General features: G+C 39.0%; 1 protein-coding gene and 2 long non-coding RNA genes across 3 annotated transcripts; 1 reads left to right on the top strand and 2 right to left on the bottom strand.

Annotated features, from left to right (window-relative positions):
* Positions 1–19,031: 19,031 nt before the first annotated feature.
* Positions 19,032–44,191, bottom strand: HTRA3 (HtrA serine peptidase 3). The gene is made up of 9 exons (XM_015625342.3): positions 43,634–44,191; positions 35,440–35,539; positions 33,602–33,824; positions 32,791–32,985; positions 30,166–30,198; positions 29,397–29,511; positions 23,023–23,071; positions 21,250–21,345; positions 19,032–20,018 (listed from the first exon to the last, which is right to left on the bottom strand). The coding sequence occupies exons 1-9, from the start codon at positions 44,055–44,057 to the stop codon at positions 19,853–19,855; spliced, it is 1,401 nt and encodes a 466-aa protein (XP_015480828.1). The 5' UTR covers positions 44,058–44,191; the 3' UTR covers positions 19,032–19,852.
* LOC117244248 lies at positions 44,040–47,702 on the top strand. The gene is made up of 2 exons (XR_004496970.1): positions 44,040–44,121; positions 45,650–47,702. It is a non-coding gene; the product is annotated as an uncharacterized LOC117244248 (long non-coding RNA).
* LOC107203352 lies at positions 47,675–67,120 on the bottom strand. The gene is made up of 3 exons (XR_004496969.1): positions 61,349–67,120; positions 52,998–53,079; positions 47,675–49,963 (listed from the first exon to the last, which is right to left on the bottom strand). It is a non-coding gene; the product is annotated as an uncharacterized LOC107203352 (long non-coding RNA).
* Between the last annotated feature and the right edge of the window lie 4,969 nt (positions 67,121–72,089).

Below are 72,089 nucleotides of genomic sequence, written 5' to 3'. Positions count from 1 at the left end.
GTCCCTTCCAACTCAAGTCATTCTACAATGCATTCTGTGATCTGCCTTTTTGTTCTAAAAACCAACAGATTACCCACTACCACCAAATCCATTAGTATCACAATCTTTAATCTCATACTATTGAGAAAGTTACATGCCAAAAGTTCCATCCAAAGTATGAAATCTCAGTCGTATGGATCAAGAAAGAAAAGGAGGATTAGTCATTTAGGAAGGCTACATATTTTTGGGCTGCCTTCAGATTCAACCTACTACATTGTTAGTTGTTCTGGGTTGTCTTCAAATCTCACTGTGCATCAAAAATCTACTTCAGAACTTCAGTAATAACACTACTCAGACTTATATCAAGAGTATCTATCTAATATATATGCCAATAGACGTCATTAATAAATATCCAGGTAAAAAATTAGAATTGCATCATCACACACTTGAGTTATAAAAGTTAAAAATAATTGCCCTTTTGCACAATAGAGAACTATAGGAAGGAAAAAAAAAAGGTGCCTAACACCTTTAAAGTGGTGAAACATCAATTATTTCACTTTCAATACTTTGAAAGGCAAATAACACTGTTTCAGTATTGAATATACTGTTTATGAAAAACTAAGAACACAATATAATCTGTCAGATTCTCTTGCATCATTTTCATCTTCTCTTGCATCATTTTCATCTTTCTGTGCTTGTATTGTTTATACACCCATTGGTTTCTGTCTCCCTGACTCAGACATGCATCATCACTATTTCTGGGAAAATATTATTGACATTTTGTGCTTGGGTGTCTGTCACTTTTGGGGGGGCAGGGTGAGACCATCTAATGCATGGAATGTAGGTCATAAAAACCTGAGGGCACTCAAGATGTTTTTGAACCAGAAAACAGACCGTACTGGAATGGGAAAATAAGAAATTAGATGGCTTCATGTGATTTAATTTTAGATGTTTCACTGAAACACCACAGCTGCTCTGCTGGTAACAACTTTTCTGGAGAAAGTGAGCTGAGTGTTCTAATGATGGCTTAGTGCTGGTAGGCAAAATGGGGAAAAGTCAGCAATTAAATAGAATTTCTTTTTTCCCTCTGCAGAAGTATTGGGCAACTCAACTTTCCTCCAACTCAGCTTGCTCATGCATGGAAGCAGCAAGGTGCATGCTGAAGCTTAGACACTACCTCACCACCTCCAGCCCCATCCAAGGCAATTCATAAGGAGCACTTCACGTTACTGACAAAGGAATTTGGGACAGTTGGAAAGTGCTTCACAAGTTTTTTCCATTCCAATTCCTCATTCTGGGCGGTCCTTACCAGACCCTGCTCTGGGTTTTGGCTCTTCTCTACCCAAAGCTGTCCAGAATAATTTCAGTTATGTAACATTTGCCAGACACTCTATTCTTCATCTTCTCACCACATTACCCCAGATTTCCAATTTCTGATAGCATTTTCCCCCCTTCCTACTTTATCAAATTCTCTCCTTGATTGTCATTATCTCTGCGGCAATCTCTACAAATATTTCAAACTGTTTCATATCCCTAACTCCTACTTCAGAACTCAGAAGTTAATACATAATGCTGCTCTCTCCCTGGTCACACTAGAATGGGTACGCAACAACAAAGGGAGATATTCATATCTCAGCCATTGGAATATTTCTTAGGAAGCTCTCATTTCCCATGGAGTCAGAGGAGAATACTGTTTTTTTAACTTTGGTACAGGTACTAGGCATAGGGAATATCCTTAAACAATTCTAAATATATGATAGAGGCATTAGAAGCATTAATGAAGGAAACACAATTTTCTTCTAGGAAAGCAGAAGCCTCTCTCTTACTGTTCAGTGTTCCACCTAAGTTTTTGAGGAACTAGAGGAGTGATGACTTGCAGGGCTTATAAAAAACTGCTGTTGATCCATGTTATTGGTCCTTTTGATATTCTGCTCCCCTCCCTCTGCCCTTACCCAGCGCTGTGTGATGAGCAGGTGTTGGTCACAGCCTGGGCACGATCCTGAACCCACATCTCACTCATGCCCTGATGCTGGCCTTGCATGTTTAATCCCTAATGTGGCCAGGTGGTTACTGAGCATTTTGAAGACTACTGACCCTTGTGATTTCCAAACCAATGTTTATGTAAATGGGAGGAACAGGATGTTTAATGTCTGTCTGCTACACTTCTAGTGCAGTCACCAGAAACCATGCACTCCTCTATCACTATTTAATAGCTCATTTGAGAATAGCAGTGTGATTCACCTTTCAACAGTTGTGGCCCAGAAAATGCAAGATTACACCACTTCAGTCACCTCTTGACAGCTTACAAGAAAGTAAGTTTAAAAGGTCTTTGTGGGGTTGGAAATTTCTGATTGCTGAAGTCCAATCTTAAATGAAACACCATAAAACACTGCTAGGGAATAAAAGACATTCTTCCAGAGCTACAGAAAAATGCACATTGCAGGTAATTTCTCAGTAAAAGTTCCTACTAGAAATCCTCAAGTTCATCTGGAAATGTAATAAAGTGCAGGAGAGGAAGCAGTGCTGGAGATAAATGATGCAGAAGAATCTCTGCAGTGGCAGTGAGAAAAAAGACACCATTTGAAAATATATGATTTTACTCCATCTGATTTTTAACAGTAACGGGAAAGATTTAAGAATAAATTTCAAAGTGCCAATTCAAATGCACATATGTTTTAGTAGATCTAATTAGCCCACATAAAGACTTGAAGAGAACAATTGCAAATGGTAGATCAGAACAGAACTTTATCAAAAAGGAGAAAACAAATTTGCATATAAAAATTCCACCTGAAAATAACATATTCACAGCCCAGACATTCTGGATTTTCCTGTAATATCCAAAGCATATGACAAGAAAATGTACTAAAATATCATTCCATCTGAGAGAAAAAAATTGGATGGATGCACTGGTTGAGCATAATAGAACTCTAGATATGAGTGAGGCTGTCAGGTTAAGTTTTCCTGAGTAGTTCATTCACAGAGAAGAAAAATTCAGAGGTAAAGCAATTAGGAATACTGGCACCAAACTGGAGAGACAACTTAAATCAGAGGTTTCAATTACTGACATGGCTGTATTTCATGTGTGCTTTATCACTCTGTTTACTATCAACAAGTAAATGAAACAATTAAGAATTAACAAACAATTTGCACAGAATGCAAAATAAACCATGACTAAAGAAACCAAACAACTTTAAGTCCAATTCAGCTAAGGCTGCATACTGAAAAACATCAGACTCTTAACTTCTACGCCAGTGGTTCGGCTAAAGCCTGAACTGCAATGTTTGAAAATTAACAGACTCCCATAGGAACGCAGAATTTCAAAATACAGTGCTGTTGTATGTCTTTTTCCACTTGATCTACCTGATATAAAACTAATAGAATAAGGGCAGATTGCAAATGAGTCTGAATTTTAAAAATCTGGATATGTTATTAAATGCAGACAATAAGCAGTAGTAAGCACATGGGGAAAATTCTACACTTCCAGCCATGATTTTTCTTTTCAATAACATTTTTGCAGCTCTGCTCTTTATATAAACTGAGACTCCTCAAGTTCCATCTGCCCCTTCTGCAAAACTCTGATGATACAATCTGCAAACAGCTAAGTACCAAAGCCCTCAAATATACATACCAGTCCTTCAAACCCTTTGAAAGCAAAGCCTCTTTAAGCTTTTCCTTGACAAGATCTAGTGGGACAGACACACCAGCTGCTCAGACCTGAAAAAAGGCTTTTTGAAGCAAAAAATATGAGAATAGCAAATATTCAAAATGAGACTGCAGCACATAAAGACTGCCTGAAAATTAGGCATAAATCAGAGATGTGACACCTATAGTGGTTTTTGTATTATATAGGTGGTATTAGCAACTGGCAGCATCTTGGTTTAAACAATCAGCCATCTCTGACTTGGCTCACCATCAGGTGACCTAGTTAAAGCAAATCAGTTCCTGAAAGACTGACAAATTCTCAAATTAATAAGGTATTATTATTTCAATTAAAACCAATTCATGGCAGGTTTTGGCACACAGTAGATAACTTGCACATCTGCAAATGGCACATATCATTCCTTGACAGTTTCAGTCTGTTATATACTCTCTTCTGATAAAAATAAGAACGGATTTTTAAAGTGTTATCTCTAGAAACTTTCCAATGGTTTATTTTGTGAAGGAAACAGAAATCTGCTTTCCACAGGAGAAGAAGGCAGGTGGGGTGGCAGTATATGTCTGGGACTCTAGAACAAGACAGGAAAAGAAAGGTCCTGCCTGGTCAGTATTGCAGTTGCCCTCAATTTTTACATTTTCCCTCCATAATAAGGCTGAAAGCCCCTGAGAAGATTTCTCCCTGGCTGCATGCTCTATCTGTGCTATGGAATGAATACAGTCACTAGAGCAGAAAGATTGGACACGGCTCTCATGCTGATACTAATGAGGTTCCTGGTATAATTTCCATACCCCCTCTAAGCTGATGCTATAAATAACAATCAGTGCAACCTTACATGGATAAGTCTTGATAAAGTTTCTGATGGTGCCAAAATATCCTATTTCTCTGCTTGCCAGCTGCTTTCAATAAAGTGCCTTCCATCTTATGGAGCTATGTTTGCATTAGTCTCCTCCCCCCGAGCTGCTTACAGTGCTGCTTACAGTTGGGTCAAACTTTTTCCCCCGTCTTGCCCTTTTGCCTCTGTATAAAAAGTAGGCTCATTATTCTCTGGAGCCACCCACAAAGAAGAAAGGATATGTATATACCACCTCTTTCTGAAAGCATTTCACATTGATTTAAGACTTTCTTCCACTCAGGGATCATTTGCACTGCTGTTAGTGAAAGCTCTCTGAAAATGGCCAGTAGCTAAGGACAAATACAAAGAAAGTCAAGAGGAAGGTAAAGAGCTCTAAAGCTGACAATTACACAGGAACCTTTTGTCCTAGTCTATCACAGCTGCATTGACATTGGATAGATGCAGAGGGGCTGCTGTAGGTTGAAGTTTGGATGTTTCTCAGGATTGATGGCACTTGAGAAGCATTTCAATACTGCAATATTGGACCCCTGCATCTAATCCCAGTTAAGACTTATTTCAGATAGCTTCTCAGACCCCAGTTCTCATAATCCAATCTTGGTTTTGGGTTTTTCCCTTGGGGCAGGAATCATACAGAACTCAAAGGACACTGAGCAAGAAAATCCAGTTTTCCCAATTCTTATTCCCAGTACACTTAGATAATGTATTTGTTATAATTCATGAGAGGGATCGGTTCAGAGCTGAAAGGTCAACTGGTCTGAATGGAAATAAATTCTTTCCCTGTGTGGAAAGGAAGAAGTAGAAGACATGGAAAAAAACAAGCAGCAAACCAACCAAAAAAACCTGAACATTTCCATAGTGTCCAAGTTCCAGTAAGTACAAAAATGCTGTCCCTTCTTCCTATTAATGAGCAAGCACATGGCTGAGAGCAGCACATCTGCAGGATGGGCTGCTCTGACAGACACTGCTCAGAGCCCACACTGGGATAAGGCCTTTAACAGATCGAGGAAGCTGAGGTGGAGATGAGGGTTTCCATGCAAGCCATAGCACTGACCCCAGAATTGCTCAGTCCATGACTACCCACGTTCACTGCCTTCTTCTGTGGCTCCACTGTTGCACTCCAGCCTGTTAGTAAATTGCACAGATGAAGCCTTTTACTATTGATGAGGGAGCAGCAGTAAAAAAAAAAAGGGTATTCCAACATTCTTGCTTGTGCATTAAGCTATATGCCAGGCAGGCAAAATTTTCTGACTAAATTCTCAAAGCTTTTGGGAAATCTATCAAACCACAAAGCCAGGCTAAGTCAGAGTGAGTGTGTGAGTCAATGCACTTATTTAGAGCTCAGTAGTGGCTGGGCTACAGGCTGTGCACACAGAGAGAGGAGTCAGTCGTTGCTCTGAAGCAGTTCCAGTCCGCAGTAGGAAAGGAGACCCAATCCACTGTGGTGCATGAAGCAGTAAATGTTTAGATTTCTAAAGGGAATTTGAATTCATTTATGCCCCAGAAAGGAAAATCCCAACAATAGTCTTATCAGAACTATGTCTACTTTATTTGGAACTGGAAAGTATGGCTGTATAGGTTATTTTGTGAGATCTGATAAATCTTCACTGACAGATAGAATTTTATTACTTGCTATTGAGGAGTGGATTAAAGCTATTCTATTGGAGTCTCCTAAACTTCCATTATTGGTCACACTACCTTCTGTATCACCATAAATGGATTTAGAAAAGTAACTGGGAAAAGATCTAAACTAATTGCAAAAGTAAGTACAGGCTCAAGATTCAAGGCTGTGATGTTATGGGTTACTTTTTCAGTTTTCAGCCAAAGATTTTAAAAAGCATTCTTACAAAAAGACACCACTAATTGGGAGATCATCCCAGAGGAACAAAATATCTGCTGTAACAAAACAGTTGCTAAAATTTGTAGAGTTATAAAGAGATATATGTTTCATATTCAATTCCTGTTTGAACAATGAGATAGTGTTGCAAGAGATGTCATAAGAATTATTTCATTGTGTATCAAAAATTGTGTCTGCAGGCTATAAGAGGCAAGAGGCAACAGTGAAGTCAAATGTTTCTATCAGTACATCCAGCTCCAAAATAAATGTAATGAAGCTGGCTTTGGTCTGATTGAATTTTATCCTACTGCTGCATCAGTACTGAAAATATGATTTTGTCAGTTCTGTATTTCCACATCAGAGGTAGAGTGACAAGCTTTCACAATATTAGAAACTGCAACAAAATTTTTCTATTGCCTTACCCTACCTTATTCTAATTGAAGGTTACTATTTTGATTCTTGAGATACCCCTCCATGAGCCCAAGAAAAAAGTAATATGACATCTAGGCTGTTTCTGTGGGACTGTGTTCTGTTTTCTCTTTCAAGCAATTACAGTTATTTGTGTGTACCTTATATTTCTCACTTCAAGAGCAGCATTGGCCCTCTATTAGACTAAAACCCTTCACCATTTAGTAAATGTTGCTCCCCCTGTGCTCAGCACTGGTGATGTCACATCTCAAGTTCTGTGTCCTGTTCTGGGCCCCTCTCAACAAGAAAGACTCTGAGCTGCTGGAGAGTGGCCAGAGAACGACGATGGAGCTGGGGAAGGGTCTGGAGCACAGGTCTGATGAGGAGCAGCTGAGGAGCTGGGGGAGTTTATATGAAGAAAAGGAGGCTCAGGAGAGACCCTATCACTCACTAAAACCACTGAAAGGAGGCTGTAGCCAGTGGGGTTCAGCCCCTTCTCCCAAATAACCAGGTACCAGGACAAGAGGAAACAGCCTTAAGTGATGCCACAGGATATTTAGAATGTATATTAGGAAAATTTTGTCATGGGAAGAGTTATCAAGCACAGGAAGTGGCTACTCAAGGAGTCACCATCCTTGGAGGTACTTTAAAAAAGTGTAGATGTGACACTCATGGCCTTGGCAGTGCTGGGTTAATGGCTGGACTCAATGATCTTGGAGGACTTTTCCAACATTAGTGATTCTTTGAAGCTATGATTTTAATTCAGGATATGCCTAAGCTGCCCAGTGAAAAACCCTGATTTGAGGACATTTTCTTAGACATTAAACTTACTCTGTTTTATTTAGCTGAAAAGTACAGACCATTACATAATCCTATTATCTTTACCAACTGTGTGCATTCCTTGAGAAGATCATTAGAGAATAACACCCAGAGACTGCATAGTCACATTTTTATTTATTACCACAGTAAGGGCAAGTCAGGTGAGGACAGAATTGAAAAACATAAAATAGAATAGGATAGCATTGAATAGGATAAGCCAGACCAGGCAAGGCCAGAACTAGCTTGTCTTTGTCTTCCATTTGGTTTGATATACCTGTAATTTGATTCTTACAATGTTCCAAAGGGATCTGAACACTTCCAGCTTTGTTTCTTCAGAAGAATTCAACTTATTAATTTATACAGATCCTAAAACTGGCAGTATATTTTCCACCTGGCCACTTGGCTCCAATCCAGGTCACTCCTTAACATAAAATTATAGCTATTTCATGACAGATGCAAAAGGATTTTGTTGCTCTTAGGCCAGATCTCAACAGCTTGTAACTTACCACAAAGATTAGTACCTTGTTTGTACTTACAATAAATATGGAAGGGATTGACTGGTGTCTGGATTTACTCCTTGCCTTTTTCACCCTGCTTCTCAGTGCAGGTCCACCAATATTTATCAGTTAATGGGCTTTTGTCCCAAAAAAATGAAAGTTCTTTCTTTAGGCAAATACTGGTTTCCAACATGTAAAGAAGCTTTATTATTTACCTACATTTCATGATAAGCTAATGAATAAATCTTGCCTCACTACATCTCCTTCCTGGGATTTACATTATTATCATTATTTACGTATCATCACATACTTAATAAATTGTAGCTATTCTCGTTAAGAAGTTAGAATTTCTTAGATTTCTCTGTTCATAAATCCTCCTTTTCTTTACTTGATGTTTCCCCAAGCTTGTCTACTGCCTTTATTTGGAAAAATCAGTTTGGCAAAAAGCAAAAGCTGGGAGTAGAAAGACAGGGACAAAAAAGATAGAGTTTATTTAATTTAACAGTCTGACCTTAGGGGAGAAGCACAGAACATACAGCTCTAGTATGATCCCTAAAGGGTCTTCTGAAGGCTTTAGCAGCAGAAAGGCTGGATGCTTTCTTGCTTCTTGAGGTATCAAGGAAAATGGAATAAATCTTGTCTTCCATTTTCCCCCTCAAAACTGACTTTCTCAGAAGCCTTGCCAGTATCCAAATAGCTGCCTGGTGAGTTTATACTATATAAAGTGCACAGATTACTTGACTTACATTAAAATCACCTACTGCTGCATTATTCCATGCCTAAAAATAGGGGATATCAGCCAGCCTGAGCATATTTTGCTTTCTAAGAGATTTACAAGGAGGCTGACAGGTAACACGTAGTTAGCTGCTTCTAGCACACCTTAAAACCCTCAGCTGGTTTTCATATTCAAACACCCCAACAGCTCCCAAATATTTCAGATCTTCCAGAACCAAACACATTTTTAATTCACAAAGATGTTTATGGGACATTTTCTTGTTCCTAGTTGTTGTAGAGTTGAGTTTATTTGTCAGTGGCTGATAATGGAGGCTATCTTCAAAAAAACCTCACCCTTTCACACAAATGTTTGCTGTGGTTGTGCAGGTAAGATCTGTCAACACAGGCACAGTTTTTGCATTTGGGGTTTTTTCCTCCAGCCCCTATAAAAATTGGAGAGCATCCTTGTGCTTTAAATTCTCTGAGTTTTGACACTAGCACCAGTCACTTCCTCTCAGAAGGTAAAAGCAATTGGAAGATCCACTGGCAAGGCAGGATTTATCTTGTTTTGACATACTAACATTGAGTTTTTCCTATGGTATGAAGTATGGTCCTATCTTATGAAGCATAAAGAAGAAATAATCTAAGGGATACTTTAATTTTGTATTTACTATTTTGTCTTTTATTTATAAGAACCTTAATATCCTAAGAGAGCCTTCTAGTTGAGACATGAAGAAAACATAAAAAATTTTAAAATAAAAAGCAAACAAAATAAACCAAAACAAAACCCACCAGCACTTTATCTTTCTGATAAAGGGGAAACAGAATATGGCTTTAACCCAGAAAAACAAAATATGTTGGAGAATAGAAGGTGACTTATCAGTATTAAGAAATTATTAAAAAATAAACTGTCTCAGCTGAAAAATCAGTCCAAATGAAACCTTCATATGCTTAGAGACAAAGCCCTGACTAACTGGGCATCTTTAGCCTGCTGACACTGAATTGAGACATCTATAAAAGTTCACAGCCATGAGCTAAGGTTTCAGTGAAGACACTGAATACCAGAGAGGAGCCAGTGTCCATTTAGACATCTGTCTTCTTGCAGACCACACAGGCTCATTGTTGTTTTAAATCACATAGAGACAGAATTTGGAATTTGATAACAAAATCTTATTTTCCTGAATTTTCAGAATGGTTTGTGTTAGCATTGCTACCTGTTACATCTCATAGATGCAGGAACTGAAGCAGAGGAGGAGTTAAACAACCAGTCCACCATCAGTCACAGTCTGGAACAGATTTAAACTGCAGCCCTCCTACTTTTCAAGTAAGTTTCAAAAAACTTGTTATCTTATAAAGTCAGGCCTCCTCCCTTGCCCTCTTCCTGCCACATGATTCTCATCTCTGTGAGATTCTCATTCCTGGTCAGATTTTTAATGTCTGCTAGCCACAAAATTCACCTGTGATTTCCCCAGTGAATCTTTCTACAATTCTTATATTCTCTTTTATATTTATTTCTACTTTTCGTATCTTATGTTTGTTTAGACTGCATATGCACACACAACATGAATGCAACATGTGTATTTTGTGGTATATATAACCTGGAACTCATTAGAAGTGTGTGCTGTGTCTTCATCTCTCGTAAGATCAGGGCTGCTATGAACTTCCTACCTGTGGCAGACGAAACATATCAGACTGGCAAATTGTGATCACTCATTTGCAGAGATTTGGAGGGATTTTTTTAATACTGGAAACATGAGAATTCCAACATGGACCAGACTTTGGTGTTCACCAATATATTAAGCATGTGCTCACAAGCACATGTGCTCTTTCCCAGGTTTTAGGATCAGGCCCTGGGTTTCTGTGGTGTGTTTGTGCTGGACCCACAGACGGATTATTTGCTGAACAGACACAGCTCCCGTGCCTGGAACTGAGAAGCAGATGAGTATTAATTTCAGGGATAATTAATCTACCTGTCTTCTCCTTCAGGATTTTAGTTACCTTACATTGTCAATCACTCTCCTGTTTCAAATAAGCCAACATGGTGCTTACCAAGGCTATTGAGACTTAGCATGGAAAATGAGCAGAGTTATTTTGATTCATTGTTGTAACAGACTTTAAACTTCTCCTCCGGCTTTAGGAACATTTACTATAGCAGCTGAAAAATGATTTTCCAAAATACTACTGCTACAGCCATGGGATTAGGTCTTGGGTTTAACCCAGAACATCCTCTATGCCACTAACACCCCCTTCTCTAATTCTCCTAATCTCTGCACAGACACAGAAGAAAGTTAAATGACCTACAGTGGATCGGTTTTTCTTTTCTGCTTTTAGGGGAAAATTTCAATCTAAACCAAACCTATCCTGTGTAGTACATGATAATCAATATCATAATTGATTATAATCAATTTTCTATTTGTTTCTATTTTGATTTTCTATTTGTTAAAGTCGGCACGATTAGAGGTGGGGAATTATCAGTGAGAATGAGCTGCTGCTACACATCACTAAGCAGTTAGCCTTAATGTCATGTAAATCTTTCCTATTTTGTATAAATTTAAATGCTGGACATGAAGTAGTTTCTCAAAATGAAATGATGTGATTTTTAGCTAAAGATGCTTAATATAGAGCAAAATCCACATTTTTAAAATTAGTTATATATAGCTGCCATTAAAAATTTAAAAATTTTCCTTCTTCTTGCCTTCTTCTAGATATTCTATGTGCCCTGTGATGTAAATGATTTCATTTTCTTTCTGTCTGAGCTGTTGATGTGTTTATAGGGAGATAAATGAATCTCAAAATGTGCCTCTGTAAGTAGAAGCATCGAGATGAACCTGAGGGAAGTCTTTCCTCCAATAAAGATGTTTACATTCTGATGCTTTCTCCCCAAAATCAGGACACAAACCAGTGCTGTGGTGTTAGATGCTGTCACACACATATAAATCTTGTTTTACAGCCTCTCTCTAGGAAATAAAGTACCACACACAGCGAATCGTGTAATCCATAAGGCATTCATAAAATACCACCTACATCTTCTGGAGAATCTGGACCTGAAATGCCATGGGAATGGGTCTCTGTAGACACACACAGTTATATAAAATTCTGCATCACCCAACCACTCTGAACTGCAGGAAGAGCAAGCTGAGATCAGGCTACCATTGCTTTTCTCTCCTCCATCATTTTCCTGCATGCTAATAATGAAAGCAGGATGGTGGGGGGCTCATTTTTCACTCTTTGACATCCCCTTTCTTGTTTTTCTCTAAAAATAAAAAAGAGGCTTTATTTTACGGAGTACATCTGTGACTGTAAGCCCACGCTGCACATGCCAAATGAAAATGTGCCAAGAGTTGTTCAAAATCCAAGATTTTTAGCGGCATAACTTTCTACTCACTGACCACCTGAAGCTTAAGCATGTCTTTGCCTCCCCAAACCTTATGGACCTAAACAAGATAACTGTAGCAAATTTTTTGCATATTAGAATTAAATGTAAACAGGAGTAAGTTTCCAGGGGAAAAGAAAACTATGCTTCATGCTGATTTATCACCTGCAGAATTATGTTCTCAAGCAGATGGAGATGGGTATCAGCAAACTGGGGAATATAACTTCTGCCCAGCTGTTGTAATTAATAGCAATTGCTGCAAACTCTCACAGTTACATAAAGAGGCAAATGTATGCCTAGCCTGCAGCAGTCAGCAGAATTACAGAAACCTACCCAAATTCCACGGCAGGCCTTTGTTAGCTGACAAAATAACTTTCAGGTATCTTTTACAGAGTCTTTATGTCTTAGTTTTCCATTCCAGAATCTGACTCCATGCCATTAGGGTTGTCAGCATTAGCAATTCACTCTGTTGGGTGAAATTTCCTCAGTAATGAGTAAAATAAATGCTGTGCTATGAAAACACTGCCTATTTAAAAAGCCATCTTAGACAAGGTTCACCTCCCTCTTAAGAAAATACTGATTTTATTTAATTACCTACACTGTCTCAAAGTAAAATAGTTTCAAAAGCTTTTCAAATATTGTTCCAATTACAGGAAATTTTGTAATGTCGACCAGTGCAAAATGTGTAAAGATTATTATTTTTAATTTCTACACAAATATTAAATTGTTAATATGGCATAAATAAGCTGTAGTAAAGCTTGCTTCATTCTAAAAGGCAGTGGAGATACAGAGATGTTTGCCAGGCTGCCTTCAGAGGCTGGTCTTTTTCAATTTGACAGAGTTTACTCATTTGCCGTTTTCTGCAGCTGATACTACAGATGTGAAGCAAAAAACAAACAAACAGAACACACACAAAAAAAACCCCAAAACAAAACAACTGAACCCCCCCCAAAAAAATTGTAGCTCCTTCATACCGTATTCAGCCTTTGGTTTTGGTTGCTTAACCTTATACTGATAATACTAAAGACATTGATCAGCAAGACCTCATATTTTCTTTTAAAAAACTCAGGAACATTCAGAAAATTTACTTCAAAAATAAACCAAACAAAAACAGCGATGATGTGTACAGACATTTTGTGGGAAAAAACATGCAAAACAATGGTATAAATTCATCATTGCACCTCTCATCACTTTCTCAGATTTTGCCCACTCATTTTCCTCTTGATATAACATCTGACATCCCAAACCACTGAGAAACTGCAGAGCTTTTCAAAACATCAGAAATCCCTTAACCTGCTGCAAAAATTTCTCTGCTTTTCCCTAATAGGGGAAATTCACTGTCAGATTTATGGGTCAGAATATTCAACCCCAGAGGAGTAACATATTTCAGATGCTGAAGTCTTTCTGCAGAGGCACCACTGGCATCTTTATGCCCTGAAGGTGAGCATTAGCTCGTTCTCCAGAGGAACACACACCTGGCAGTGGGTGGCATGCAGAGGCAGACAGAGCACTGGTGTCCAAACACAAGGACTACCAACATGACAGACCTCCAAGCTCATTTTCATGTACATAGAAAAGGGGTTTTGAAGTATTTCTGCTGGTTGAGGTGTATTTTCCTATGTTCCTTTCATCTGGATTTATGGACAGGAAAGAAAGAGCTTTGGTGGTAAAACAACTGGAAAGGCAAGTGTGGTTAATGCATTTCAAACACTGATCAGGTAACTTTAGGTAGGTGGCTGTGTCATGAGGCAGTGAATTTAACGTCCAAGCAGGTCAGGAACCAGCATTTTGCTACCTTCAGTAGAAAAGCCCACTCCATTGTTCTTGTAGATAAACCTACACAATACAATGAACTATCACATATTTCTACACTCAGAAAGTACATCTCTCCCTTTGTCACAGAACTTTATGGCTTACTTCTGCTGGACAAGGAAAAGAATTGAGATTTTTTTTTTTTTCTCTCAAAATTAGGATTGAATTTAAGCTAGTAATAAAAGGTGAAACCTTCATTATTCTGAATCTGTCTTAGAATTATAAGGTTATTTATATCCATTGAAAGTCATCTCATCTAACTTGGGATTTGTACAGTGCAGTCATGTATGTCAGTTTGGGTTATCTGAGGAGGAAGGAGGAAGCTTATCCTTCAGAGGAAGGAGGTTTTACAGTAAATATTTTTAGGATACAACCTTTTGGATTTGTTTTGAACTTCTGTTTTCTGAGAAGAGGAAAGCTACTGTTTCTTTCCCTTGATGCTAAGGTAGCTCAGATGAAATGACCAGCAGTCTACATGACACCAACCCTGAGAGGAACTTCTTCCTACAGACGGAGAACAGAGCAGCTGGCCACGCTCTTGCAGTGCTGCACATCATCTCGACCAACAAAATTCAAATGTCAGAAAATCATCATCAAAAGCAATAGCACTATACTCTCTAACTTTGTGATCTCCCTTTGACATTTAGGGTCTTAGAAGACACTTGAAGGCTTTTTGTTTTGTTGTTGTGCATTGGTTCTGTTGTTAGGATTTGGTTGTGTTTTGTTTTTTCCCAAGCTGCTTCTGGGGCAGCAAGTAGGAAATCATCCTGCCCTGCTATTTATAGAAATGGAGGTAAAAATCATTTTAAGAGTGGAGCACAACTTCAGATGGAGGCAATTGAGAGTCATTGAACTCAGCAGCTGTGCAGCTGCGTCACCAAAACCCTCACGCTGCCCAATTATTTTCCTTGGCGACTGCTGCCTTCAAGAACTTGTTTTTTCCTGACTCTCCTTCGGTTGGCTGTTTGTGAAGGCCTGGCTGGTATTTGTTGAAGAAAGAAAGAGCAAGAAGTTGCTTCTGTTATCCTCCAGAGATCTTTATGGGGAAAATGCTCTTTAATATTAACAATTCTTACAGTCTCTGGGGGAGAGGGAGGGGAAGAGGAAGCAGGGATGGGGGGAGCACTGTCTGACCTTTCTCCCCAGAGGATAAAAATGAAAAGCAGAAAAAAAACAATTTTTTTTTTTGTGACTGTTGCAGACTGAAGTTTCTTTCCTCTATGTTATGTTCTCCCTGAGCATGAGTTCAATGCTAGTAAATATAATCTGCATTTTTGAGTATAAAAATTCAATATAACGTTTTCTCTAATGTTTGACAGAAGATAGAAAACTCAACCAACGAAGTCTCCTAAGCAACTCTGCCTTAAGTGACAGTAGGTTCTTCTTTCTGCCTTGTTTTACAGCCCATGGCATCACCTGCAAAGTTCTTCTACAGCAAAGGTCCAGCAAACTGTTCTGCTGACACTAGCAGTGGGAAATCCTGGATAAAAGACCAAATCTACTGTTTACAAAACAGCAAAGTTACAAAAATAATCTGCTACTGTTGAAATAAGAATCAGAATAAACACAGACCTGGAGGCTTTCCCTGGGCACACCCAATTAAATGAAGATTACAGATCGCCAAGTAAATAAGGGGAATAAAATTTTTAAAAATATGCTAGACACCCTATTCCTTCCCTTTTTAAGTTTTCTTCCTACTTCAAAGCAATCCTCAGACTTTAGTCCTGTATGTGGGCACTCCAGACTCCAGAGTTTGGGAAGAAAGAAATAAAAATTCCTCCTTCTTCCTTATTTCTGCTAAAACAACAAAGCCTCAAGCAAGAAACAAGCAGTCAAAACAAACTTTGAAGAGTGTGAAGCCGCTGTCTGGGATATATGGAGGTACAGGATAGCTGGTGCAAAGCCATCGGAGAAGGGCAAACGGAGCAGCTGCTGCAGAGGGCAAAATGCAGAGGTGTGAAAGCCCTGTGGCAGAGGCTGTGGGGAAAAGCTTTGCACAGAGTAACGATGCAGAGGCAGACCCAGGACATGAACAGAAAGGAGGCACTGTTGGCTGGTGTGTGGTTGTGCAGAATGTACACAACAGCACACAGAGAGCAGGTTGTGCAGCAGAGCTGCCTTGCACTGATTTTCTGTGTGAACACTGGGGTTCCCCAGTAACTCATACTTCTGCTGCCTTTTCAGATCTCCACAGACCAAAATTCCTGGAATTGCAGCAGATACAACTGCTGGACCATGAAAGCTCTGGACAACACAGCAGCCACAGGCTACAAATCAGGAGCTTGCTGTTACACATTAGCAAGTGTAAAAGCAGGGCAAACCCCGAGGCTCAAGCACACCTTGAGTCCTGCACAGTTCCTTGACAGCTGCTGGATTCCCTTGTTTACAAACACTAAATGCTCCTCTCTCTCTCTCCTCCCAGGGATGTTTTCTGGCTGATATCAGAGGTACAAATATGTTGGAGCACTCATATAGTGAGGGAGCAGAGAGCTACAAATAATCAGCCATCCGAGCAGCTCTGTGGGGCTCAGAGAAGATGACAAAGTGTGTGGCATACTGACTACAGCCTAAAGGCTCTCTCTCCATTCCTGGTTCCTCCCAGGGAGACTCACTGATGTTCTGGGATGTTACCCATCCTATACTCTCTAAGGGTAGAGGTACAAGGTGCCATCCCAGCAGAAAGGGGCCTTCAAGTACTTGGCAGTTGTAAAGCAGTCTGGCCCAGTGTTATGCCCATCTAGTTATAAAATAGAAACAGACGCCTTCTTTTCCTTTTTTTCCTCAGGATGTGGTTATTTTCTTTCTGTTGTGTGTTGTTTTCTTGTTTCCTGCTCCACTCATACCTTGTCTTCCTAACAGCCACAATCTCTATTCATGAATGATATTTCATTGTGCATGGCGTGCTCTCATTCCTGTTCTGTACCCAACACTGAGCCTGAAAAGTTGTCATTGCCTTGCTCATCTTCACAGTGGGCACACACGAGCAGGAGAGGTGGGAGTGATCTCCCCCACAGGGCTTAGCTTGGGTAAGGCTGAGCAGCAACCACAGATGACCTTGCTGGGCTACAGCAAGTGAAGTGGCCTGAAATACTCATGTCTTTCTTATAGTAACTGGTGGTATCTCTCTGTTCTTATTTTGCTGAGTAGGCTTTGCAGAAATAATGAGGTCAATGACCACTCTGACTTGAAAAGGCTGTAGCTGCCAGTTCTTTTGAGAAATCAAGATTTTTTTTTTTTTATTTATTTTTTCTTTTCCCCTCAGAGACACACAGCCAGTAACTGCTTACCACAGAAAGACTGCCAGAATATTTTGTTTTAAAGAGACACCACCTGCCATTTTACTTCCTTTTATCCAAGAAACAGAGATATCAAGTTTGGGTCATAAACTTAACGCTAACTGCTGGCATCAGAAGATGTTGACCCTATCTTTGAGTAATTACCCTTTGCAGTTCTGGCTGATGTCAGGGGGACAAGTGGAAATTAATAAAGTCTACTCATATCTCAGCAGACAAGGGTTACACCACAGCTGAAATGACACAGAAGCTCCTTCAGCCAAAGGGAATGACAGTGCTTTCTTCCTAAAGCACCTCAGCTGACCTTTGTTAGCTCAGAGGGAGATCTGCTACAGTGCAGCAGCACTCACAGACCATTGAACGTGACGTGCGAGTTCATCGAGGTTTCCAGAGACAGTTTACAAAACCTAGGAACTGCTGGTAGAATGCAACATTTACTGATGAATAAGGAAATAGCCTTCCTCTCCTCACACAGTGACTTGATTAAAAGGCCAATGCATTTGGCAAGCACCAAGAGTGTTTTCAATTTTTAATATTGCTGTCACTTCCAGTCTCTATCAAATATTGCTGTATTAGGAGTTTTTATGCAGTTTATTTCAAAATCAGATTTTTTCAACTGGAAGACAAAAAGCTTCCTTTACAGTAAAAGAAGCTAATCACCCCCTAGGTCTTCTTAGCAAACAATTTCTTGCCCTATACCTGAAAAATTAACAACAAACTCAGAAATACTTTAATTTCTTTCGTATTAATCAATGGTAACAAACAGATACCCCTCACAAACTGTGAAATGTTGGTACTTACATGGTACACATGGACAGATAGGCTTAACTTATGCCATGAGATCATCCTTCTGCATGCCACAGCGACCCTAAGTTCAGGACACAAGTAGGCTTTCTGCAAGTCTGGATGCTAAGGCTGCTTTTTAACACAAAGGAACTGGAATATTCAACAGGTACCACTAAGCATCTTTTGTCCCTGGTGTGAATACAGCTCTTTTTTTTAGTGACAGCAGAGGGGGGTGAATCCATCATTACAGGCACATCACGTTTCTGTGATGGAAAGTAACACTGTTCATTTTTAAGAGGAAGGTACCCCATCCACCTCTGAACTTTATAGATGTAGTCCCAGTCAGCCAGCAAGGAGGGAACAGACTGTGCTTTTCCACATGTCTGGCACTGTACAAACATGAAGATGCAAGGCTTGTCACATATAAGTGAGTTGCTATAACCAGAAAGTCTAGGCATGATGGCAACCTCAAGGGAACTGCTCCAAAGAGAAATTCCTTTTTGCACCAGTGTAACAAAGAGACAAGAAACAGGTCTAGAAAGTACAGCTTGATGTGGAAAATGCTCCAGATAGCAACGTTCCTCTGACTCTTTCAGAAATGAAGCAATATTCACTAAGGGACAAGATACCTGTTTGGTTTGGGGTACCTAAGAGATCTGGATTTAGGTCTTATCAATTTCACCCCTGGGTTTATTACACAGAAGTCCCACACACTCTAACTGTAAAATAGGGTTAATGGTGCTTCCTTTCTGCTTCTCGTCACATACAGGGAGAGCTGAGGACAACAGGATCCCAACTTGATACTCTCTAAGTGACATCAAAGCACAATTAATAAATATGGAAAAACACAGTGTAAATAAATTACTTGTGTGCAAAGCATTTCTAAACATAGTCTAAATAAGGGCCCAATTTTCTGTAAGAAAATTTTCTCTTGGGAAAGCCTAGTCCAGTCAGACAGAAGAAGCAGGAAAGACATACTTGTTTAAAAAGAGGTTTGCATCAACAGATTATTTGTGTAAACTTTAATCTCCTTACAGTAGAAACATACAGTCAAAGCCAAAAGTAGTGTAACAATTTTACAGCAAAGCTTACCAGTAAAAATGCTAACAAGTTTGTATCAAATTCTTAAAAAACTGTGCACTTTATCAAACTTAATTTTGTTCAGCACATCGTTTTGATTTATATATAAAGGCATTAATTCTATAAGAATCATTTACTATATTCCAAAAATCGCATGACCTAGGTGTAACACTCCATAGCCTGATACCATTTTTGCTCCTTTGAATATTTACAGATTTCATCTACCTGCATCAACATGGAGCACAGAAGCACTAAGAACAAATACAAGCTTTGCCAATAATAGGTTCACATTGAAAAAGTTACATAAAAAGGAAAAGAAAAAAAAAAGCTCAATTTTGCATTGCAATAGCTTGGGTCTGCTGCAGCCATGACTGTAGTTTAAGAATAATTCCCCCTTTTATATACTTCCTCACTTCCAATAGTATTTGGATCTTTCAATGTGTAGAAATGAATCTGCTCTGCATCTGCAGGTAACAGGAAGTGGGACCCATTTCTACCAGCTACCCAAAATTTGTTTGTCTCCTCCTCCCCAGAACACAGTTCTTAAGTTTCTTTGAAATTTAAATCTTCTACAAATGGCATCTTTGAAGTCATTCTAGCTACTATGTACAGAAATGGCTCAGGCAATTAAGTTAGTCCACCTTGTCATTAGTCAACAGGAAGTATAATTACTGTAGCTGTAAAGGAGGTATCTAGTGTTCCAGAATAAGTGAGTTTAATTATGGTGAGAGCTTCCTCAATTCTATTTACATGACAACTTCAGGCTCAATGTTAAATAGCAAATCATCATTTCCTCTTCGAACTTCAAGTAGTAGAGGTGATTCATTCATCACAGCCTCTTGCAGGTCACTGGAAGTCATCAAAGGACGCCCATTGACTTTCACAATAATATCTCCATCTTGGATCCCTCCTCTGCAAAGACAAGAAAACGGCACTAAGGATTCATTCTATGCAGAGGTAAAGTACAAAGGCTATTCACCACTTCTTTTGCAAATGTAACGAATTTTCATTTGTCTTAGTCTCCACTGAAGGGAAATTCCAGCCTTCTGACTGTGAAATAATAACAGGTAGGACTTGCTAAATGCAAAATAAGGCTCGGGTTATTTCATCAAGGATTTTCTTCTTAAACAAGAAAAACCATTTTTTCATGACTTCTACAAAACTATACCAAGTGAGAAACAGAAAATGCTTTTGTTTATTATTAATTCACTTTACTCAGTCCTTTTACAAGACCATGCTTTTATTCCACCAATATGTAGTTCAAGAACTGAAAATTAAAACCTCAAAATTTCAAGACAAGTGAAATGTACCAGCTAAAGTACTGGGAAATTATTTCTCTCTTGCTGTTCAAATGTAATCCTGAATAGCTACTTTTATTACTTTTGCTTTTGATTTTCCTAAAATCATTTTTAGAAATATTTTATTTTGCAACTGTTCCATTGAACAGCCTCTTCCTTTAAGATTCAGTACTGTCTCAGGTAACAGCTCTGACAGTGCCTTATGTGAATGTTATTCTGTTTCCTGCTTAACCTTACCTGTTTTTTAATATTCAAAATACTTCAAAAAACTTCTCAAATTTGGTCATTGTATATGGGGTGCTCTTTTTGTTTGTACACTGCTAGTGTTTCACAATGTCGTTAGAGGTTGTAGTGAGGTGGGTGGCAGTCTCCTTTACCAAGTAATAAGTGACAGGAGAAGAAATGGCCTTAAGTTGTCCGAGGGGAAATTTAGATTGGATGATATGAAAAATTCCTTCACAGAAAGGGTTTTCAAACACTGAAAGAGGTTGCCCAGCAAAGTGGTGGTCTCACCATCCCTGGAAGTATTTAATAAAATGCATAGAAGTGGCACTTAGGGACAGGGTTTACTGGTGGCCTTGGTTCTGAGTTCATGGTTGGACTTGATGACTTAAAGTAATTTCCAAACTAAATGATTCCATGATTTAAATAGTTCTGAAATGCTTAATTTTTGTAGAGGTGAGTAGAATCTTAGCAAGATATTTTAAACCTAAAGGCATGATTTTTATTGTTTAAATACAGATCAAGCCTGGTATGAGAAAATATTTGAATATAAAATAAATATTACCTTCCAGTATCTCTTTGAAGGTTTATTTGTGGTGAAGAAAATAACATGATCTACCTACCTATGAGAAGGTGAGTTTGGAACAACTTCGTGTACATAAATTCCACTTCTGACATCAGGAAAATCAGCATTACTGTGCTTCAGTTCCTCCACCAAGCTAAAAGAAGAACAAAGTTATACAGAATTTATTGCACTACAAAAGCATATAAATATTCTTATTTATTTAAACTTTTTGGGACAAAAAGTAAAACAATTAATTAACAATTAATCATTTGCCAGTTATATGGAAAACCCTAAATTTGGATTAAAAAAAATTACATAGATTTTGAGAGGCAAAACTCCTTACCTGTGCAAAGCATGCTAAACTTAATGGTCTTGTACATCTGCAAGAATTTGACTTTGGCTCTTTATGGCAGTAGCACAGAGGGCCTTGTTCAAGAGCACAACAACGGGAGCACTCTCAGGGACAAAAGGTCTTTCTGCTCAAAGAATTAATGCTGGGTAATGAATGACAGGGCAAAAATTTGCTAACTTTTTGTTTCTTTTATTTTGCAAGTCATTCCTAATTTGTCTTGATCTAGAACAATAGAGTTTTTGATAACTCCAGAGAGAAGACAGATCAGAGCTGGAAACTTCAGTTTCCTCAAGTTGTCATCAGCAATTTTTTGCGCATTACTTTCTAAAGAAAGAAGACAGGAGCCCACTGCAAAACAGAGCCTCTGCAAACATCCCCTCATTTCAGAGATGATGACATCATTTCAGGTCTGCATACAGTGTGGGTTAAAACCCATTTCTTGAAAGATTTTAAACCAAGGACAGATTACTGGGCTGTCTGCCATGAAAAACTGGGGTCCCTCAGAAGGAAAACAAGCCAAAATGGCTACACAGCTTCTCTTCATCTGATTTAGTCCTGAGGAAGCTAACAATTGAATAATTAAAGCAAACACAACAAGGGAAGTGGTCTTTTTCTGAAAACAGGCCTGCAGACATCTTGCATGGCTTCCTTAGACATTCCAAAAGCAGTAAAATCTCACATTGTTTTCACAACTATGAGGAGAAGCATTCTGAGTTTCTCTCCATCAGTGATGTTAATGCCATTACACTGATTCATTCCAGCTGAGGATCTGACCCTTCAGGGAGGACTGCAGGAGTCCAACTCAGGAAAAAGATGGCTTTACTACAACCCCAGCTGCAAATTGTCTTGTTTAATTTTGCCACATTGGAAACATGCCTACTGCTGGGAAAGAACATCAGCTTAAGAGCCCTCACTTATTATCCAATAATATATCTGGGTAATGGCAAGACAAAGCAATATAAGAGGAAAAACACACTAAAGAGTCAAAGGAAAGTGTCCATTTCTGGTTTTGTTAACACGGAGGCACACAAAGCTTTAGTTTGGCACTTTAGCAGCTCTTCCTAGTTAATGGTTAGGCACCAAACCTCACACCATATGGCCTCCACTGGCACTGGGAAAACACCACCAAACCCTCCATCAGCTGATTTTGACACTCAGACTCACCCGAAGGCACTATTTTGTTTAAATGTCAGCTAAAAGCTGGTGTAACTCCAGGTGTCCTTGTCAAGAACCAAAATCTGTGCTCAGGCTCTTCCTATTTTCCCTCAGCTATCAGCAGGATATCCACCACTATCAGTATTTAGAGAATTTCCAGCTCCCAGAATGTAGTTTTCACCTGTATGATGTAAATGCCTGCATATTTCCTAGAAGCCAATGCCCATTTCTGGAGATTTGTAACAAAAGCTGAATGAAGTTCTGAACCACTACTGACCACATCTTGTGTGCATGAATATACGATCTCCTTTCTAAGATACTTACGCAGGTGTTATTGTCAGCATTCTGATGCCAATGAAACGTTTCTTCCCATCTGAAAGGAACACAGAGGATATTTAAGAAGTTTAGGCAAACCCTGACAAAAACAACTGCTCTGATGACCCAAAATACCTGAAAATTAAAACAGAATGTATCAGATTTTAACAAAACTAAACAAAATCACGTACATCTGTACTGAAGTTATTTTTATTTTTTTTATTACCCTTGGTATACAGAATGACTATCCCTCTCCCTGCAACTAAGGGTAAGGGAGAAAGCTCATAGGAGTTCCTCCTTCAGGAAATTCAGGAAACTTCTGTGATCTAGTATCACATGAATTCAGTAAATGGAAAATTTCATAGCCAACTACCATTTAATCTGAAACTGCTCAAGACAATCATACGATATTCTCATTTAAATGTAGAAATGGACTCTAAAAAAATTTAAATGTCCACTTTTCAGAGAAAAGGCAATCAGAAGACTCACACTGATTATAATGGCTTGTTATTTCTAACCCAAAGAATAAAAAACAATTAAAAAAAAAAAAAAAACAAAACAAAACACGTAGACCTTTGCCAAAATGATCACAAAAATACTCAGAGGGTTGGAGTGCCTCTGCTAAGAAGATGGGCTGAGGGAATCGGATTTGTTCAGCCTACAGAAGGCTCCAGGGACACCTTAATAAGGTATTTCAGTATTTAAAGAGGTCTTATAAAGTCAGGAAGGGTAATGATTTCAAACTAAAAGAGGGTAGGTTAGCCGTAGGTATGAGGAAGAATTTTTTATGATGAGAATGGTAACACACTGGAACACACTGCCCAGAGAAGTGGTAGATGCCCCAGCTGTCAACACTCAGGGTCAGCTTGGATGGGGCTGTGAGCAACCTGAAGGTGTCCCTGATCAGTGCAGAGGGGTCAGACTAGATGACCTTTAAAGGTCCCTTCCAATAGAAACTATTCTATAATTCTACGATTTTCCAGGACTCTTTGGAATTTTAAATGGTGAGAAGTCACTCCTCTAGAAAGAACAGCACATTTATGAAGTTGGCTTTTAGTAAGTCATGATATTGTACAGCTGTCTTATGAAAAAAATGCAGTTTGATGACTTCCTGAAGTGAGTGCTGCAGTACTCAGTTACATCCAGCATGAAACAATATTTCCCCTTACTTGTTCCAGCACAACGACTTCACAAGATCTTTGAGTTTCTCCAGGTTTTCACATAAGGAAAAAGGAGATGTACACAGTCTTCTCTAGCTCTTATTCTTTCCAAGAAAAATACTGCCAAGTAAAGGACTCTGAATATTACACATGCCAAATATTCTGATTGGGGTCACTGAAAATGTTGACTACTAAACCCTGGATTTACTACACTCTGAAAAATCTTGCATCCATAACTGTTATCCCTACTTTGCCCTGAAATGTTTGGCTCTCCCCTGTTTTAAAGTAAAACTAGCAGGATCAAAATCAGCTATAGTAAAAGTGTCAAGAAGTTCAATTGCTCAAATTTGAAGTCTGAAGAGCTTTGGACATGACCAAGAACTAGCTCATGGTGCTCCTCCAGCCCTCATGGCAGAAATGTAATTTTTCACTTTTTAAAAATATTCAGACATGATAATTCTCCCACCTGAAAATAATCCCCTTGTCCATGCAAGGTGGACAGTTAAATAGTGAAATTCCCTTTGTAAGATCAGTGACAGCATCTCTGGTGATAGTTTTCTCTTTGCATTAAACAATTTGATGCTGGTCATCACCTGTGAGACAGAAATTTGTAGAAACACAAAGATACTCCAGAGCCGGGAATATTTGTATGAATGAAAAATTAAAATTAAAGAGAAAAGAGAAATTGACTTGGAAGAAACAGAACAGTAAGAATGAAAAATCACAGGAGAAATTGCACTAATCAGATAAAGGGAATTACTTCCCCAGTGGCTAATGATGTATTTAAACAAAGATTTAGGGGGGGAAAAAAAAATCTTGCAACTAAAGACTTATTCCCAACCAAAATTCTAATTCTACCTTCAACTTTTGGTAGGTCTAAGTATTATTTCACTCCTGCTGATGCACTGAAATTCAAAAACACCTTCTGCCCTCTCTCTGCAGTAAGTTTGTCATACTGCAAATAGCAATTCCTACTGTAAGAGTAGCAGGGTATTGTATAAACTAAAAACTGTGAGCCATAGGTTACTTTAAGAGAAGAGTATACACTCCTCTTTCCCCTCTCCAGACATTTTGTGTGTCAGAATACAGGTAAAAATATTTCAGTCCTTCAGTTTCATAAAAATCCATTCCACTGATTTTAACCCAAGTCAAACACCTTCAACAAAAACCAAAGTTTTCAGCAACAATGATTCATGGGAATATAATTGTCCATCTTTTTTGAAGTATCAGCAGAGACTGAACAGGCACAGACAACCAGTAGTATAGTGTTTTAACATTCCCAAAGCATAAGCATGGTGATGTTGGGGCTGAGTCACACTGGCAGAACATAATGTGGCACCTGGAACTACCACTGTCATATTACATCTGCTCTGTGAATAGAAAGTCTCAAAACCTGTCATTATGGCAATTTGTGCAATCACGAGGCAAAAGAGAAAGTAATTCAGAGAACTGGAGTAAAGTGATGTCATAAATCTAAGGAGCACATCACAAGGGTGCAGTCCCAGAAATAGCTAAAAGAAGATTCATATGTTAGAAGAATCAGCTTTAGCAAATGTGAAACCATTCTGGTTAAAGCTGGAGCACAGCACAGAAGAGAAAGACTCAAATCTTATCTCATTTTAGTAAACACCAGGCCAGCTTAAACACTGGTACCAAAGTCAAGCAAACCAGCCTCAACCATGAGCTTAAACTTAAATCTGCTTAGTGTTAATAAAAAGTCACAAGCAGCCGACACCAAGTACCTAGAAGCAGTTCACTAGTCACAGAAATTTCTATTCCACAGTAAAAATAGCACTTGCCTTACTATTAAACTTTATTTATTGATGCTTGCAATAGTAGAGATACAAACCAGACAGATAAACACCAATTGCAGGTAGAAATATTTATGACTTATAAAACAGTAGCAAAAAGAATTTATAAATCCTAATTAAGGGGTCATGTACTGAAATTTCTATGGGCTTGACTAACTCTGGTATGAAATTATACCCGATGCAGTTGATTTCAGTGGGGCCAGGATCTCCAAGTGAAGAAATGGATCCCACACTACTTACTCAAGTGCCCGGCAAGACTTCTATTTTTCTGCTAATTCCTTTTGCCCCCAGCTCCTTTTGAAGATTACATGAGCAGCCCTGAAAGCTTTTAAGAAAGATATTCTACTGCCAAACAGAAACCATGAAAACAGCTCAAGCCTATAATGCTGGACTGTGTGCAGTGTCCCTTTCTTATAAACTGCAGAGCTGAATTCAATCAGGTCTGAATCTACACTCAGCAAGGATCCTAAGCAACCCTCATGATTTGTGGTAATTATTATGAGTAATAATCATTCAAATACAAAGGTAAGAATAGTGTTTTAACACAACTAATACAAGGTCCTGGGGATATAAAATGGGATTTAAGTAAATGAGTTGTTGGGTGTGGCCAATGCAGAACTTCCCTATTTCCCCACACCCAGCTGAAACAAGGTTTATTCACTTTTCTGCTTACAGTACATTAGATGCCAAGCTGACCTTTTAGATGGATTTTCTCTTTAATATTTTTTTCAAATTGCTGACTTACTGATTTCCACTTCAAAGAGTCTATTTCCAAAAGATTTTCTAGTTTTACTATTCTGTTCAAGTCTAAACTGGGAATAGACAGAACCAAGACCAAAATGGAGAAATATCTAAAAAATTTTTTAAAAAAATAATATAAATCAATCAATTATGCAGTAATTTCCAGATGTAAACATAGAATACCACAACTGGTTAAAACTGAGATGGAGACATTTAACTTCATGCAGCAATTTAAGATTTCCTAACTATAAAAGGATGTTAACCTTATCATTGGTAACCCCAAAATTAGCAAAGGCCTTCAGACCATTCAACAGACCAACATCTCTATGAAGGCTGTGGCAAGTATTTGGTCAAAAATAACTTAGGTGCTATTATATATTACCAATGCATTAGGTAATACAGAATGTATATATAACAATCAGTAAAAATTCTTCATTCAAATGTCATCCTCTCCTTTTCTTCACTCTCTACTCCTGTTCTTTAATAGATCAGGTATTTGCAGTTTTATGTGATGGATGAAATTTAAAAAAAAATATGCCTCCTCTATGAAACAGTTATCTGACCAACTGAGATTCAAAAGACTAAGCTCCAGTTTATTAAACAATTGAGTATCTTCTATGCCAGAATAAATCTGGAAAGAGTGGCATCCTAAGGGAGTGTTATTATATTCAGGCAATATTATACTAAGAACAAAATGGTAATACCCATAAACTTCTTTATATGACCTAATTGTACCATAAGGGAGGATCCCATTGAAATTACTGAAACTTAACTGGAAGAAAACATGATAAAAACATCTCTAAAATTCTGCTTACATAAATTCACTATGCCAAAAAATAGCAACCATACAATAAACCTGAGAACAATTACTAAAGGCCTAAAAAATGCAAACTGAGTCTCAAATATGTGGTGAAAATATCTCCTAGAAATTTTCTCTATGCACCAAGGGCTTTAACTGACTCTTCTGCCACAGCAAAATTATAAAACATACTTCAGAGAAGCAAAAGGAAAAAAAAATTGGAAAATAAAATAAATAATAAAATTGCCCCCAGTTATTTGAAGCAGTGACAGTCACATTGACACCAAGAGGGAAGTGTGAATCCTCTTGATTAGGGTATTAAGTTAAGAAAAAAAAAAATCTGTATGTTATAATCACAGTATAAACTTGAATCTTTCATAATTTTTCTTAGGGCTCTTCCATGGGCAAAGCTGTCTCTGGGCCCTCAGCTGGGCCCATCATCCTGTGGAGATAAAGGTGCCTGAAGGAGCAAGGTGACTGATTTCAGTGGTGTCATCTCTAAGCTTCACTGAGTTTCCAGCCCCAGTTACCAGGAGATGGTGGGTTCTGCACAAGGCTTGAGTTCATGTCTCTAGGCCAAGACTGCAGGCTGAGCTATTGCTCCTCCCTGGATTGGGATGAGCAGTTTGGTTCTAAAGAGTAACATCACTAATGAGACACCTGCTTGTTTCAGAAACCAACAAGTTAGTAACCAGGGTGAATAAATAGGTTTTTTTGACATGTTGACTGAAACAAAATTATGTCAGCTACGTTAAAATGCACTTCTCAGTATATAATTAACAATTTATTTTTTTTTTTATCTACTCCTCCCCCTCCTCCCAAATCAACAGTGAAAACAATATAATCTGTGGCACTCAGCAAAACAGATGAGGGGACCCATCAGGTTTGTGATGCTCTCATGTATACAAGCAGATGCATCCCTTTAAAACCGCTGACTAAGGGAAGTTTCTGAAGTAACAGTATCTGAGAGGACAACAGTGTAGGAAAACAGCCCTGGCATCAGGAACTGGATGAACTCAGCAGAAGACAAGATTAATAACAAAAAGATTCATGAGAAGAAGCAGCAGCAGCCAATACTCATGGTTAAAGATGAGTAGTAGGGTGTGGAAAGATAAATTGGCAAGTGAAAGGGTAAGGAAGATTTGGCCTGGATGCAGCATTACTAGATCAGCTTTGGCTGTGTAGCCTGCAGTATGACATCTAGAACAGGGTGACAGATATGGTGCAGGCATGTAAAAAAAGTCTAAAGTACTGCAGTTGTCATTGCCAAAATACTTAGATTTATATGCTCTCTGGTCCAGAGAGCCTTTCTTTCTTTTTGCCTCTTTCCCATCTTCCCATGTATTTATTCATGAATCAGTAACAGCCTTTCTTCCACCAGGGCCTGACAGTCTGTCACAATATATCTGATTGATATAGCACTGACATACATGACCATGATAAAATATAGGCCAGGTTCTATGGACTACACCCCATCTGTGGACAGGTGCTTAAAAAGGTTTTTACCTTAATTGCTACAGTATTCCTCAATCTTTTTGCTTGGACAATAAATGAAAAAAAGGGAATAGAACTCCTTTAAACAAGTGATCATCTGTTCTCAAGATCACTTGAGACAGTGATGATTCATCTGTGTCCTCGCTATTCTCAGAGGCCCTATTTCCCATATTTATACAGATACTGTCTGCTCTTTGGGGGTATGAGTAATAAAAAGTCTCTCCCTCTTCTATGAGATTGTTTTCTATTTCTCAGTCTGTGATGCTCTGTAATGGAAAAAGATGCTGCTCCTTTCAGTAACAGGATCCCAGACCCATGTCTTTTGGAGCACCTGGATCAGGATAATTGGAAGATGTCACTGTCTCCTGCATACCATACCTTTACTTTGTTTGTCATGTGACTCTGTGAGAAACTGAGTGATACGGTCTGAAGGAATGGCAAAAGAAATTCCAGCTGTGACCTTCAAGGTGTTAATCCCAATCACTTCACCATCCTGTTGAGAGACAACACCCAATTAAATTTGTTCCTAAGTACAGGATTCAGCTCCCTGCCTAGCATTTCATGTTAAAAGCTGGTTTAAGAAATTTTAGAGTGTTGTAATCACTCAAGAAATAAACAGTACTTATAAGGGAGGATCTGGGCTTTGATTCACGATCCATTTCACATTTAACTGAGATAGCCAGAGTGATCACAGTACAGTGTGTTCATCCAAGGTCCATCCCACCACTCTGCAAGATTCCATCTGCCAAGTGGGCAGTGGATTCACTATTACCACCACAGCCACAAGTCACTGACCTGCAAAACCAGTGCTGATCTAAAGCAAGAGTTGTGTGGGCTAACCAGGTCCCGTGTCTGCTGTGCATCCCAGGCTTCACAGTGTGAATGAGCGTAACTGCTCCTTCTAGACCCCATATTCCTCACTGCTATGCAAAATTTTCTGTGCTCAATGGGGAAATGTTTTCCTATGGTGTGTGAATTGAGACCTAATTTGCATATTCTGCATTAGCTTCAGGCTGTCTACCATTTTCTAAATGAATGGAAGCTGGAATGACAAATGACTCTTTCCAAGAGAACATTCTCCACCAACATGAAACTAGTTCTTGAAACAAAACCAACTATCCAACAAAACCAAGCCACATGAACTTACCAGATTAACTAGAGGTCCTCCAGAGTTGCCATACTGTAAAAATGACATAAGGGAACAATAAATTAATACTTCACTGTTCGAAATGCAATTCTCATTACAAACAGTCCTTATTTTCTAAGTAAATGAAGCAGGCAGCACTGACAGACACAATATTGATCACAGAAGATTACAGGTAGGTCTTATCCTACTCCTTCACCACTCTCATGATTATAGGTTTTTTTTCTTTTCAGAAACAGGCCTTAAGTTAGGAGCCACTCCAAATAGGCAGACCTTAAGTTTAAGACACTGAACAGCTAAAACTAGTATTTTGTTTTTTCTAAAGCCTGTCAGAACAAGGTTTTGAAATAATTGTTATTTGAAGTTATACTTCAGTGAGGTGTACAGTTTTTATTTTACTCATTACTTTGTTTTGTAATACTGTCAGTCTCTCGTTCTCCACTGGAGCAGAACACAGTGTTTTACGTATTTAATCACAGCATATTGCTATGAGGTAGCAACTACATAAGGATTGATTTAGTAACCACAGACACATACGCCTCTCTAGGGAAGGCATAGAGCAACTCTGAGCAGCCCAAAATTACCTAATACCTAATGGCCTTTAAAGGAAACATGCAACAGGACCACAGGAAATGAGAGTTGGAGAAGTTGCTTGTCCATCCTCATGCTGGCTCAAAAATTTGTTTTTGAGTGAGGCCAGAGTTTTCGAGTAGGTTTGCAAAACAGCCAAGAGCAGCAACTTACAACTCAAAAGAAACAAAAGCTAAGTGATGTATGACAGAAAAGTGAGACACAAACTGTTTACACTTAGATAGCACTGGGCAAACCTTCCAGATTCTTGGGAGAATAAAAAAGACATTAAAGTTTATAAAACAGCTTCAAAGTTCAAATTTAAACAAACAGATCAGTTCCTTATATTGTATCTCTCTAGTGACCTGAGACTGCACACTTGATTTTCATGTCTGACTGGCACAAAAAAAACAAGATAATGATTTTTCAGCCTTGCTTAGCACACCATCTTTTATTCTCTTGTCTTCTGCTTGAAGAATGTGAAAGACCTTCAGCACATGCAATACAGCTCCATTTAGAACCTTATGGCCCTGTTTTCTCTTGCCCCATGTTACTGCTGTCCCAGCATTTCTCAAAAGGCAGCTGCATGCACATTCCTGCAGGGAAGCCCTGGAAGAGCCACAGGAATGCTCTGAACAGACCAACTCTCAAACTCCTCCCATTCTCAGGAGAAAATGAGTGCATTAGCTAAGCACAAAGCATTCTTATGCCAGGGACCATCTTCATATTTTGTGGTCTCAGATGGCAAAGCAATTCAATCTTAGTGTCATTTTCCTCACCTCATCTGCTATCACTCTTCCTTTGGTCCAGCTTTATCTGACACACTCTGCTATCCTTGTCTAAATTTGCTCACTAGCTTTGGAGGGCAGCAAATGTCTAAATACATACACAAGGAAGGAGTCTGAGCTTGAAAAATGTGTACAGGAAAGAAGTCAAGAATCCCATGTTCTAATTCTGTCTCCACTACCAATTCAGTGTATGCTCCCAACTAACCAATCTTGCCTAAGTTTTCCTTACTCTCCTTGCACAGCTGAAGAGAGTAATTCCAACTAAATGTCTAGAGAGGTGCAGCTTTGGGTCATACATAAGCTTTTTGATAAAGGTCACTTTTATGTCATAACTTAGCACAAAAAATAATTACCTTATTTTTTCCTCCCCATGCAATTTCTCTCAAAAAGTCTGTGACAATAACCATTTGTGAAGCACTTTTTGTGCGTAAAACACTCAGTGTTTATTTCTTGCCATGTCAAATTTGACATTAAAGTCCAACAAATAAATCCTGAAAATATTTTCCTTTCAATGTGTAACAGATTTAAGGTATAAAATTTTGGGCCATTTTCCACCTCAGATATGTATGCAGTATTCTTTTTAGATGCAGTACAAGCTAAACACACACCCAAGGATTTCACTTAAGCTCTTTGGATCACCCCAAACTGCTCTGAAGCAATATTATTTTAAAGTACCTCTATATAACATGCAATGCCAGGACACTTAGCTCCAAACCATTCCTCAAACTTTATGTTATTTTACACCTTGATTCTTGTTTTGATTATGTGATGTGTGAAGGGAACACACAAGAAAACCCCAGTCCTCTCCTTACATTCTTACCTGGGTGTCCTGTCATTAAACTGAAGCACATACTCTCAATCTGACTATTGCATCTGGTTCTAAAGAATAGAGATGAAAGAAAATTTGGCCCTATTCTACAGCTTCCTTGACCAGAGCAACTCAGCAAGCAGAGAGAGAAATGTTTTGATTTACTGCTGCTTGATACAACCATATTACTTCATGAGATTTACAGAATTAAAAGAGTCCAACCTATGCAGCATCCTCACAGACAACCTCAAAGGGAGAACTTTTATTTAACATGCCCTTCACAACACTGTCTGAACACAACTTACAGACAATGCAGAGACTTTTAAAAAAGAAGAGTTTCACTGATGTTAAACAAAGATGCTTGTATTTAGTGGATTCATCTCAGGGCAGGCACTTTCATGCAGCACAGGTGCAGGGACAGGGACAGACTGAAGTGGAACTCGTGACAAATCTCATGCTTACATTAATAATAGCATCTGTCTGAATGTAATCCATGTCCGAATCCCGCAGGCCCAGCTCTTTGCCGTCTCGCTGAGCAGTGCTGACAATACCTGTTGTCACAGTGTTCTGTAGGGCAAATGGACTTCCAATTGCCACCACAAATTCTCCTGGCCTCAGATCAGCAGAGTGTCCCAGTAACAATACTGGTAGTTTTTTCTTAAGTAAAAACAGAGAGAAAGAAATAAGCGTTAGTTCACACTTGAAAATAACCTGATTGCAAAGACCAAAAGCTAGAAAAAAGTTAGGAACAAGCAATTTCCATTACATTAATGAAAGAGCCACTCACTGCCCTATACCCAAAACTTATGCTAGGAGGGTTGCTGTTTTAAACTGTCTTCAAAAACAAGAAACAAAAACAGCTATCTGCAGCTCCTTGCAATTTCATTGAGAAAAAAAGGGCATCAAAATTTCTCTGTTTCCCAACAGATTGTTCCCTCCTCCTAGAAACAGCACACAAACCAACTGTTGATCAGTTGTTGACTGCCAGTCTCTGCATTATGCCCCACCTTGCAGTCCATGCATACTGCCACAAAGCTTAGAAAGAATAGCCTCAGTACTTAGGTAAAGATAGCAGAATTTTGCCACATATTAAATTAATATAATTTCTTTTTCTTCGCTTTTTACAGTTGCTATCACAGAAGACAAAGTAATTTAATTCCAAGATATGAAAAATTTCCATATCTGTATTTCAGTACATTTTTTCCTTAAACATATATTCTAGTCAGTCATTAGAGATCCCAAATGAAATCACTCTTCTGCTTATGTCACTCACCTTAGGGTGAATCTTTATTGTTGCAATGTCAGATTTCTTGTCAATGTCTTTGATGGTTGCTTCATAGGTATCTCCATTCTGAAGCTGTACCTTCAGTTGTTGTCTCCCTGATATTGCATTTGTGCTTGACACCACGTGGGCATTGGTCACAATTAAACCAGAATCAGACATAATAAACCCAGATCCACTGGAAAGGGGGACATTTCGACCAAAGAGGGGGTGCCTGTACAAAAAGCAAGCAATTCTGTGTCATAAGGGACACCAACTTAAGAGAAGATTATATTAGACATCATTTAACACCTTTCACCCTAAGAATTAAATTTTTTTAAAAAATTACAAAGAAAGGATCCCTTCCTGAAAATTGTCACTGGTTTTAGTCAGTCAGGGAGACAGGAACTGAGCTTTACAGACAATCAGCAGGGTCCTTTTTCTTTGGTTTCCAATTCTGTCTTCACAGACTTCCTTGCATAGAGGGTAGTGACAAAAAAGGAAGGAAAAGGGGCCCATCTGATCCCACTGATTCTATACTGGAAGAGAACAATGACAAAAACTAATAAAGCTGAAAAATTAACCAATCACCCAATGGGAAAAAAGGAAGAAGGAACCATGCAGTTGGACAGAGGCATAAAGGAAGAGACAAGATCTAAGGGAATCACGAAGGCCAAGTGCAGACCAGGTGGAAAAAGTATGTCTGGAAACCAGAATGACTAGGAATGTGAAAGAAAAAATGAAAAACACTAACAATGGGTAAAACTTGGTGGGAAACAACACGTGCTGCAATACAGACAGGTAAAAGATTTTACAAACTGTTCAAGGCATTACAAAATTTTCTGTGAACAACTGCTATAATGGCCTTAGACTGTTAGGGGAACATATAGTGCCTGCAGAAGATGAGAAAAGGCTCACAAAGTCTTTCCTCCAAGACAAGGTCCTGGTTAGGATATTATTTGAAAGTTCTGGGCTATTTAGCAGTAAACAATTGGAGCCAATCCCAGGAAAATATAGTATCAAAATTAGCACCCAGCAAGCTGTTGGGCAAACATTTACTTATAGGGAAAGAAAAAATTCTCAACTACATTTGTAAAGATCTTAAGCATCCTCTCAAAGGACCAACCAATTAGCTTGATTTTGCATATTAAAAAGCCTACAAAAATTCTCCTAGAAATTCTTAAATCTATGGAAATTGAGAGAACTCCAGGAAGAAAGGTATTGACATAATGGAGCACATGCAGTATTTGCAGTAATTTATTCTGACAGCAGGTTGTTCTGAGGACTCATATTTAAACCTCTCAGGTTGTTTTGAGCACTCAGTGAGGATCTTGCCATCTCAGCTTCAGCATCCTGAATATCGGTAATGTTCTGGTCAAGAAATTTAGTACATTTTTTTCCTATCAGAAGTAATTTCTGTGTTTAGATAGGTTACATCTCCTCAACATTCTACCTATTAATGCTCTTCTTGCCAAAATAAAATCATCTCTCATTCAAAGTTGAAAAAGTAACAACAAGCCATTTTTTTCCAGCTTACTGTCTGAACATATATATAGATATGTATGTATGTATAACAAATACAGTCCAACAAGCACAACAAGCTGAAGAGTTCTCCAAAGATGAGACAGACTTATTTTAGGGTAGACAGTATATATTGTATAGTACTGTAAGCCCATTAGAACAGATCTACTGAACAAAACACACAAATGTGTGATTCTCTGGAGAAATAGGTCTGCTGTAATGTTTCAGAATATTTTGTAAAGGTCACAAATTCAAAAGGAAAGTTTTGTAGGCTGTAGACCTTTGATAAAAAATATCTAATTACTAAAACAAAGAATTGAAAGTGTTACCTGAGGAAAAGTTCAATGTGCACAACTGCAGGTGCAATCTTTTCCACCACATCAGCTATGAAGTTGAATTTGTATCTTGGGCTGCTGGACTGTAGGTGACCTATACTAGCAGAAAGAATTGGATATGTTAATAAGACAATACATTTTTTTTATCAAGTAGGCAAGATGAACCTGCCTTGAATTGGTCTGTTTCTCCTACTAAAACAATTTCCAAACAGTACTAGAAAAGGAATCAAAGTCATTAAAATAGTTCAAAACTTACCTATCTTTCTGTGTGATCCTGAAAAAAATTAACCATCAGCATCACTTAGCTCTAAGTTCCTTTCTTTGGAAGTCTACAAGCTCTGTCTTGAGCATTTCTCTGAGGACAACTACTTGTTATTATTCAAGACACATAGGATCATAAGATAGGTCAGTCTGGAAAGGCCCTTAGGAGGTTTCTAGTTCTACCTCCTGTTCAAAACTTCACCAGTCACAAAAGGGAAACAGAGCTGGGACTTGCAAAACTCCAAGTATGGACATTCCAGAAACTACCCAGGAAACATCTCCCACTGCTTCACTGTCCCCCACGATGTATTAAGTTTTTCTTACATCAAGTCTGAACTTGTTGAGCTCATGTTCCAGCTCATGCCCCTTGTCTCTCATCCTCCCATTATGCACCTCTGTATGGACCTGGCACACAGGGAGGCTGCTCTCAGGTCCTCCTGCAGCTTTCTCTTCCCGAGGCTGAACAACCCCAGCAACCTCAGCTTCTCCTCACATGAGATATGACTAGTTCCCCTCAACCATCCTCATGACCTCCTGAACTCACTCCAGTTTTTCAATGCCTTTCTTGTACTGAGGGATCCAAAACTAGATGCAGTATTCCCAATGTGGTCTAACAAGTGCTGAGTAACACAGCTGCAGAATTTTGGAGCCACAATTAGAACTTAAGTTCTAATTTTTTAAGTAGCCACATTAGAAACCTGCTTTAAATTACAATCTTTGCACCTAAAACTTTTTGCAAAATCACATTTAAGCTGTCACCTGCAGTTGGACCTAGCAATAGATTACTAAAGCCAGTATGGTTAAGCAGCACTATACATACACAGCATTCATTAAGAGTGAATATAATAGTGTGAAATTAAGATCTTAAAGAAGGCAGAGACAAACCTACACCCTCCTGACTTCTAATGCCACAGCATCCTTATTGCATCCTGATGCTAGTATTCTAGCATCACAACATCCCAAAGGAATAGCACTGCTTGTGACAAGTATCACATTCTTTGCAGTCCCTGATACATGGAGCCATATCACCATACAGGTAAAGCAGATGATAGGGGATGTATCACCACACTCAAACAGCAATCTTTCGTGTTCACAGCCTGAAGCTTTAAAATTAACTATGGGAACTACCAAAGGGAGCAAATGAATTGAAGAAACCAGAAAAAGAAGATGAGGAATTTCTTCACAAAACTCTGCAAATTCTTTATCCTGTTACTGAACATGGGATTTACTTCTGAATGAAAAGAAACCTTGCTTAAATTTAGCAAGCTAGATTTATGTGATACTGAATAAACAAAAGGAATAGCTTGGCAGGACTAGATTCAGTCTATTATTTCTATCTACATTCTCACACACTCTGAAAAATCCCTCCAGCCAATTGCATGTGCTTGTTTTAGTGCTTAGTTTAAAAGAGACACCGCAAACAGGAATCACAGAGGACAGTCAAATGTAAGCACAATATGCTGTTATTTATTTTTCTTATTAGGCCACTGAAGATTTATCTTACCTTCAGTTCCCAAGCAGCTTGCCTGATTCTGCAGTATATCCTTTGAAGTCTACTGACATGACTTTGAACACTTGCCTACACATCAAGTACTCACTGACAGGATATAACATTGCCATCACGTTTATCTTAATAGACATGACCATGCATCAGTGAAAGGCAGCTGATAAACTGGCACAGAACTGATGAAGGCAGCCTTTCAGTTGGTGTAAATCAGCACAGCTCTGTGTGAGTCAGGACAACTAAATCTATTTGCATCTTCTAAGTGCTCAGCTGCTCTGCCCAGGTCAAATGGATACAGAACTGTACGTGGCCAAAAGCAGGGGAAGATGCCTGCCAGAAACCTCAGGTCTGGACCACTCCTGACCAGCCACCAGGCAAACATCATGGGTGGCAGTGGCTTTCCAGGTAGGATTTGGGGGAGGCGGAGAGAAAGTATCTGAAAGAAGTAGCAGATGAAACATGAAAAAATGTGAATAAAATAAAATGCAGCAATACAGAGAGGAGACTAAAACTGAAACAAAGCTTGTCTTATTTCATACCACAGTGAAAACATTTCTCTGCCTAAGCAGAAGCCCAGACCCTCCCCACTGGCGTTAGAAGACAAGAATGCTCAAACCTGAAAAAAATCCAAATCTGCACCAATATTAGAGGGAAATCTGAAACAAAGGAGGATCAAGAATAACAGACACTCAAGCTGTGTATGAAAGGCATGCCTAAAGATCAGAGATGAGCTGCTTTTTCTCTTGTCTGGTGGAGACAAAACACTGGTGAAAACTGACTTACAAAGCTGAGATGCCTTCATAGAACTTGATCATTCTTTAATCACTTTCTGCAAGTTGGCAGTGATAAGAACCTTTAAACACATTATATGATGTGCCAGGAACTCAAACTATGGATGTGGAAGATGCAATTGCACACTCCCATTTACTCCACACAGAGCACTAATTAAGGGAACTGAAATGTTGGTTAACAGTATTTTAGTGCATAATTATTGAACTAATGGTTTTAATCAGAAGTTCTCAATATACTTCAAAACTGAGGAACTGAAGCTTGGGAAAGCGAAGAAGGAAGCAACATCCAGCACCGAGTATATTGTATAATGTCATCCTGAATACAAGTGTTATAACTGGAGAGGTAAAATTTATCCTTTAATCTGCATTAGTTGGTAGACACTAGCTGCTGCTACTGTCCTTACTAAAAGTGATAGTTAAATATGTATTTTCCCCTTCCACAGTGCTGCTGCCTTGAGGAGCCCCACACAGCCCTCAGATCTCTGGTACCCTGAGCATGTAACAGCTCTGAGCTCACAGCACCCTCGTGGATTTTGACCCACTGACCCGCTGACATTTACCACAGAGTTTTTCAAAGGTCTCTCAATAACATGCATTATTTCCCATGAACTGAGTGTTCAAAATCATCTCACTAACAAAATCTAATTTATCTTGGCAAAAAGACATAATTTAATCCGATTAGCCATCTGTTGCATAACCAAGATTTCAAAGGTGCTGCAACCAGGTTGTATTTGAAACAAAACCAAACTTATGCTGCATGAGTCCTTAGCTTTCTATGCATTTCTTAGTCAAAAAAACTAGATTTCCCCAATTTGCTCCATAGCCACAAATCAATCAGATTTTCAGCAGCCTTTAACTTTGAGCCTACTATTTCAAGTAAGTGATTAGATCTGCACATTTCCAGCTCCTCAAAACACACAAAAACCAGATTTCAATCTAAGTGCATAAACTGGAGCTAAAGATTTTCAGCCTGTGTCCTAAAATGCAATCTTATGTTTCCAATTTTATGGGCTCCAGCTACACTGAATTTAAAAGCCTAAAGCTAAGTGCCTTTCAGGTAGGAGTAGCCTTATCATCAGTTTAAGATTTTTCCTGGATAGTGATGTTATCTACAGGCTAGGGGATCATTTAATAGTGGTTTATTTACTTTTTTGCAGAGACAATAGAGCCATTCCAATCTCATTAACACTGCTGTAAACCAGGAACAATGGCAACAAATCTGTAGAATTAAACTACTATGAAGAGAACTGGAAAAAAATTCAGTAGAAATAATCATTATAATCCCACTGAAGACAATAAAACCAGACCAATTTACATTTGCAAAAGACTGAACATTTCTGAGTATCTGCCAACATAGTCCCTGTAGAATTAAATCAAATCACATTCATTGCTTTCTTAAAGACAAAACATTGTATTAAAATCCACAATTTTATATTCATTATGAATTTGTGAGCCTGGGAAACTCATTCTTTTAAGGCTGTTTCCCCATCCCCTTTTAAAACAAGCTTCAGAAAAGATCTGTGCATTCAGCAAAATTATTATGTCTAAGGGAGGACTGCAACCTGGCAGATCTGATCACCCGGGATAAACACTGTCCCTACTGTGCTTTCATGGAAAGAAATGAAAGACAAATAAAAGATTATAATGTCTCTGCTTAAAAAACAGAAACATCTGCTGGAAACATAGGTTCATGGGCAGCTTTTCTGATGAATTCAGCATTAAGATCAAGTTGCATAGCTGTGCACTGACCATAAAGCCTTGGTGAGTTTAATGCCACATTATGGTTCAGGCAACTTGTTTATACAATGGATGTCTACTGTGCACAGATGAAAACAATTTGGTGAACCAACACCAAAGTGGCTTTCTTGTGCAATGCAGCAATCACAAGGGCCAGACAGAGACAGACTGGCACAAGCCTTCTAGCACAGACACCACACTGATTTACAGGCTTGGTATTCCCCCCTTCCAAGTGATCCTCATGAGGACATGCAACAATTTACCTATCCTTTACAACAGTGAAGTGCTCTACTCTGGACTGAATACCAAATACTGTACACCATCCATCCTCACCTGCAGTAACTCAAACCAACTCAGGCATAATGAAAACAAGCAGTACAGGAATGCAACCAAAGTTTGTGTTTCCAGCTAATACCTGGTAGTACGTTTCCCTAAATACAGCTGCAAGCAGCTCTAAGCCTTTGATGACAATAACACCAGCAGGAGACTTCTATGCCTTACTGGGCCAACTTCTCAGAAATGCAAGTAATCATACACTCAGTTGTTCCTCTGTATCTTCAAAGTTATGTCCTGGCACACTCCAAACACCCCACTAGAACTGTGCACAATGACCCTGTTTATGCATTAACTGCATTTCAAACATTCTCTTCGGAAAATGAACTTTTAGGTTCGTATCTTGCAAAGATCTGACTGACTTGGGTGAGTCTTGACATCATGACCCCTTTCTGAGAGAGACTTCAGGTTAACAGTGCAGAGGACAGTAAATGGTGAGAGTCAAGTCCAGCCTCAAAGGTTTTCTTATTAAGCTTTTAATTTTCCTTGTTCCATTGACAAAAGAGCACCTGTATTTAAAGAAAAAAAAAAAAATTGCTTTCATATCTTAGGTAAGAAAACACAAATCTTTTGACATTTAAACTCTCTTCACAGAAGCTATTTGCAAAATAACCTTGCAGGGAGTTTAAATGTTGTACTGAGAGATCAAAACCAGTCCTTTGCTCAAGAAACAAGTAGATTGACTATAGATGGCAGGTGACCAAGTGATTCTTTGAGTGATAGATTGACTATAGATGGCAGGTGACCAAGTGATGCTTTGAGTGATTTGTTTGACATCTCAGTAGATTGATATATGGCATTGTTAAAACTTACATTTGCTGTCCTGAGAAACAGGGCTCTGTAAGAAAAGATCTTTGATTACAGAGGTTGTCCTCCAAAAGTATTTCTTCCATCACTTATATACTAGCTTGTAATAGCTTGTCATTATCACAGCAGATGACAAAAAAACCTAGCTGTTTCATGATATATTCCCATATGTCAAGGTATCTAGTGTTGAAAAAAAAATTTAAAAAACTCAGTATTTGTAGCAGAGAGCTTAACATTGCAAGACTGCTCCTAGTATCTCTGAGAAGTCCCTGGGTACCAGCAAATTGTAGAGCATCAGTTATGGAGCTCCTGCACCTCCATGCAGCACACCCCCTGTCTAGTACACTGTGAGTAGAGCCTACAGTTTGGCATGGTGCTCTTCGAACTAATCCAGGAATTTAATGAGGAAAAAACATTTTAAATTCTGTTAATTTTTCAATTATCACTCAGTAACCCTGGCCAGCTCATTCCTCCCTTCCTTCCTGCATCTTTTACTACCCGTGTTTCATGCATTCCTATTCACCAGACTGCTGTCACTAGGCTAAGCTCCATGGCTCTAAGTTCTCAGCCTGTCTGGGTTTATCACAGCCATCCAACTCAGCATCAACATAAGCAACTGGAAAAACAGAGGAGGAGACACGTCAGGAGCCACTCTGGGTCTGTGCATGTATTAAAGAGGGCCCAAGTCATACTGTGTGAGTCTTCTGTTGAGATTGTTTTAATATATGAATGGTTAAGTAAAACTGCATTTAATTCTTAACTAGCTTATGCCCTCAAACTCTGAGTCATCTGAGGCCAGGCAAGAACAGAAGAAAGAGAAATTTGACAGCAATTTTAAACTGTCAACTTTCTTCCAAACTTCTCATTACAGCCGCTGCATGTTACTGTATAAAAAAAAAAAAAAAAAAAAAAAAACCCCGAAAAAAACACCATAATTGAGTTCTATTCCTGGCTCAACCACTAACTCAGTCTGACCTTGGGCAAGACACTCGGTTTCTTTGAGCTTCAGTTTGTGCAGCTGTAGAACTGAATTAAAAAAAATTAAATCTTAACAGAGAACCAGATGCTTCATCTAAGCTGAGGTTTTCTGAGATAAAAAAAAAAAAATAAAGCCAAAATAAAGTTGATACTTTAACACTAGAATAGTTTCTTGGAAAAAAAGTTTCCTCTGCCTCACAGCTCCAAATTCCTAAGCCTATTAACATTAGATTCAGGAGGATTCCTTAAAGAAAATGTCATATATACCAAATGCCAAACACTCAGCAAGCGCTCAGATGCAGGCTAGCTCACTCATTTTGGTTAAATATCGTGATTATTTCATGTGGATCAGTTTCAATCAAGTTTTAGGTTACTAAAGTACTAAAGTTAACAGATGCTGAGTTGATGTGAAAAGGAATAGGCAAAAAAACAATTTATAACTACAAAATACTGGAGAGATTGATCATTGCAACTTCAGGATGGCATCTGGAGCAATTCTTGGCTCCGAAAAGAAACTCTGAAAGGAACTCCAGGAATATCATTTGAATATCCTCCCTCTCTGAACTGGTTCACCCTTTCACAAGTACAGGATATACGTGAAGGATTCCCTATTCATAGAAAGGCTACAACAGCACCCACTTTCCCTCTGAACCCTCCCAATCATTTTGGCCAGTTTGTTATGAATAAACAGGATGGTTAATGGTTCACCTGATATAATTGGAAACACTAATGCATGATTTACAACTCCATTAAGCATAGCATTTCTCTTTCCAGGAACACAATGGGAAAGGTAGCAGAAGCAAACTCTTAAAATAATATATTAGTAAGTATGTGTAAAGATACTGCCAGCATTAACACTTCCATAAAGAGACACATTTTAATACTAAAAGGACATTACCAGCTTAAAAGATTAGTAAACTTTCCAAAGTTGAATCAACCATCCTGAGGTTGTGATAGCATATCACAGGATCTGATCAAAGGCCTCAACAGTTTACTACAACCAGAAGACCATTTGATAGCCCGTGTCAATATTTTGCACTATAAAGGAGGTTCTCCAGCTTTTTGTCCCTACTGAGGGCTCTACTACAAGACCACAAAACCCTTTGGTGAAGAAAGCAAACCAGAGTGTTTTAGACGGGTTATCTAATACTCAGTGCTTTTTCTGCCCCGCTAGGCTTTTAGAAGCGTTTCCTGATTGGCCTGTCGGGTCAATCCGATTAACCCCCCAAGACCGGTCCCGGAGCTCAGGTGCTCCCGGGCCCGCTGCGCTGCTGCTCGGGTGATGCTCCCGTGATGACACCGCGGTCTCACTGCCGATGTTTGAGCGAAGGTGGCACTGGCAGCACGGGAGCGAGCTTGTCCTGCCTCCAGGAAAGGCCACGGCTGAGGACGTGGCCGCTGTCCTGCCCTGGCAGCCGAGCGACCTCCACCCACCCCGCTGCCATCTGCCAAGGGCGTCCGCCCCTTGTCCCCGGGCGCTGCGGCAGCAGTCTGCACCTCACCGAGGCATCGAGCCACTCTGCCGGGGGAAACCTTCCCAAACCCCGGCCCACAATGAGCAGCGAGGAGAAGTTTTGCTGTTCAGAAAGCACCTGAGCATCCGTTCCGCACACCGCCGGTGTCATTAGCAGCTGGGTGAGGTGCCATGTCCTTGGAGATCTTTTAGAGACCACAGAGCCACCCAGTCTTCCCAGGCCACTGAAAATCATGACTTTCTTTAACCTGGAAGCCAGGTCTCCCTCCCCCCGCCCCGCGGCAGGTCCCACCATGCTCCTACCCGATTCACAGGCTCCCTTCTGAACCTGGGCGACGGCGGGCAGCCCGTGCTGCAGCGCCTTGCGGCTCACGGCCTTCAGCTGGCAGATGTTGTCGTAGGTCCGGCCGTCGCTGCCGCACACCTGGGCGCTGAGCTTGCACTGGCAGACGCCCTTGGCGAAGCGCTTGCCCATGGGGTAGCGGCAGTCGAGGCTGTCCCCGCAGGGCGGGTCCTCCTTGCGGCCGCAGGAGTCCCCCTCGCCCGCGGCGCAGATGAGGCAGCAGCCGCAGCGGTCGGGGACGTACCCGCTGGGGCAGCTGGGGCTGGGGCATTTGGAGACATCGCAGCGGGCCGGGCACTTGGCGCGGCCGAGCGGGAGCTCCGCGGCGTGCGGGCCGGCGCTGAGGGACAGCAGGAGCAGCGGGCTCAGCAGCGACAGCCGCATCCTCGGCGGGGACGGCGGAGCGCGGGGTGCGAGCCCGCCCGGCCCCGGGGCAGGAGGCGGGAAGGTGCGATCGCGGCGAGGGAAGGGGAAGGCGAGCTTTATGCACACTCGGGCAGGACAGCGTCTTCAGCCCCGGGCAGCGCTTCTGCGGGCGGAGCGGGGCGGCGCGGCGGGCGGAGGGCAGCAGGCCGGGGCACAGGGCCCGAAGTTGCGGCCGGCTCGGGCCCTGCAGGACTCGGCGGCTCCCAGGACTCAGCTGGCCGGGCTGAGGCGCCGAGCCATGGCACGGAGCGCCGGGGGCAGGCGGAGCGGGACGCGGTGGGAAGGCGGCGGTAGCGCGGCAGGGTTATATGTGGGACGGGCCCGCCGCCTCCAGCAGCACCGGCAGCCCCGGGCGGGCAGGCTCCACCCAGGGCGGGACGGACGGACGGACAGACAGAGCGGGGAGGGTCCGCTCCCCTCATCTGGGCGCTGCGGGGCAGAGCCGCCCGTGTGCTGGGAAATCACAGCCCCGAGAGGGGCGAGCCCCAGCGTGAGGCGGACTGCGGCCATCGACACCGGGGGCTGTGGGTGCCCGACGTGGCATAAACAAATGCCAGTCTGTTTCGTGTGAGCGCTTGTGACCTCTGTGAGTGCCGGGGAAGAAAGCCGGCAGTCGCTTTGCCTTCCCTCGTGTTTGTCTTTAATGTCAGCGTTAATAAGGGCATTTGTTGCCACTGCCACCGAAGGGTAATCGAAGATTTGTTTTAGTTTGCTCTGTGTTGTAATGTTAAACACACTCTTGGACACGAACCCCTCTTTGCAGGTGTCAGAGCGGGGACACAAGTAGCTGGACATTGTCCTTGTAGCCACTTGTCTGCATGGCATCATGGCTCGTTGTACGAGACATTTTCCAGCTGCCAATGGGGATCTACTGATCCCCACCGTCATTTGCTTCAACAAAAGATTTGGCATCTTCTCTATAATAGTAGTTGGAAGTATTGCCAAAGCCCTAATATTTGAGGTTTGGAGTTTTTAAAATCTATTATTAGTCACAATGTGTTCAGTAAGACTCAGGTGGAAGAGAGCATCTGTCAAGCTCTGTCAACTAGTCACCTCCACAGTCTTCATAACATGCAGAGTAAATCTTGCCCACGCATGCCATCTTTATCAAGAAAATACTTTTTTTCTAAGGTAATCACAACTTTTGCTGGACATAACTTTCAAATTAATTAATCCAAGTAGTGGTTGAGCTGGCTTTCAAAAAAAGGTAAGCTGACTTCAGCAAAAGGACCTCTGGCATAGCTTACCAAGAGACTATACCAAAGTCTTGGAAGTCTTGCTTGCTGTATATGACACATCCAACCAACTTCTGCCTGCAGTTCCCTTTTTCCTCTTTTTCACACAAGGCATAAAAAACCCTAGTCCTGCAAGGTACTACCTCAGGCCTTCTGTGAAATAGGTCTAAGTAGGCACAATTTACTGAGCTGCATCAGGCTATAGGTGAGTTCTAATTAAGGAATTAATGTTCTAATTCTTGAATGCAGTAGGCGGCAGCCAGAATCCTCCACTACAGTTAGTGAGTTAGTGTTTTGTTTTTCCCTCTGTTATAGGGGTGGACTTGGTCCAAGCCTGGATTTTCCAAGCAGCAGCAGCAGTCTCACTTATGACAAAAAAAAAAGGTATACATCCTAGCTGAAGATGTGACATGTCTTGTGAAAAGAAAACTATAAGATTTTGCTGTAGCACACATTTTGCCACACTTTGTAAAGGTAAAGTTTACCTAAGTGACTTTACAGTGCAATATCTAAAATGTGAAAACTGTCGGTGTTTTGATATAAACTTGCCCTTTAAGGAAACAGACTAATAAAAGTGAAAAGTGTTTGGCCTGAAATGTGGATCAGAAGGAAACCAGAGCACTGTTTGTAGGTAAGGTGAATGTTTGCATTTTTTACAGTGGCAGTTACAAGGAAGAGGTTGGGAAAAATGTTTCAAAGTAGTAAATAGTAAATACAAAACCAGTCTGTGAGGTACTGCTGTTACTAGTGTTGGACTACAGACTGTTTCATAGTTCTCTTGGATTCCTGTTGTTATCTCTGTAGTCATACTTGAAGACTTCAAACACAATATAAGAAAATGGTGAATATCAACAGGTAAGTACAGCCACCTTAACTGGAGAGAGTTTGGCATGCAGTATTAGTGTGAGGAGTTTCACAGAATCTTTCATAATTAGTTTATCAGTCTGCATCTTGTTCATTTAGGATTTAATTAAATAAAATAAATAAATCTGAAAGGCATTTTCTGTTAACTGATGTCTTGTACCCAAAATATAAGAGATGAAATTACTTCTCTCAGATAAGCATAGGTATGGTATGGGATACTTTTCCCCCGAAACTCATTATTCCAAAAAAAAGAGAGTGATGGAGAGAGTAAGGTTAGGAATAAAAATGAAACTCACAACAAGTACTGGGTGTGCTCCTTTTGGGAACAGTGAGTAAAGGTTCTTGGCTCAGTGACACTTGTTGAACACCTTTCACTAGAATTTGAATTCATTCAGAATTCAAATGTGGCACTAAAAGCTGTTTAAATGATAACTCATTCAGTAACAGCTCTCCATGGCTTGGAAAAATGACTGTTTCATGGGTTCTGAATCACCTCTGTCTGGTGGAAATGATGCTTTTCTGCAGAGCTGGAAGGGAGGGGAGGCGCCTCAAGACAAATCCAAAGCAATGCAGCAAATGTTACTGGTGACTCAGTGGGACTCTGTTTTCTCTCTTGAGGGCCAAACTGCATTTTGCAAGTCCCTAAGGACAGCAGAGCATGCAGGCACCGTGTCCTTAACAGAATATCAAAGTTAGCTCCAAAACTCACCTACTGCATTCTGAACTCTTCTCTTTTCTTTCTTTCAATAGGAACGAAATTCTTGTTGCTTTTTTGTGGAGTTAATTGTCCTTTTGTGCATGCTTGTTTGCATCTCCTGGAACACATGCAGGGCAGGTCCCTGGCTTTTCCTGCTTTCGACTGGCAGCATATTTGTTGTCAGAGCCATGGATGGTGGGCTCTTCTGTGCTGTGTAGGCCACACAGTCATGACAGAGAAGTAGGGTGGCACATGACATTACACAGAATTAAAAGTTAAATGATGCTTTAGTGTTTTTCTGGGGATCTAGATGCTGGAAGTACCATTTGAATGATATCTAAATATAAATTTATGAGCCTATAACCACTAAAATGCATACTTAACTGCTTGAGTAGAAGAATATTTTCCACTCTGTCTTGTCCCAATCCATACTGGGTAATTATGTGCCATCTCTTTAAATCTCTATGTGCCTCTTAGTTAAAGTCACAAAGCATTCCAATTCACACACAGTTCTAAATCCTATTATTCTAATGCACCTTGGTGTATTCATAAGTCTTACAAGTTTCTTCAGAGTAAATTCTATGTAATTCAAATTTCTTGTTTCTTTAGTATGACTAAAAATCAGAAACACTCACTGCTGTTATAACCTAACTGTACAAATTGTGTAAGTTAAAGACCCTCTGACCATTGAGGTCTCTAAATTAGGAGCACATGTTTAATATTCATCCTCAGTTCCTCGTAGGAGTATTTTGAAAAGAAATCCAAAGTGTACTTTAAACTGGAGTAATAAACACTGTTTATTTATCAGATTGTCTGAATCTCATTTCCTGAACTAAACAGCAAAAGTCTGTTTGCACTCCTGACATTGCAAGTCTCACAAGCTGATCCAAGAGAACATCTGTCAGTTTGTTTTCAAGACTGGACACTGAAGAAGAAAAGAAGAGGTGGGAGGAGAAATAAGACTTTCACAAACACATCAGCTCAAGCAAAGTGAGAACCTTTTCAGCTGTCTTCATAAGCCAGGCAAGCTGTGCCCTAGAAATATACTTTTAAGTAAAATTTATTTCTCTTTCCTCCATGCCCTAAAAGTAACTGAAAAGCAGAGGTCATTTTTCTTTTTTTTGTGTTCTGCCTTAAACTGATGCCAGTAAATAATCTTTGGAAATGTTAATGAATCGAAAATTTCTAATTTCAATTCAAGAAATGCTCTGAAAGTATATTAAAAGCAAAGTAAAAAATGCAGAGCTCTTTCTCCTCTAACATAATCAGCTATTCTGAACTCATTGCATTTGGTGCAGGAGAAAAAAGGTAGGCTTTTGGCACAGAGACAGGATGACCTGAAGGAAATGCCACAGCCTGCTCTGTTCTTCACTCCCTTTTCAGCCAAAAGAACAGTTTGTGTTAGTATGTTTAAGGAGAGGAAATTGAGACTGTTAATAACAGGACTGGCCTACAAATCATAATCTATAAATTTTGCCACAGTCTTTTTGTAGTTGTGGAAGAGGGAATTATATCTCAAACTTTACTTTTAAGTTATTCTGCAGTCAAAAGATAAGTGTATTTTTGAGCAGGTTTTTGGGAACAAAATAAGAATCTGTTTTTTTATTGGAAAATACTGATTCATAAAAAATGAAAGGTGTCCAGAGGAACAAAGCAAGGTGACTTGTGTTTTGAAGAGCTGTTTGATGTGTGAAGATATTTATAAGGAGACATGGGTAGGTCAAAATATGTGTTTGAAGAGGGAAGAATGTAGAAGGAAAGAAGGAAAGAAAAGTCCTCTTTGTTTTTCCCCTCCATGAAATCCAAGTAGCAAAATTTCAGGCTTTTTTCCTGAGCTGTAGGAGAGACAATTTCAACTCTCTGATCTTTCTGGTCAAGAACAGGGACTTGGCTTTGGTGTTGCAGGTAAATATTCTTTCTACACTAGAAAAGTCTGTTTTCTTAAATAGTTTTAGAAACTTTTGGTTTTTAGCAGAACAAAAAGACAGTAAAGATCAAACCCACCTAGGAGTGCAGGTTTCCTGCTTTGCAGCCCCCTCTCCTTGCTGCTCTGTGCAAGCTCAGGTGGCTGCTGAGGGGGCTTCAGGGGGCTCGGCAGACCTAAGGCAGAGTCACTGCTCAGCAGAATACCAAAGTTTGTAGTTCTCTAAAAATACTGATCTACTGATCCTTATCTCCTGCTGGCTTCTAAAGAGAGTGTGGTAAGTAAGAAAGAGGAATCTCCTTCAAGTCAAACTTCTGTGGGTTCTTCAGACAGGAGATGTTACCAGGCCCACACTGCATCTAGCTCATAGATTTGTGTGTGTGTGTGGTTCAAATTTGTGGAACCAGCAGTCACATTGAAATGGTTGTGAGTCATAGAATCTCCTTTTTCTTGTTATAAATGGTTACTATAAATTGAAGGAAAACATAAATGTAAATGGGATTTTGCTTCTTTCTGCTCTGTGCATTGCTTTGCTGTTTAACAACTGCCTAGAACTTCAACAGACTTAATCCTAGCTGATGTATCCCTGTGAATATACATGTCCTGCAACATCCTGCTCATCAAAAAGGATAGGGTGCATTAAAGGGGAATTAATTTCTAAGTAATGAGTTAAAGGAGTCACTTTCAGATGTTTCCTACTTGGCTGAGCCAATATGTTTTGCCTTAGGATGCTCTCAATGAACTGCTAGAATAAACCTAGAAGAGCAGTTCACAATACAGTGAAAATAAAATCAGTTTATCAGCCTTCAGAAGACCATAAAGTAATAAATAGACACTATCATTGAGAACATACCTTGTCTCATAAGCCTAATTTCATCTACAATAGAAGAGTAGGTATTGCAGATTGTGTAAAACTGTGGGTGACACATAATTACATACTGATATTACTAATATCTTCGCTAATATTTTTGTAAACAAATGGTGAAATTAAAATCTGAGTATAACTTCACATTGCACAACTTCTTGGAATTCTGCTGTCCAAATACTCATCAGTCCTTCAAAGTCCATCTCAAATTATGTTGGATGTTTTCACGGGAAAATGTCTTGAGCCCAGCACTGTTGTTATGGTTCCTTCAGCTGACTGCTAGACAAATGAACAGAAAAATTGAAATTTACAATTATTTGTTTAAATGGATTTCTGGTCAATAAGATGCAATTCAATAAGAGCAGCTGCAGAGTGCTACACTTTGGCACAAGAAATAAGCAATCCAATAGTGAAACAGAGACTACCTGGCTCAGTAAGTTCCCCACGTAAGTTTGCAAGCTTGTGAGACCCCACCACCTCACCTCTCCTGTTTCCTATTTTCCTCACTGCTTGTAGGGTCTTAGTTGGAGTTCAGTGCCTAGATTTGTATTTTCTGCTTAAAAAGTAGTTCATGAATTAGTTGGAGAAAATCCACAAGAGTGTAAAATCATTAGAGCTTTAAAAATATGACTTATAGCTAAGCTTTAAAGACCTGAAATTATTTAGTCGAGGACAAAAGAAGACATGATAAGAGTATTCAAATATGTAAAAGGTTGCTAAAAGAGAATAGCAATCTGTTATTTGTGTTCACTTGGCTAGCTCAAGAAGAAAAAGACTCAAAATTCTGATAGGGAAATTTAGGATTACTACTACAAAGATTGTCTTCAGTGTAAAGTATATTTTTAAATATAAAGATAGCAAAGGACTGGAACTGAGTTTGTGGACAATACATGGAATCTCTATTTTTAAAGACCTTGTTAATAAGAAAGCTTAAATAGTTATTGTTCAGAAATTACTCTAGAAAGAATAGATCCTGCCTTGGATAGGTAGGATCTTGAGCTCCCTTTCTACTTTGTTTCTGTTTGTGTCACCATAATGCAGACAATCAGCCTGATTAAAGGGTATATGATTGGATAGCATAAGTCCTTAAATGAGCACAGGAAGCCCACTCACATTTTCAAGATGAAAGAAAGAAAGAAAGAGACAGTTTGGAATTAGAGATGAAGGAGGATTCTGCTAAGACTATTGCAGACTAGTAGTTTCAGTAGTGTGATAAAACCACAAGGCAAGACCCAAAGAGAAATACAATGAGACTGAAAGTGAAAATGGTTGTATAGCTAGAGTCTGAGGTCTAGGGATGATCAGAGGATAAAGTGCTGAAGGTGGGGGGATCAAAGAGAAATATATAACAGATGGGAGGGTGGGGGATAGAGAAACATTTCCTCCAGATGGCATGTATTATCTCCTGGAAGAGTTGGCAAGATTAGAGAATCTTGCCAAGAGGAGGATATGCTGTCAATAGAGCTATACTAACTGTATTATATTAAATTCTATTCAGCAAGAATAAGAAAAGACTTCTTGTAAATTAGTTACTCTTTTAGAAATGCAGATTCCGTGTATTAACCCAACTTGCTCACTTTGTCCTATTATTATTGGTATCACTCTGTATTTAGTATATAACTACTATATATAAAACATTCCAAAATCGAACTTCTTCTGTTTTCCATCTCTTCCCTAATGTGTTTTTTTTTTCTTGATACCATCCCATTTTATGTGACTGTTTTTTTCCTTGTTGGCAGAGTAACAAGGTTCATGGGCCTGCAGATTTTATGAATCTTTTTATGGTGGTTTGGCTTTGTGGAAGGATAGTGTGGATGTCACTGGATATCAGCCAATCTTTCTGTGAGAGGGTCTGCAGGGTGGGTGCCAAGAAGGATGGGGATTGGAGGACTGAGACATAAGTTTAGAATTAATTAGAGAAACAAATATAGAATTAATTCTAGAAATCAAAGTTAAAAGTTTTAATTTATGAAAAAACCTTTCTTCTCTTTGATTCATGGAAGGACAAATTGTTCAATTTAATTTGGAAAGGGTTAGGGGATTTACCATAAAAATGGTGCTTGCCTAGAGTGTATGATGCTTTTCTCATAATTTTTTTCTAATTAAGAAATCAGTCCAAAGGAAGATGGCTAAAAAAAGCTGGGTTTAGAGGTCTTGCCAATCTCAAGTTTTCAAACTCCTGAGCTTTTTCCTAGTTATGAATTTAAAAATTAATAACCTATATTTGGGGGGGGTGTGTTTATAGTCTTCTTTTTATAAGCCTGGGAGTTGTGTTTTTGGGCTTCCATCTGTGAAATGGGAGCTGGAAAATTGTTTTATTATGGAATGGAAAGTCTCAAATTACTGCAGTAGCTAATGTTTGAAGAAAAATACCACAAATTTCAAGATACGCCATAAAATTATAATAGTTGGAAATTCTGGGTTAAGAGGCCTAAAACTTAAAGGTAAGTAGAGCTACTTCTGAGGAATTAAAGAAAAAGCAACATGAGCACAATGATGAAAATTACAAAGCAGCTTCAGTTTTCCCTGTGAAGACAGAATGATGGCAGAAGGGAGGAGCTAGCAGAACTCAAAATCCAGAGTAGGGAGGTTGGTAGGATGAGGGAAACCATAATGAGGAGAACATGGGGTCAAGTGTGGAGAAGATAAGGTCAGTCCAAACGGCCAGTGTCCTCTCATTTTTGGTGACTTGAAACAGGTCCTTGGAAAGAAACAGGTCCAAGTAAAGAAAGTGACACTTCCCATGGTAGAGTGTGTTGTAGTTTTCTCACAGCCTGCTGTTACTGTTTTAAACTGGAGCTCTCAGCCTGACCATGTGACTCAGAACAGCTTTGAGCGGAAGGCAGATTGCAGAGGTGGTTGTTATTATACTTTCTAACCCGAGCTATTGGCATTTTTATTAGCTCAGCCCTGTGAAATAATTGGCCAGAGCAAGTTAAGAAGACAGGTGTTACTGTTGGTCTGAGCTGTTTGCCACAGGGTTGCATTTGCTTACCCTGGCACGTTTCGTGTGATGTCAGCACACAAAGAATGTTTCTGCAGATAAAGCAAACAGCAAATGATTTCATGAGCCTGTTTGTGACACATGTGTGCAGTGTGAAGAAACATTGTAGTACAAACTGTAGTACTCCTCAAGATCATGTTATTCCAGCTCATTAATCCCTCTTCTCTGTTTTCTCTCCATGGATGACTATCTGTGAAAACTCACCAGTGCTCACAAGGCTTTCTGCTTGCCACCCCCTCCACACAGAGGCCTGTTGAAGTTCTTTGTGTCCTTATCAAAGCCCTACTGAAAGACAGATGGGAGCTGTACCTCTTTCACTTCTGCTTCATACTCCTCTTCCATTTGGAGCCAAGAGCTGCCTTGTGTAGGAAATCTCCCACAATGTTTCATGCTGAAAAAAAATAATGGGATAATGAGTATTCTCACCAAATTTTTTTATCAGTGTGCTTTATCCAAATAAGTTAAAACCATCATGGCTTTTTTTGGTAATGACTGGGTAAAAGAAGAATAAATAATAAGCACTCTAAATTAGAAGACTTTGCATAATGAAATTACTGAATCATATTTCTACAGTGAAATTGGAAATGTGTTCAGAAATGTACTTGTTTTAAGTGTATTTTTTCACATAAGAGAGGGGAAAAAAAGGAGATGCTTGTCTTCTCTCCACTCCAAAGAACCCAAGGGAATGTATATTTACTGCTATCCCCAGGACTCCTGTGTGCTCCTGGCCCAGTCTTTGGAAAATTTTACTACTCAAGGAGTCATGCATGCCTGTTTCCTCATCCTTTACTTGTCATGGAGCAGCTGCATTTCAGAGTTGTTAGGAAAGAGCAGCAACTACATATGGAAGAGAACAAGATGAATATATCAGTATTTGCAGTTGAGATTAAATCTGAAAATGAACAAATAATGTGATGTTCATTGTTGCAAGGGAGAACAGGGATTCAGAAATTCCCTCTCTATTGGTGCACAGTCTCATAAAGCTTTTCCACAGACAAATCTTTTAACATTGATCATTTTTGGCAGTTTGAGTTGCAAGGACAGTTCTTTTACGGTTCTGCTAGTTTCTTGGTATTCAGGATCAGCAGCAGTGAACCACTCATGTCCCAAATGGAATGCACTTTTGGACTGCTATTCAGTCAGGTCAAGGAGCCTCAAAGTTCCAGTTCCACTCTCCCCAGCCCTTCCTGCTGTCCTTAGAGAAGGAAGAAGTCAGTGCACCATTAGCAGGATTAGGATGAACTTCAGTTTTCCAAGTAGATGAAGTGTTTGGTGTTACGCAGTGCTACAAAGATGTGAGCAACTGAGAGGGGATGGAGTTCTTCACATCCAGGTGGCAGAAAATCCCTGAAGCAGGCCAAGTGTGACACTGCCAGGTGGGAGTCACTGCAGTGAAACAAACCCAGGACTGAAACAGCTCCTGCACTGAGGTGTCTGGGTATGATCCCTGACTGTACATTGGCCTAAATCTTTCTTCAGAAGAGCTGAAGGAGATGAAGTTTTAGTCATATTTTATATAGCAGTATAAGGATTGGAAACTCATCCTGAAAGCAAGGAAAATACACTGGGTGTGCCATTCTCACACAGAGGGTGAGAGGACCTCCTCCTGCGTCTCCATCTAACCTGTCAGTGGCAACTAACTCAAGTTCTTGAGAGGTTGTGTCATCAGAACTACTTTGTTTAATATTACCTTTGTCCTCATCTGGCTTCTTGAAGAATCTCTCTCCTCATTTCTTTCATTCATCCTTGCCTCATTCACCCCCCACATTTGAAGAGGTGACTCTTAGACCAGATGTCTGATTTGGATGTGATGACCTTTATTCACATAATTAATCAAGTTATAGAGGTCCATTTTCATCTATGAGCACCCCCAAATCTTTTCCCCCAGAGCTGCTCTCAGTCCATTCTACTTCCAACCTGTATTTGGATTGGGAATGCAGTCAAGTCTGTCTGTTGTGTCCACGGGGTATAGCTAATCCAGTGACTTGTGATGATGGCTGTTCCTACATATGCTCAACATTTTGCTTTTTCTTATATAAACCAACATGCTCTTCCTATTGTTTTTCTCCTAGTAAGTGTTCTCCATCTTATAACATGTTTCAAAAAAACCTTTTAGATAAAACCATGTATCATGTTGAAATGTTTTTATCAAGAAATGGGAAGTCATCTGGTATCAATACTTAGTAAATAAGTATGATTTAGCAACATCAAAATGTTTTTTCCCCATTTTTGTAACTCTCTTTTCTTGACGTGCATAAAGTGCCAACAATCTGTTTTTCTATTGCAGTTATTGTTTTCTTATACAGGCTTTTTGATGGCTGTGGTCTGAAAACATCTGCTCATGAACAGGATCACTTGGGATTTTGGTTACTTTTTAATTTCCAGTGCAGTCTTTGGAGTTCAAATAACTCCCACTCACCTGACAGCATCAAAACCAAACCGGAACAAAAGTCCATCTGCTGTGGGTGAATTTCCCAATGCACAGCTGACAGCAGATCTAGAAGGGAGCTGAACTTGGGGTCAAGTCCAATGCAGCTTTTGCTTTGAAGAGCTCATTTGATCCAGAGCACACCAGGAGAAATCCTGGCACTTAACACTGAGTTAGGAATGCAAAACTAGACCCAAAATATTCTGGACTTGGTTTTACTAGTGTTATATAACCTGCCCAGGACACTGCAGTCAGTGTCTTTTCCCCTGTGAAATGTTCAGTAAGATCTTTGATTGACCACAGGCCGCCAAGAGTCAGGTTTATCTTTCTCAGCAGTACAGGGCCTCTTTGAAGCATACTGGGCACCTGGAGGGAAAACTATTGTCTTCTGAATCACTACCACCCTTTCACTGCAGCATCCAGCAGTCCTTTGAGACCACAGCTGCCATCCAGATTTTACCCACTCTGATACTGTATTGCTCTACAAAATCTGGAGAGATGATAACCTAAGTTTGTGCAGTGTCTGAGTTGAAAGCACCTCACAATTTCAGGAGCCTTTAAATCAATGGCTGATAAGTAGGTTCTTTACTATGCAGGCAGGCTAAAATTTCCACAATACACAACTTCCAGAATACAAATACAGCTCTCAAGACACAACTAGAGAGATCCAGCTGAGTTAATGAAAAGGTAAAACTGCATAGAGAACTTAGATGTCATATCAGAAAGTCTGTCTCCTCAGTCTGAAAGCTCCCTCATAGATACGTAAGTCTATGGTTGTGATGAAACAGTTTTACACAATTTGCAGGAGATATGGAAAATTATATGATCTGAAAAGCCATTATAGTTCTCTGAGGAGAGAAAATCCTTATGGGTCAACCTGGAGGCAGTGGCAGAAAAATTAAAACTTTGACTCGGTGTTGGTTATCAAACACAAGAGGCTTTTTGCCTTTTTTATTCTTATGGACTTTCAGTTATAGCACAGCAGAATGTTTAGTTCAAGACAAGCAAAACACTTAGCTCATTTCATGAATATCATCCATTGAATTCAATGTGCAATTAATTTCATCAAATGTGGTTGTCTGCTTTCAGATTAAGAGAACTAATTCTGTGTATTTTACTGATATATTAACTCCATTAGCATTAAGATTAGCCTGGATATTTGAGTTGCATGTAGACATGTCCTTCACAACTACTTATGGTTCAATCCAGTTGCACACATATTGCCATCTGAGCTGCATTCTATCTGGCCTGCAAAAGGGCACTGGCACTGCAGAAAAGCATAGCTCTCTCATATACCCCATTTTTCCTGGCAGCCTTGCAAACTTCTTGAATATATTAATGTGCTAAAAATCACAATCTACACTGAGACAGTTGAATTTAGACCTTGAAGCTGGGGGAGAGGAATCACATGCATTGTGTCTTGTTTCATTTGAGAGCTTGAAAAGGGTTTAGTTCATCTTTCACAGAAGACACCATCAATCTTTCCCTTGGTTTAGATGAGAATCAGATAAGCAATATAAAGTAAAGGTAACAGCATGGGCGACTGAATAGCCCTCCAAACTGACACTATGCAGACTGCATTATTTAATTTCAAATAAAAGCAAAGCTGGTGAGAGTCAAAGCTGATGCTCATCTAATGGCCGTTTTTTATCTCTGTCCTGTAGGTAGACATCTACATCCCTGATAAAACTAGTGAAGTTGATACTAGATCAACTAGTTGATACTAGATCCAAGACCCAGATTTTATAATACTGCCAATGAAATTTGATTCAGTTAATGAGCTCCAGAGCTCTGTAGTGTGAAGCTATTTTGTAGTCTCAGTAGTCCCAGCAAAGGGAAAGCAGGTCTGGCAATGCCTGACAGCTGGAGGTTGAGGCAGGGCAGTCACCACAGCAGTTACAGTGGACAAATGTACAGTGCAAGGACAGCGCTGTGACGGGTCCTGATGAACATTTTCAGAAGTTTCTGTCAGACACTGAGCATCCACACTGCTTATCAGATTCAAAGAAATTGGAGGGGGGTCTAGAGCATTCCTAAAGCATGCTGGACAGTCCAGCAAATCCACTCTCTCTCAGCAGTGGAGGTGTTCCCACTGATTCCGGCATCAAGAGGAGAGGGACTCAAAGCACACTTCTGCTGCCAGAACTCTCAGAGCAGAAGCTCTTTACAACAAAAAACAGTGCATTTATGAATTGAAATGCAATACATGTCATTTTCCTGTTAAAACTTCCTTATGCATCTAAAGCTTTGCCTCTTGGCTTGCATAGAGTTATCCTGTCCTGACCATGCTGGATATCGAGCTGCCTGTTCTCTAATAAAGCCCATGACCATCCACACTGTTGGTACCTTTGTGCCAAATTCTTTTGATGAGTTTGTTTCACTAGGCATTTCATGTACACACAGAAAACAGTGACCAGCAGGCATCTTACAGTAATTAATTTAACCTAGATTCATGCAAAACCTGGAAGAATATGCTTTTATAAGGAAACCAATATATCTTTCCTGTTGTGTTTTTCAAATTTGGCTTCCCTAAGACAGCAGAGAGTAGAAGACTGTGTGGGGTTTATGAATTTTCACTAGAAAACTTGTGTTTTGTCTTTTTAGCTAGATTTTCACATTTGAAAATAACATCTGCTCCTTCCATCTTTCTCAGTAAGACTTTTTAGAAAGAGATTAGATGCAACCATTTTCTAAAATCCCAATATAATGAAAAAACTGAAAGAGAAGCTTAAAAGAAGGCAACTGAAAAAGAAATATGTTCCCCACCAGGATCATAACTCATAGCTATGTGTTGTGAGAACTCTAACAAGCTGATCTGTCTGGTTTTGGTTTTCAGTCACAGATGAACTAACAGCCTCCCATTTAAGTTACTGTATGGAACCACTGTGAGCTTAAGAAACATTAGTCATTTTATTTGCATTCAAAGGGTTGTGTTTTTTAAAATGTAAAGAATATCCCTTCCCTTAAGAAAGGAACGTATCCTGCATAGCAAGGATTAGCAAAGAGGCAGAAAAATACGTGTTAGCTAAAAATTGATTACATAGACTCATTCAAGTTGGGCAAGGATCCTATGTCATCAATTCCATTCCACTGCACCAGCACCAAACTGATGATACCAATTGGATTGTGGGATGGGAGAAAGTATAATTTCAGAAAGGAAGAACCTAAAATTATTTCAGTGTATGTGTATGAAATTAAGGACCTTGAACCGTTCTGATCTCTCTCCTGTAGGAAACACAAGCAAGATTTGCATTATTATTGCCAGCTTTCTCTTTAATACCCTTGGTGTGCTATCCACTGATACATATTTTAATTCTAAACATTTGTTGTTTCTTTTCTCATTGTTTCTTTCAAGAATGTTACTAGAAGTCCTTCAGGAAGTGGTTATCAGCAGATTACATGAGATTTAGAAACCATGCTTTTGCCACATAGCAAAGAAGTCAATATAGGGCCTTCAGCTTGCCTGCTTCATTAAGGCCTGTCACAGTTAATGAAAACTTCTAATTGTGGAAATATGCTTCTATTCAAGGGAAGCCATACCATAAGGAAGCAACTTTATTCACAAAAGACTTCTTTTTTCAAGAACTCACTCAAATTTGTAGTTTTTACATTAGTTCCATTTGGCATTGTGTCAGGCCTCTTCAATGATGAGTTTGAAACCCTCATAGATAGGAGAATGTTCTATGCAATAATAATTCAAAGAAATTACCATGCTACAGTGGAGCATAGCAGAAAATTTTGCTGTAGTAGGAATTCTAGTCTTTCATTTTGGTTTTGGCCTAGAAATTATCTGACATGCTATAGACAGATAAATTGTTACCATTTTTTGATTGTATACATAGTTTGAAATAAGCTCAAGTAACTGGTTTTTAGTATACTTTCTATTTTTTTTATGTATTAGTCTCATTTTCTCTTACTCCAGTGATATCACTATGGATTTCATAGGAAGGCAGAAATTATCTTAAAAAAAAATTAACTATATTATCCTTAACACACTGGCAACACATTCTTCATTTCTTAGAGTCTGATAGAGCAGTGCTCAGCTGGGCTTGGGAGGGTGTTACCTTTAATTCACATTCTAGTTGACATATCTAAGTCAGTATGTATCTTGTTTTCTGCAGAAAGAAAACCAGTCAGACACGGTTACATGGCAATACACCCCACACTTTTACAATGTAGGATAGTTCATTTCCTAAAGAATCATAGGGTAACAGCTTTGTTCACAGGAAGCATTTTTAGAGCATCACTGTGTAAGTTCACGAGGAAAGAGTCTTTGGCTTCCTTCCCAAAGAGCTCCTGAAAAATATATTTGTGCATAGCTTGGGTCAAAGATATCCACTGTTGAAGGGAAAGACAGAACAAAACTGAATTTCTGTGGCCAGAAAATTTCTGTGAAATAGTGCTATGTTCCATGCCATGGTACTTATGATGGTCATTTGGGGGTTTTTTATTTTGGTTTTTTTGGTTGTTTTTTTGTTTTGTTTTGTTTTTAGAGGGGGTGGGATTTATGTTTTGGGGTTTGTTTGGCTTTGGGCTTTTGTTTGTTTTTTTAATTATGTGTTTTTTACTCTTTTAGAAGCTTCAGCATGTTGTGACTTTCCATCATCACCTCCATCTATCATTAGCTATTATTTCTAATTCTTAGTAGTTCTAGCACCTTTTCTGTGAGACTATGACATTTTAGGGAAGAGGATTATGGTATTCATTCTACAGAGATATTTTTGTCTACACACATGAGAGTATATATGTGTGAAGGAATTTCTTTTCAGACCTCCTGGGGGCAGTTTTTGGTTCTCTTTACAGGCTTTGAGGATATGTTCTCTGTGGTGTCTGCTTTGTTACAGTCTGGGTAATACTGGTAGAGATCCCAGAAGGTGTTTATGTGAGAGGTTAGAAACTCATTTACACAAGCTGTTATTCTCCCAACCAGCTTCATAGTTCTCTCCTACAGAAAAATGGGACTTGTTTTGCTTTCCCATCGGCTTCATGACATAGTTTAAGATTTTCCATGGACCAATACAATCAGCACTGGTATAATTTCATGACTCAAAATGGCTCATACATCTGCAGAAATTTTCCATTAGTAAGACATAACTTTACCTCAGAAATCTGTTTTTATGAAACCTACAGACAAAATATTCTTGAAGTCATCTTTTATATGCATGGTAATAGCCATTTTGCCTTAAGGTGCATTTGAAATTATTGAATTTTCAATTTAAAATTTAATAAAAACAAAACTTACTGATCTCACTCTTCTTTCCTGACTAAGTCACTGGTCCTATAGAAAAAGGAAAAATTCTGCACATTTCTAAAATTGAAAATTTTAAAAAATATTTTAATATCCCATTATTTTATATGCTTTACTTTTTCACCAAAAGGAAAGTAATTTTTAATTTAAAAAAATATTTTAAAATAATTTCCAATCCATACTGCTTATAGTAATGGGCTGGTTATTTTTAATAACAGAACCAGGACCACATTCTCCTTATGGCACATAAGGGCAAACAAGGGTTGAAGACCAGAGCCTTAGTGCTGTTTTTTCAGTCCACTAGTCTCAAGCACAAATATGAATATCCATCAAAATTAAAGTAGTTCAGCAAGAGTAATCAGAAGATAGTAATTAGGATCTAGGTCTTGTGATAGGCATATTCTATAAATAACAGCAAACAGAAATAAAAAATGTATGCTGTCATTAAAAAAAAATATATTGCTAAATTATGTCTAGCACCTGTGGAAGACAGCAGTCAGCACCCAGCCTATAAATTTAACATTTTTTGTTCACATAAGCAAGTCTCAGTTCTTGCAGCTTTGCCATTACCTCACTGAGGATTTGTGCTCACTGGTGTGTTTGTGTTTGTGTAGCAATGGAAATTTTTTTTTCAGTAAGTATGAGAAGAAAGCCTGCATGTTTTCCAATTTTGAAAATATTATCCTTGGCAATGAAAGTGATAAACCGGCTGGCTAAAAATGGTGTACTTTCTAGGGTATATTTCTTGGTTTATACCTGAAATAGGACACCAAACTCAGTTACAACAAATCTCACAGGTGACAAAATTAGCACAGTAGCATGAACTCAGCCAATTAACCATGAGAAGGCTCTCATTAATCTAGATTTTTGGAGTTATGGAGTGATACAAATAATTTATTGCACGTATTACTAATTTGATACCATGGAATGGTTGTGTGCACCTTTGTAGCTTTTGCAGTGTTATTATAGAAATACTGTACTCACTGAAAAAGCAGTTGTCTTAGTCTTCAGGGTGCTTGCTTGAGTTTTCATCAACTTCAAACCACAGTGCCCACACCTGAAAGGCCAATATAGGAAAATCAACAAAGTCAATTGCATGTGTAATGGAAGTTTCCAACACTGGGATCATTATACTTCATACACAACTGAGACCCAGCAAAAGTAGGTATATGGAAATTGTCCCATTGTTTTACAGGTGGGACTTCCAAAAGAAAACTTTTATTCCAAGCAGGACCTGCTTTTGGAGCTGCAAAGCCCACATATGATTATCTGGGGTCTTCAGACTAATACTAACATGTTCAGTAATGGTATCCATCAGTTTGTGGGAAACCACAAAGCCAGAGAGGCCCTGTGTGATTTCACAGTCTTATTGACCTGTTCGGAACATTCTATTACAACTTTCTCCATTTTCTATTACCTTTTCCCCAAAATTAAAAGTGTCTGATGATTAAGGAGGGCAACCTGTTGCTGTTCCTCTTTTTAAAAGACTGTTTTGTTAAGAAAGTTTGAAACTGCTTTCTGGATTGGGCTGTGAATCAAAATAAACAAAGGATTATCTTAGCAGATTCTGATAGGACTTAGATTTGAGGTTTGAGCTATTCATGATATAGAAACTAAGGTTATATCACAGGAAGAACATCAGTCAAGAGAATCTAGTGGCCAAAATTATAAGTATCTATGGGTTTCAGATGGCTTTAAGCAGCTGATAAACATGAGTTTGGAGTTCTGGAGCTTTGGTGTCAGGTGCTGTATATCTGCATTCATCTGTCTAACTCACACAATAGTACTTCAAAGTATTTTCACTGAGGGCAGTGGACAGAAAACTGATATAAGCCAGAAGAAACAAATAACAAGAAAAAATTACTGGAAAAGGTTGTGTCATGCTTCACCCACTATTTCATCTGATTCTTCTTGATAAATACTGTAAAATTTTGAAAGTAGCTTCATTTTTCAGTTACCATTAGGGAGTCTTACATTCAGCTGAAATAAAAATGTGCATATGAAACAATTCTGCCTATAAAAATGTTTTAGTAGTGGAAATGAATTTCTGAACAGACCAGTAACATGCAATTGATGTAACATTTCTGTTCTAAATTATGGCTTTATAGTCCAAGATATTAGTGACAGCTGTTCATTAGCCTACGCTCCTCTCTCAGTCTCATTTCCCAGTGAACAGGCACCCACAGCAGAATCATCAGCCTTGGTAAGTAATTGTTTCTGCATCAGCCTGGAGACTAAACTATCCTCCCATAAACTGAGAAAGCCTTTTAGCATCATGTATTTCATGCTGTGCTTGTGCTGTGCCTGTACAGAGGAAGAAATTATGCCTGTCTCTTTTGCTGTCATATCTACTTTCATTCACAAGCACTAAGCTTGTCTGAGCACAAGAATAATACAATTAAAAAGTTAAATCTTCCAAAAAGATTTTTTTATTGTTTAGCTTGGGTTTACCAAAGCCCACTCAGTCACTGCAGCATACATCATTCCTTACTAAGCATCTATCCAGTGATTTGGTATAACCACCATTCAAATTCTCTCCTGAACTCTTCAACCTGATTAAATCCCATGACATTTACAGCTTTGTCACTGATCACAACCACATTAGCACTGACAGTGCCAAAGATATGGCTATAGCCTAAAAATTCTGAAAGAAAACAGGTTTCTCCTATCTCTTGCTCTAGTGATGTAAGCATGGTTTATTCCTACAGAGCACAACCAAGTGAAATAATGCCTTTTTAGTTAGTGATTGGACAACTAGACATGAAAGAGTCTGAATCACCATCTCCTTTGGCTTCTATCCACTACAGTCTGGGGCATTTACAGATGGAAGGCTTTTGATCCCTCCAGCTAAAGCTGTTCTATTTTGTCAAATTAATTCCTGAAAGCATGTAAATGCAAAGGATCGGAAGGATCCCTAGGGATCTAGTGCAACCCTGGTGCCCTGAGGCAGAAATACCTACAGCCAGGACACCAAATATTTTAAAAAACATTTATCTAATTTGTTTTTTTAAAGTGCAATGAACAAGACCCTCCGTATGTGATAGAACTTGGTATTTTAATTAAGTATTCCTTCTATTATGAAAATATACAGTATAAATTGTTTTCCTTTCCCCTGCAGATGAGAGAAGCCATCCTCTTTGTAAAAGGCTTTTACATTGTCAAGCCTGTTATATCTGCCCTCAGTCTGTTCTAGACTAAACAAACATTGCTCCTTCCACAAAGTTCATATTTTCTAAACTTATCGGTTTTATTGTTCCTCTTTGTACTCTAATTTGTCAACATGTTTCTTGCTTTGAGTTGTGTCTGAACTGGATACAGTCCCAAGATCTTGCTAGACAGAGAATAAATTTGTCTTTGTTGTCCTTGACACTTCTACTGATTTGAAGCTTGCCATTTTCGTACTACAGCCAAAATGTTTATTAATGTCTGACTTGTCACCCATCACAATCGCCCATCCACCTCTGTTACCCAGTCAACTCTTCCCTATTCCACATCTATTTTCCATAGCACAGGCCCTTAGCACAAGTTTCCTTCCTCAAAGAGACTTGAATTCTGATCCTGCCCTCAGTAGTACATTTAGCTCTTTCCAATTTGCCATTAAAGGCAAATTATATACATCCAGATCTCTTCAAAAGAAGGCTGATGTTTGAAACCCTCTCCATTGTGATAGTGTGAAGTCCCAGCTGCTTGTTTTCAAATTCTTTGCACATCCCATATTTACATCATGTATTCCTGTACAAGAGGATCTATGAAGTGACACTGTTTTTACAGAATTTGTTGTTCATGACTTCACCTTCATCCACTGTCCCATTAAAGCACTTATCCTGGGAAACTCTGACTTGTGAACTCAAAGAGACTTTGCCATCATCTTGGTACTTCCTACTGCCAATTTTATGCCAGCGGCACATATTACGCCTTTGTTTTATTAAATGCCACTTCTGAGATCCTTGGCTGCCACAGGTTTCTTAAGGTATAAAGACAATGGCAATCCAAGAATTGCAAAATTGTTGTCAAATCTAAACTGCAGAGACTTTGTGCTTTTCTGCTGGACTCTATAATAATAAAGAATTCCATCCAAGAGTAGGCTCTTGGGATTGAGCCAAATTTATATGTTCTTTGGAAAAGGATGTGTGAAATGTTACAAGATTTTTTAATAAGTTCAATTATAAATACATAAACGTAGTTCTAAGTCATGATTTAAGCCTCTACAATAATGAAAATTTATTTGCTTGGTGCTTTATTCCAGAGATTTTATTAGATTGTTTTCATTCATGAAAGATGAATTTAAAGAATGAACATGTTTTAATGTGCAAAAGAGTATGGACCAAATGAAAAATTATACTTTACTCCACCCAGAAAAGAGCTACAACTTAGTAGACTGGGAATTTGAAAGGAAGAAAATAGCTTCAGGTTGGTTTCTGAAGTTCTGTTGGATGAATTTAACCCATTTTGTTTTCCACCACTTACTCAGAAGTAGTGCCTGAAGATGTGGTTTATATCAAACATTGGTATTCCACCATACCCTGTAAATACAGGGCACAGAAACTAAACACAATAGTAAAAATTAACAGATTCTTCTTTCTTATGCCTGAATTCAGATGTTTGCCAAGATTGTGAGCATATCTGAGATACTTATGCTTGGCTCACTGAACCTATGGATCTGGGGAACTCAAAGATTTTAACTTCAGTACTTTATTCCATGAGGTCTAACAAGTAATTATCTCTGTTTAATGTGTCTTCCACGGTATCCCAATCCTCCTTGTATTGTATGAAAATAAATTCTTCAGTCACTTTAAGCAAAATAAAAATGGGCTAAAATCTTAACATGAATTATATGTTTGCAAAAAAAAATAAAAACTTGAAGAATTTCTGATCTGTAGTAAAGTAATAAAGGTACCTAAGAAATGGAAAATAGGTCTATTATTGAAAACTTTAATTCTGCAGTCTTCCATTTTTTCATAATGCCTTTGATACTTTTTCATGTACATTTATTACTTTTTTTGATACATGTAATTTTTAGCAAAGACTTCCTATGGGAATGTAGCTAATGAATTCTTGAATCTTATTGTCATGCACATCTTCAGTTACCAGTTTGACTCTCTTTGCTTAAACTGTGTTACTGGTAGCTCAGGAGTGAGTTTAATGAATTCATCTTTAGTTGCTATGCCATAACTAATCAATACTGTGACCAAAAAAAAAATAACACTTTTGAAGACACAATGAAGATAATTAAAAGTTCAGTTCTCTTAAAGAACTGGTTCCATACTTCATTGTAGAGATTATAGTTGGGTTTTTTGCAGAGTAGAAATAAAGTCATTAAAAGCAGTGTAGTAACACTGTATTAGATTAATAAATAATGCTAGAAAAGATTATCTACAAGTGTCATGAGACTGGTTCTGCTATGTTAGAATTTTCCAAACTACTTTGACTGTAGTGAAGAATATCCCACATGCATTGATACTTTAATTAAAGCCTAGATGCATATTTAGTTAACTTTTTCCAGAGTATTTTAAATTAGCTGAGTGATATTGAAAATATGTGTGCTTGCCTAATCAAAACCTTTATGTTAAGGTGCTTCACCTTTAAGTTACAATTTCTGAAATTACAAAGAAATGAATGAAAATATGGCCTTGATACAACTTTTGATAAATAAAAATCATTCACAGTTTCCCTTATATCTTCCTGTATTTCAGGAAAACTGAAGGCTAAGTTTTAAAATTTCCTGACTCCCCAGTATTGAAAATTAAATCATAATATCATATCATAATATCATAATATCATATCATAATGATAATTAAATCATTATCCTGTCATTGATAGTCTCTCATGCAGTCTAACTGGTAGACTAACTGTGGAATTTTTCTGCTCAAGGTGACAAATTAAGGAGGAATCCAAGCAGAAATTGTCAAACTCATATTCCAGTAAAATCATCCAAATATTAGCTTCATGGAAGTGTAAACAAAGCAGTCAGTATCTTGGCTTAGGAGCTGTGGGATGGGAGAAGACTCTAATTACAGAAATATGAATCAGCCACTAACGGATAATAGATTTTTTTCAGAAGAGAAAAAATACTGTAAGGTCTTGAACTATAGGGGAAGTGAGAGACTGGTTTTAGAGCATGTGCTTGTGATCTTCTTCCAAAATCAGACCTCTCTAACTGGTCTTATAAACCAAATCCTGTAAAATGTGTCTCACTCTGCAGCCCACTTTCCAGTAGAACCTTTAATAGTTTGTAGAGCAGCAAAGGAGAGGGAAAGGTCACTGAAAGGACAAACAAGAAGGATCTGTAGGAATATGCCAAAACTTTTACATCCTGTGGAGAAGTGCTCCTCACGGTTTAGTGCAAACACAACGATGAGAAAATCTCTCCCATTCATCCCTGCCCACGTAACCCACTTCTCCAGACTCTCACATGGGAAAACACACGCCAGAGCTGCTCCCAGATGGGAGGAAGATTCAGTCTCTCAGCCCATATTCACTGTTTCCATGATTCCATTCAACTTGAGCCCTTCTGCAGGACCTCAGCATTCAGCTTTTATCTCTCATGGCAGGGGAATGTTGTGCTAGATATAGACCTTTAGCCAATCTCAAATTCTTAATTTGACCCAGATCTAGAGCTTTATTTTAATGGAGCTTGGCTGATTTATGTGAACTGAGAATGTGGCTTATTGTCCAAATCAGAATTCCATGTCTCAGCAACTGAGTAAAATAAAACCTTAACTTGTGAACACAGAGGTTCAAAGGCAGCAATATAAATATTTTTAAATGCTCAAAATTTATATTAGATTTAACTTGCTATAAACCATATCCAGCATACTTAAAACAGTATTAGTTTATAAAAAATAATTTAAAAATAAAACACAGTTCAGAAAAGATCAACAAATGCATTTGGGTAATCCAGGTATAGATTTTAAAGTAAAATTGATGAGCACTAAAAAAGCAGCTTGCAAAACTGCAGATATTTGCAGAAGAATAACAAAGAATTAACAAATAACAAAACCATAGAGAAATGCACTCAGTGCACTGCTTTTAAATTTTACCGCTTGCCAGTTAGAAAGGATGTGTCTAACAAAAAGCAGCAGAGAATTCTGAATCCATATAACTGCTGTGAGTATGGGAGACTGGACATTATGAAGCAATACCTCCAAAAGTAGCCCCTATGGTATTTTTCCTCATTTTGAGCAGAGGATTGTTCATACTTCTCACAGCTTTTCTCTTACTTTCTCTTGGAAGTCTTGTAGGTTTCTTTGTTTCACCCTTTTCAGGGCACAGTGCACATGGCAGAGCCTGCTCACCCTGGCGAGATGCAAGTAGATGAAGTTTGCTGGGTAGGCACAGAATTTTGGTAGCATGCTTCAAAACATCTTTCCCACACAAGCTGAAATTTTTTTAAAGCTTATGACAGGAATAATTTTCGATAGGAGAAAGCACACTGTTAAAAAATCACTCCACTTTCCTGGCAAATCAGTGTTCTTGGTCACTAAAGCTTAATAGTGAGCAGGTAACCAGACTTTGCTTGGTCTAAAATAAACATTGACCAATTAGTACACTTTTCTCTAGACTCATTCTTAGAAATAGGATTGATTTTTTTCCAACATTAACTGGTATGTGGCAGACACCCAGAAACCAGCAAGAGTGATGAAAAGCCTGGCACACATAAAAGTAAAAACGATGTCTAAAAAAGGAAAGCAATAGAGCAAACATAATTGGCAAAAGATGCAATAAGGACAAGTTTTCTCTGATTTAGTAAGAAAGTGTGTCATCTTTTTAATGACCCAGAAAGTCACAGATGCAACTTTATACAAATTGATCAGCTGGAAGGCAGAAAAAGGAATTATGTAAAAGCAAAGTGATTCTACACAAAAATTCCACTGTGAAAGAAGAAAAAATGTCAGAATCAAAGACATAAATTAAAATTCATTAGTAAAGGACAGATTATTAGGCTAAGATACTTTTTGACACATACCTCAATTTTACTGAATTTCCTGTAGTTGCAAATATTTCAAGCTTTTAAGAAACCTGTAGTTTTCAATAAGTTAAAATAAATGGGATATCTTGGATAATAAAGAAACGATCTAATTACAATTATTTCATGCTTAACAACTTATTTACTCAGCTGTATGTTTGCATGTAAGACTGCTGTTATCTCTGGTATGCAGGAAGAACAGAAAAAAGAAATTTATACAGTGTATAATTGATAGACCTACAGCAGAGCATAAAAGAAAAACAGTTTTCAGATTACTTAGTAAGCAATTTACAAATGTTTTCTCTTGAGTTCAATCCATCAGTACCAGAATGCATGATTTTAACCATGTCTTCATACAACGTAAGTCCGGACCAATATGAGACAAAGATTCAAAATTTAAAGGAATTTGCTTTGCATATCACTTTAATCTACCAAGGAAATAGCTGCAGATTTATGCCAATGATTAAAAAGTCAAGAAGGAATGTTTTCTAGGGGATAGCTTCATCAATAGTGTGGTTGTATTTATTTCACTGTCCTGTGTTTTTACAGTTTGGGTGTTTCTGTATTGTTAGTACTAATTTTACAGGAAGGTCCACCGAAATATGAGGAAGAACTCCCTTAGTGTGCAGGTGACAGATGACTGGAATAGGTTGCTCAGAGAAGATGTGAAGTCTTCCTCACTGGAGATATTCAAGAACTGTCTGGACACAATCCTGTGTAATGTGCTCTCGTTTGACTCTGTTTATGCAGGGAGGTTGGGTCAGATGCCCCATGTCCAACCTCACCCATTCTGTGGTTACATGAATATCAGCTCTGAAAACATAAGACAAATCCTAACCACATTTTACATTTATACTCAGAAATTTAAGTCTAAATTAAGAAGGGGAGACTGAGAAGGGATCTGATCAATGCACACAAATATCTCAAGGGCAGGTGTCACGAGGATGGTGCCAGACTCTTTGCAGTGGTGACCAGTGACAGGACAAGGAACAATGGACATAAAATACAACACAAGTTCCTCCTAAACATGAGGAAGAACTTCTTCACACTGAGGATGGCAGAGCACTGGAACAGCTGCCCGGGGAGGTCATGGCATCTCCCTCTCTGGGGACATTCCAAATCCAGATGTGTTCCTGTGTAACCTGCTCTAGGTGACCCTGTCTTGGCAGGAGGTTGGACTGGATGATGTCCAGAGTTCCCTTCCAACCCTACCAATTCCTTGATTCTGTGAATTGGGAGTGAAATTGCCTCAATAAACAATAAGTTGTTCAAGGCTGAAGATATGTTTTAAAGGAATGTAGACTAAAAGTGATTCATTTACACTTCAGTTTCTAGGAAATACAGATGCTTTGCTGCATTTCCACTGAAAAACAGTGTATCTGGATTTGGGAGATTTTGTATGTTATTATGTGGATAAGAATTGCTAAAGAGAAATTATAGAAAAATGTAGAAAATTACTTGAGGTCTAGTGATACACCAAACCCCCTAAGTCTCCAATTCTCCTAAAAACACTCTACCCCACCCATTCATGACCAAAGGTCAAAGTGTACAAGAACTCCAGAAAAGGAGCCAAGCATTAGGGGTCACATTCAGCTTCAGTCATTTCTTAGGTGTTCACTTGCACCTCCTAATATCCACATGCTCTTGCTCTCCTGCTTTTTGATATTGTAAAAAGCACACTGTTATACAGCACTGGGTGAAAACTTCTTGAGGGAGAGAAAGAAACAGCTGGGCTGCATCTCAAACATGCACCCATGGTATATATTAGCAAAGGCAGGCACACAAAAGTGTGCCTTCATTTTAAGCAAAATCCAAACAGGAGGATAATGGATGCCGAGAAGTTTCTCTCTCCCTCAGTGTATAACCTGACTGATAGAAAACAGTATCTAATACCAGCCCAGAGCATTAAATATACTTCAGGAAATATTCAGAAAGAACCAGTGATATTTTCAGAAAAGCAAAAATGCTCCATTTATTATGTTCATTCTAACTTCCAAAAAATTAGATATTTTCCATGCAATGGTGAAATTCCCTTCTGTTGACTTGGCAAAGGAAGGCTACTTTGAACAGATTTTGTACATCTGCTACATCAGGAAAAACACCTGCTGACAATTCTTGAGAGTTTCCCGGCACATAATTCTCTAGAGTAATTCAGCATCTAAATGGCATACAAGTTTCATAATATTTTAAGTCAGAGTAATTGTGTTTAATTTGCAAAGGCAACTTAACCTGCCACCCAGTGATTAAAATGCCAGAGCAAGATACATATTAGTAAAATTAAAAATTTTTCTTATCTTTATTATCTGAAATGGCCAAATGAAGGCAGCAAAGCTTTAGGAGCAAAATATTTAGAGGAACTTTTCCTGAGCATTCAGCAGAGAACAACACCAGCCAGGCAATTTATAACTGCAAAGACAGCTACTAATAGTTAATATCTTTGGTACAGCTTCAGAAAAAGTTCTTGGTTCCTCAGGTTAAGTATTTTGAATATCACTGCCTAGAGAACTGTAGCACCAGGCTCATACGGAGAATTCATGGAGCATTTCTCTTGGCAAAACAAGGCATCAAAAGTTGATCACTTAAAAATACTTAAAAATCCAGGAGTTTTGAACATATGCCTGCATCCAACCTCATTAAATAGATTTCTTCTCAACCACAGTCACACAGCAGTTTTCCTGTTAGAAAATAAATCTGCATAGTACCTCAAAGCAGACAACTTTCTCTAAATTTTTGTGGATAAGCGAGTTAAAGGCATTTCAAAGTAGCTTAGAATGATTATCTTCAATTCTTTTTACTCCCTACAAATACTGTTTTGTTTTCGTAGCTTGTATTTCCTTTGCAATAGACACTGACTGGGGAAAGCTCTGTTCTGCTTGCCTTGGTTAAGGGTCTTGAAGAGTTTTCGCTTATCCCTTTTTAGAGGGTTTGAGTGAGGTGTTAGGGTTGTTTTTTAGTTTAAGACATTAAGGAAGGATAATGGGGAAAGTGGGATTCTGTTCCAAGTTTGTGGAGTGCCTTGTTAAGCTGGTGCGCGGGAAGGCACTGATGAGAAGCGAGACATTGCCACCCGGTGGCCGGAGGCGCTCGGCTGGCCAGCGCTGGGACTGGGCTCACAAAACGTCTTCAGACCAAAGGTTCAGGGTCCTGAAAAAGCCAACATGGGCTCAACTTCTTCCAGTAGGGCAAAGTTGCAAAAATGGGGACATGAAGCTTTGAGATCTATTACTCCAAAGTGAACTTCTTCCCAAGAGAAAGGAGAGGGCTGCCCTTCCTTGCACAGACACACAGAGAACATGCACATCTTGGAGAGTGTTTCTATTGAACCAGGAGACAGAGAGGACAGGCCCCTCACTGCCTGAGTACAGTACTCTGTTTTCCTCTTTGGGAACATGAGCTTCTACAGGAGGACATCCTTTCCCCATAATTAAGCATCCTGCACCATGGTTACCATCACTGCAACTTCCTTCTCTGCAATCCCATTTTAAAAAAGAAGGGGAATACTTAGGAATGTGTCATTCCTGGATGAGAAAACACCACAAGCATCTGGCTCTATATCTGACAAGGTTCTAGACATGGAGTTGCTCACAGGCACCAGGTCATGGCAGTTCAGGAAGTAGAACATTTTTATTTCAAATTAAGCAGAAATACCTACAGTGTGTCAGTTCCTGAAGAGCTCTTAACAGGTCAGCAGTGCTCTTTGGCTCATTAAGAGTATCAAACTTTACTGCAGATCAGCTACATAACTTGTTCTGGGTGGAA

Source organism: Parus major, chromosome 4 (assembly GCF_001522545.3).
Source record: "Parus major isolate Abel chromosome 4, Parus_major1.1, whole genome shotgun sequence".
NCBI classification, from domain to species: domain Eukaryota; kingdom Metazoa; phylum Chordata; class Aves; order Passeriformes; family Paridae; genus Parus; species Parus major.
Note: the sequence above shows the minus strand (reverse complement) of the source record. Positions and strands in the feature narration are given on the sequence as shown.

What these genes read in the sequence shown, in the direction of transcription:
- HTRA3 (XM_015625342.3), bottom strand. Translation starts at nt 44,057, where the DNA reads ATGCGGCTGTCGCTGCTGAGCCCGCTGCTCCTGCTGTCCCTCAGCGCC. An exon ending in CACATTGAACTTTTCCTCAG is followed by an intron (nt 33,825 to 35,439) that starts GTAACACTTTCA and finishes CTTTTTGTACAG; the next exon opens with GCACCCCCTCTTTGGTCGAA. An exon ending in AGACAGATGCTATTATTAAT is followed by an intron (nt 30,199 to 32,790) that starts GTAAGCATGAGA and finishes TCATTTTTACAG; the next exon opens with TATGGCAACTCTGGAGGACC.